This window comes from Adiantum capillus-veneris, chromosome 12 (genome assembly GCF_014529385.1).
Source record: "Adiantum capillus-veneris isolate H3 chromosome 12, ASM1452938v2, whole genome shotgun sequence".
Taxonomy (NCBI): domain Eukaryota; kingdom Viridiplantae; phylum Streptophyta; class Polypodiopsida; order Polypodiales; family Pteridaceae; genus Adiantum; species Adiantum capillus-veneris.
In genome coordinates, this window is record NC_140942.1 from 141,472,726 (window position 1) to 141,544,814 (window position 72,089).

A 72,089-nucleotide genomic window follows, 5' to 3' on the forward strand; every position below is an offset into this window, starting at 1 on the left:
ATCATGTCTACCCTAGATTCAAACGAAGCTTACACAAGCTTGGAGATCCCGACGATAGAGGAATATCCTCCCACAATGGATCTTCCAAACTTGCAATTGATAAAGATCCATCTTGTTGAGAGAGTTTGGATGATTGGTCATGAGAGTGAAGGACTATATAAATACATTGACGACAATGAGGTCAATCTTTATAGGTGCTCAGATCCATACCTAGAAGAGATAACGGATTACAAGCTCTTATATGTCTACACATACGGAGTCGATTGTCAATGGAGATCTATAGTTGTCGACAAGTATGGAAGGGAATACAGAGTTGTAGAAAGCACAAATCCACAGACTGTACTAGAAAGAGGTGGATATTTGGTCAATGAAGGACCACAAATGCCTCCACCAAACACGAGAATTCCTATAGGAATTCCAAGAAAAGAGCCACCAGGATTCCCTTCAAGAGCGATAACGAGAGAAGGAGTGGGAGAGTCTCTGGTTAGACTTATAGACAATCGACGAGTTAGACCATCCCAAGTCCAGAAATGGGTAAACAGAAAATACTCCGGAGATAAAGATCCGAGAATATTTTGTCATGAATTCCTAAAATGCCTTTAAAATGTTTCAAAACGCCCAAAATAACCCTGGTTGAATTGTGATATTTAATTTCTCATAATTTAAAAAATATACCTTTCTACAAGAATATTGATTGTGTATCAATAAAATTTGCGAGCGCTAGCGCTCATGGGAGTCAATTGAAGCATCATGTAGCAAGTGTAATGCATCCCATCTCCCAAACCACTTATTTATTTCTTGCATCCATCCCGTGCTCAAGATCTTACTTTTATGCATCTTTTGAACTTTTAGCAAGTGTAACAATACATGGCTTCTCCTTATGGTTGGTTTTCACAAGCATAACCTTTGTTTTGGATTCATTCACAAAATCAACACACTATGCAAGAAAAATTTCTCAAGGACAACCATAAGCTTTTGTGCGTCTGCTAAAGTGTGTGCTAGAAGCACTACATCATCCGTATACAGCAAAAGCATGATTACCACGTTGCAAATAGTGACCTCTCCAATGCTTTCTTCTTACATGAATCCAAGTACCATTTGTTCCAATTGATCGATGCATAGACCAAAGAGAGTTGGTGACAATGGGCATCCTTGTTTAACCCCAATAGTGCTTACAATGTTTTTTAAAATTTGTCTTCCCATGCTCAATTGACACATCACCTTCTTATAGATTCAAAAAACCACAAGCATAAACTCACTTGGCACTTGGAGTTCTTCCATCCTTATCCACAAATTGTTACATGGAATCATATCAATAAAGTCCGCAAAACACCAATTCAATTGCTTTCCTTTCAACCAGCTTTCCTCCATGAGAACACGAAGAGTGGCAAGATGATCAATGGTGTTATGGCATCAACAAAAACCCGCTTTTTGTCCTTTTGCACGCTTGTCATTCTCTTCAGCCCAATCACTCAATTTCATCTCCATTATGCACCCAAACAACTTTGCCATAAGAGACCCAATCATTATAGTCCGGTAGTTGTTTACATTCTTTACATTCCCTCCTTTATGCAAAGGATTAACCCAATTAGTACTCCAATCATAAGGCATACCGTGTTGAAGTGCAAGATTGAACATATCACACATCCACTCACGGTAAAATCTCCCATCCATTTGATCATCTCCGGCTTGATACCGTGAAGATCTCCCTCTTTGCGAGTGGCCAACTTTTCAAGCCCACCGCATACATCCTCAATAGTAATAAAAAAAAGAGGGAATTCATGGGAGTGAACCATAAAATGACAATTTTTCAGCATTTGGTTACTCATATAATAACCTCAATGTGTGTGCATATCTACAAGACTCAAGTTACCAAAATTCTCAACCCGTTTGCAACTCAAGTTTCTCCAAAATCTTCCACATGCATGTGCCTTTTCTTGGACTTGAAAATGTTGTTGCTTTACTTCCCATCTTCTTCTCTTTTTTTGCCTTGTATGTATGCAAATGACTTTGATAGTTGTCTTTGTCCATAGCTGCATCAAGCTTTATCAAGGACTTTCGAGCATCTTGACATTCCTTATCAAACCACATTTTGCGTGATCTATCCTTGTTGATACCATGGAGATGCTTTATGAAAAAGCATTCTTCAGCACAAGGACAAATAACTTTCTTCAAAGCTTCTAATTTAGTTTCCAATGGTGCATCATATTGAAGCTTGTGTTGACGGCTAAACACAGAAGAAGTTTTCCCAACTTTTTGTATTACTATTCTTTAGAAACACAATGAAATTCTGTAATGGTTTAAGTGGCCAATATTCTTTGTGAGAAAGAGCCTCTAAGGAGGAATTGTATAAGCCAATTTTTGTAACCCTAAGCAAACTTTTGAATTAATCTAATCTCACGTTTACTGTGCGTTGTGTCTGAGAGAGAGAGAGAGAGAGAGAGAGAGAGAGAGAGAGAGAGAGAGAGAGAGAGAGAGAGAGAGAGAGAGAGTATTTTTCTCTTCCCTATGCACTCTACGGAGACTCCATTGTGAAAGCAACATCACCGATGTGCTAGCAATAGCTAGGGCTTCAATCCATTGCCAAGCTTGCACGATTATGGTGTCCTCACAAAACGAGCTCCTACAAGCTTCCGGGTGATTTTTCTTGCGAACTGTGTGTCCAATTGATGATTTCTTTATACCTGTAGGTTCACAGTGAGTAGAGCTACATATTAGGATCATACAAATCAAAAAGTGGTGACCTAAATTTTGATGTCTGTCTTTATATGCGATTGTCGCACAGGGTGGTTCTAGGTAGGATATCAAGTCAGAGTCCATAGGGCAATGACCTCTTGATGAGGAGAGTGTTTCCTATGAGTTTCATAAATTTTCAAATGCATTTGGTCTAGTTTCAGATAGCATGAGCATTGTAGATTAAAAGCATAAACTACTCCGTGTGTGGCAATAAAGAGTTTTTCTACTCATGAATACAAAAACCCCATAGGATGTGTAGGAGTAGGGTAAGTAGAGCTTGTGATTGAGATCTAGAGCTGACTATCATAGAATAGATTTGCTTGTTTGCATTTGCACTCGTAAGAAGTGAATTTAGGAAAAGAATTACAATAAATAAGCATCAGTGGTTGATTGAACATGGTTGGGTGTTGTTGGGCATAAAAGAATACATTTGCAAGAGATGTGGGTTAGAAAACTGCAAATTTTCATCTGTAGACATCATACGCGTATAATTTATTAGGGCATTACAAGAGACAAAATTTTGCAAACAGACTACACCAGAGTGTTGTAGAGGGGTATTTTACTCTAAATGCATTTTGAGACCAAGGCTTTGACCAACCCTTGATACCGCAAAAACAAAAGCCAAAAAATCAAAACTAGGGAACTGGTGATTTTGAGCACGTTTGTTAGCATAAAAATTGGTAAAAGTGTTAAGAATCATTGCTAAGAACTTGTGAAAGCTTGTGAGTAAAATCTGTACAAAAACCCAACAATAGACATCATACGTGTATGATGTCTCAAGGGGTGAACTGGCAGTCAAATTGAACCTTTGACTTCATACTCACATTCTACGTATTGTGTGTGGCATATTCACCAAGTTTCATCTCATTTTGGCAACTAAGTTAAGAATTGAGTGCAAATTCCTCTTATCGAGACGTTCCTGAGTAAAAAGTAGTGAAATGGTACAACTCTGATATCCAAAACTGGTTGTGAGCACATATGCATGTTGCTTACATCAAAGGGCAGCTATGGTAGAAACAGAACTCCATTCAAGGCAAAAAGACATCATACGTATATAATGTCTCTTTGGTCAGGATTGAGTCAAATTGTGCATATGAGTATACCCTTGTGATCTATAACATATAAAGAGCACATAGAACCAATTTCATCAAGTGGGAAGCACTGTTGGAGCTAAAAAGTGTCAAAGTATGGTTTGAGACAAGTGTATGACCACATTGCTCATATCTAGCACAAAAATTATTGAAACTAATTTTGGAAAGCTTCTGAAAGTTGCTTGCATGGTTGAGAATCTCTGGAGTGGAAATCTTCTCATTTTGGCCAAAGTAGACATGATATGCGTATGATGTCTCAAGGGCATATTTAGAGACCAAAGCTGACTTTAGGGTTAACCTAGGGGTCAAGCACATCAAGGAAAGCTACAGGACCCAGTTTCACCTAAGTTGAGTCATATGGTGATTTAGAAAACCACTTGAGAAGTTGAGAAATCTTCTGACAGTTTCAGGAGGATTTAACAAGATTGCAGATGTAAAGACCACAGAAGGAGATTGGATTGAGGTTTAATATATCAAAAAGAACCTAAGATTAGGATTTGAGATGAATCTCGCATAGTAGACATCGTACGCGTATAACATCTAAGGGCCAGATTTAGGGCTTATGTGGTGGATTGAGCTTGCCAGAGTTTTCCAACTAACTCTAGCACCACCTTTATCAAGTCAAATTAGTGTGAAGAACAAAAATAGGGATCCAATCCTCCCAAAAAAACAAATCTTGGACTGAAATTACTCGCAAGGTCATACTAATCAACACTGAATAGTATTGAAGTGACAATCACTGTTTGACAAAAATTTGCACAGTCTAAAGTTTTGTATAGATAGATAGCCATCAACAAGGTCCAGCAGGTCGAGACCGATCTAAAGTACAAACAGTCACCAAACTGGAGAGCTGAAAGACCAGCCTGAATAAGGAACAACTGAGAAAACTTTAGAGGTAAAAGGTTTGGATTGATAGTTGTGTGTTAATGGAATTGATGTATTTAAGATCATGCAAAAATCTCCAAAGAGACTCAAGATCACAAGGAGATCAGGCTATCTTAGTGTCTTCTAAGGAAAGTGTGACCCAAGTACTATCACCAATTATAGAGGATGATAGTGGGACTGACACCTCTTCAGAGCAATCTATTTACCTCATGGCTGACCAAACTATCACTGTTAACTGACAGAACCAAGTGGGAGGAGGTAGCACCTCTAAGAACCAAACATGGACAATGAGTATACAAACCTTTACTTAGAAGGACCAAATGTCCATGGGGCTCTAGTATATGCTGATGGAAGGGGACGTAAAAGCATTTGTATTGAGGAAAACCAGCCAAAGGAGTGGAAGCCCTTATAGTGTATGATGATGGGGATAGATTCCGTGATGATGGGGAATAAATTACCTCAGTGTTAAGGACCCGGAGAACTATAACAAATACGGGGACAATGTTGCAAAAGGGAAGATGGTTTCTAAAATCACAGAAATACCTCCTCGGATAGATCTTTTGAATGCCACCCTGGTGTTTGACAAGAAGGTGACTAAAGTAGTGACCAACCTTTTAAAAAAAAAAGTACTCAAACGTGTGAGTCGCCTCATTAAGGTTAATAAAAAAGCTGGTTGCCAAAAATAGCAGGTAAGCCAAAAAAGGAGTGTTGCAATAGGGAGGGTACCACCCTCCCTATTGCAAAAATAGCGGGTAAGCCAAAAAAGGAGTGTTGCAATAGGGAGTGTTGCAATAGGGAGGGTACCACCAAACGTGTTTCGCTCTTAGGAACTCATTAGTGGTGGTGTTGGTGAGTTGTGTTAGGAATAGAGGAGGAGGAGGTAGAAGGTAGAAGGTTTATAAAGGGTGTTTGGTAAGAATCTCTTTTGAGGGCTAACATTTTTCTTGGGGGAGGGCTAACATTTTTCTTGGGGAGCAACTTATTTTTGGAAAGAGTGGAATTGAAGGCCAAGTACCCAAGTACAAGGAGAGAAGTTAAGAGGAGTTAGATGTAGGGAAAATCAAGGTCCAAGAGGACAAAATTTGAGAGTACAAAATTAAGGGTGGGATAGCAGTTTGCATAAGGGGGGACTGCTTCAAGTAAGACAGAAGCAACAATATGAGAAGAAAGGTAGGGTTAAAAAGGGAGTGGGTTAAGAAAAGTATGTAAAAACTTGAAGAGGTTAAAACTACAAGAGTAAAAAACTTCATGAGGGAAAAAGGTTTCCAAAGGTAATATGAGAAGAGAAAAGCCGTGGTAGTGGGGTTCACATGTCTAAAAACTTTGGAATGTAGATGGCGAGGTGCAGGCGGTAACCGAGGTGGGAAAATAAGAATTGCAAGGTTTTTAGAAAAAATGAATCAGAAGGCGGGGGGTTGGGGTGGTGTGGCGGGGTCCAGGAGAAAACTTGTGGGGTAAAAAGTTGAATCAAGGGGGGTGTAGGTTATGTACCAAAAGGCTATGGATGTTGGGACCAGAAGTCCAACAAATGGGTAGTCTAGGGAGGTGGGAGAGGTTGGCATTGAGTTGGCAAGCTTTAGAAATAGGAGTGCTAATACACTGGGAGGGTAGCATTTTTCTAGTGGTGGGCGTGAAGGGAATTTTGAGCACAGTGGGTGGGTTTTTTGTTTTTTTGTGTGAGGGTAGGAGGAGTGCGGTGCGGTTGAAGTAAGAGACTTTGTTAAGCACCTTTACGAGGAAACTAGGTGGGTAGCCCTTAGCCCGAAGGTATAAGTAGAAGACGTTGCGGAGGTGGAGGTATCCCTTCAAGTTCGATTCCCTGATAATATATTTTTTTGAGTTTGGAGATGATGAAAGCAACCTTTTGATGTGTAGGTGTCATGAGATCCAAGGGATTTAGCTGTAGTCATTTAAGGGTTTTTGATAGTAGTAGGAGTCCAAATGAAGTGACGCGGGAACCTTTAAAGAATTCAATGTCAAGTATAATGGCATGGGTATTGGAGATGGTACTTGAGATTTTAATGTGCTCTTGTAGAGGTTCACCATAATAGTTTAAGAGGTGGGTAAGGGTATTGAAGGATCCCTTCCATAGTCCAAAAGCATCATCCACATAGTGCTTGAAGTAGAGGAGGTTAGGGTTGAGTACGAGAGGGCAAGAGTCTTCCAAGTGACAAAGGAAGAGACCAGCATAAACCACAGCAAAGTTTGAGCCCATGGTGGCGCCTTTGGTTTGTTTCCAGAAATTTCCTTTGAAGGTGATTTAATGATGTGAAAGGATAAGGGAGGCAAGGGAGGGGACAAAATGGGTTTTGTGAGAGTCAAAAAAGTTAGTAATGGTAGATTTGAGAGCAATGAGGCCTTGATTAATAGGAATGCTAGGGTATAAGGCTTCAATGTCAAAGGTACAAAGGAGGGTGTTAGGTGGAAGGGGAAGTTTGTACAACTATTGGATGAGGGTAAGCGAGATTTGTATGTGTTGTTTTTGGCAAAGATTAATTGGATAGAGTTCCAAATGGAGCCAAATAGAAGCCTTCTCAAAGAGGTAGCCCTTATAGGAACATATAGGTCGAGAGATGATGGATGGCTTATGTATTTTAGGGATGAAGTAGATAGGACAAGGTTTAGGGGGTTGTTAAGGGGGGAGAGGATAAAGTTGCATTCCAAAGAAAGAAGAGCGGAGTAGCGGAGGGTGATAGAGGAAAGAAGGGAAGCTAAGAAGGTAAAAGGAATGTTAAGGCAAGGCTCATAGGTCGAGCGGTCATTGAGATGTGAGAGGGCATCTTTCTCATACCAATCTAATGGTAGGATTACTACACCCAGGTTTTTGTCAGCGGGTTTTATGATTATTGAAGGGTCCAAGGAGAGGCTAGCTAAAGCTTCAATGACAAAACGAGGTCGCTTTGAGAGGGGGACTTGCAAGAATTCAGAATGAGGTCAAAGTTATGCCAATTCGTAGACAAAATTTGGCTAAGATGGGGATTTATTAGAGGTGGTTTCCAAAGGGGGTTGGGTTCCTTAAAAGGAGAGGGGAAGGGGGGGGGGGGGCAGGTTTAAGGTCTTTAAAGAAAAACTTAAGGTTGAGATTTCTTGATAAATTGTAGTGTGAGTTGAAAAGTAAGGTAGGGGAAGGGTTTAGCGGGGGAGGGATGTATTTTAAGCTTAAGGCCAAGCATCGCCTTTCAAAGAGAGAGAGAGCTCGAGGTGCCAAATTGTGAATTTTAAAGTTAGAGATATCGTGCTCCAAAGTTGAAACTTGACATTTTCCAAAGAGTTAGAGTTTGTAGCCTTGTGGATTTGTGAGTGGGAGCCACAATTTTCTTCTTTTTCTTCCTTTGTGGAGTGGTGGCTCGGGAGTGGCTTTTAAAATCCAAATATATGGGAGGAGGGGGGGTTTGGAGAAGTAGAGGTGTACCCAAGTGTGTGGGTGGCTCAACCCTAATCCCTCCTCCCTTTGTCGTTTCCCGAGTGGTTTGCCTTGTGGTAGGTGGTAACATTACGGGAGTGGTACTTATTGTGTGGGTGCGGGTAAGGGTGGTAGTGGGGTTTTTGTGGGGGTAATGAAGCGGAGAAACCGAGGGAGACGGGTGAGGGATTGAGGGTTTTAAGAGGGTACAAAGGATAGGCGGGGATGTTGGGGGAAGGGGAAAATTTTGGTTCTTTAGATACAGGGAAAGGCTTTTCAAAGGAGGGTTTGGAGGGTGGTTGAAGAGACCGTTTATTAGAAGTTACATTGAAGGGTGGGGGTCGGGGGTGGTGGTGTTTTAAGGGGGGGCAAAAAGTTCTAGGAGGAAAAAAGGTTTTTTAGAAAGGGGATGGGTGGAATTTTTAGGGGGAGGCAAGACCAACTTAGATGGGGAGCCGACGGAGGAGACTTGAAACCTAGGCCTTTTTTAATTGAATTTTTTTGTGACGACTTTTTCAACAAGTTCTTTGCTAGTTTGTTCCTCGGGGAGTGAGAGAACTTCTTCTTCAATGTTGTTGATGGCCTTCTTGCGGGCAAGTTGAGCTACATCTTCTTTTGTGATAGTGGTGAGGTGTGCATTTACCATATGGTTTTGAATATCCAAGAGGAATCTTTGGAGGGATGAAGTTTTCCATTGTTGTAGCTTGATTCCCCAAGCATGCTTGGAGACTAAGGGGATAGAGACTTGGAGGAGCTTAAGTATGAGATCGTTGAGCCGTTCTTCTACTAAGGTATGATAGCCATCAAGATAGGTTTGTAGATTATTTATGAGGAGAGCTTGTGCTTGTACGAGCAATTTTGTGCAATCCAGTTGGTATCTTATGTTAAGTGCGGCAAACCTAGTATTGAGAAGGGCTTGAGCTTGTGTATCCTTTAGGGTTAGCTTAGGTGGCTTCATACATAAGCTATTAGGTGCTCTTTGGTGTTACCCTCCCTATTGTAACACTCCTTTTTTGGCTTACCCGCTATTTTTGGCAACCAACTTTTTATTAACCTTACTAAGTCGACTCGCACGCTTGAGTACTTACTTTAAAAAAAATATTAGATGCTCTTTGATTATTAAGTTAAGCACAAAAAAGACTTTATACTTGTTTTTGTACAAATCAGGCGAAGGGAGTCTCATAATATATGTTGACAAATATGGACGGGAGTATGTGTCCATAGAGAAAGAGGAAGTAGCACGATTGTTAGGCACTAGAGTAATTCCAATAGAACCAGTTGAAACTCAGGGCCCAAACCCTACCCCTAGCAAGTTTACAAATCCCTTTGAAGAAGAGGATACGGCCAAATTTCCATCTAGACAAGCTAGAGTGGTTGAAAAGCCAATTTTTCCTTTATATCTGAACCTAAATCCTGAAATGTTGCAATCTTGGTTGCATCCCACAATAACAAGGGAACGTGAATTCTATAGAGAAGAAGTCCCTATTACGACATGATCATATGTGACCCGATAGTATCACCAATTCCCACTTATTCTTACTCTTATCACAAGGAGAGCAAGGGAACGAAGACGATGCCGACCATAGCAAGATTCACTTATATGGAGAGAATCAAGACAGAAAGAATATTTGGAGCAGAACCACATGCTGATAGAACCTATAGAGGATAGGGGTTGGAAGAAGCATTTGACGGCAGATCAAGACATGAACGAGAACCTATAAGAGGAGAGGGACGAGGAGATTCCACAGTTAGGTTGGTAGACCACAGATGTGTTAGACCTCCTCAAGTCTAGAAATGGGTTAACAAGAAATATTCAGGGGAAAGAGACCCTAGAGACCACGTGGCAACTTTATTAAGAGTGATCCGAGCAGAAGAGGTCAGGGACTTTGATACATAGTTTGCCAGATTTGGACTCACCTTAGAGGAAGATGCCGCCACCTAGTTTGATTATGTTGAAAGACGGTATTTTGAGACCATCCAAGTATTTGACAAATTTGTGGAGGAATTCTCTCAAAGAGAGATAGCCCACAATACTGTCTCACAAATCCATAAGTTCAAGTAGAAAGAGGGAGAATCTATCAAAAAAGCAGCCTTACGGTTGAAACGATACGTAAAATACTGTCTGATGGAAGAATTACCTACTCAATCGAGACTCGTGTTGATATTTATCCAGGGACTGAGAAATGTAGACCTTCAAAAGGATTTGCATATGAAGAAAAGCCCCACTTTGAATGAGTAACCAAAGAGGCTTTATTCTTGGTAGACAATTGTGCGATCTATAAGGGTGGAGATCAAAGAGACAAAGATGATGATTCATCATCTGAACAAAGTGGAACTAAGTCCAAGAAATCAACACAAAGAAGTGAGCCGGCGGTAAATCAAGAGCAACTTATAGAGGAGGTGTTGAAGAGGATTAGCTCGTTTGTGATGAGCTCTGATACCAAGGGGGGATTTGTTACCATATACATGTGGTAGTGATGTGTGTGAACACACTAGGACCGCTGGGGCATTTTTTCCTTCTTTAGGAGGTTTTTTCCCCCAAGCATTGTATATACGCCCATCACTCTAGGGCTATCAATCTTTTCCATTGCACACTAAGTAACACACTCTCTATTGTGTGCCTTGAGCTTCCTTCATCTTCTCCAAGCTATGTGCGTTTCTCTGCAACCCTAATTCCAAAAATTGGTATCAGAGCAGGTTACGTCCTCCCGGGCTTAGTTGCCAGCTGCTCCAGCACAAGCCTGCTCACTTTCTCCAATTACCGTGAGGTTTGGCGAGCGTTCGCAGGTCGAAAAATATTTTGGAGAGGCTCGCAAAGCTCATTCCGCTCAGACATCTAATTCGGGCTCATTTCGGCCTCCGTTTCCACTACAGGCAGGTCTGCACAGGCAATTTTGTCATTTAGTGCAGAATTTTTGTCAGTGTCAATTTCTGCATAACAGGTGCCTTACAGTCTTGTACAATTTGTGTTATATAGCACGTGTTGTTCTTGCTCCGTTTCTCCTATTTTTGGGCAGTTTTCACATTAGGTGCAGCATTTACCATGGCTGACAACAACACAGATGTCTTCAAGATGTTTGCTACTGAGGACAGGTTGGATGGGGACAATTACCCTATGTGGGCTTATATGATGCAACACGTTCTTCTGTCAAAGGGCGTCTGGAATATTGTGCAGGGCATTGATGTACGTCATGGTTCTGAGGATGTAGGCGATGTTGAGGATGTTGCATGTCTTGCTGCAAGGATTGTTGCTATTAGAGTTGTTTTGCCTACGACAGAACAAGCTCGTTGGGATGTAAAGGATGCGCAGGCTCATGCATTGATTGCATTGTCTTTGAAGCGCACTATTGTCCCTCACATCCGTTCAGCAAAATCTGCAAAACAGGCTTGGGATATTTTACTTGGTCTTTATGCAAGTCACAATGAGGCTAAAATTGCTTTGTTGCATAAAGAGCTGGAGTCAAAGATTATGCATGAGGAAGATGATATGACACTTTCCTTGCTAGTGTCAAGGATATCAATGAGCAACTTATTTCTGCAGGTGAAGTCATTTCAGACAGTTCCCTTGTGCAGACTGTTCTTGATGCCTTACGAGATTTCTACCAGACTTTTGTCTAGTACTTGGAGACTGATGACCCAAGGAAATCCTGAAGTTGTCAAGTTTGATGCATTATGCACGTTGTTGTGGCAAGAGTCACTTTCCAAAAAAAACAGGACTAGGCAGCGTGCAGTTGAACAAGCTTTTCTTGCTTCTCAAAGAAAGGGTGGTAACAGCAATGCAGCCACTTCTTATGGTTCTACTGCGAGTGGCAAAACTTCTATTCCTAATGCTTCTGCTGGCAGTAATTCGTCTCGAAATTCTGGTGATAAGGGCAAAAAGAAGATGCGTTGCCATCATTGTAAAGCTAATGATCACTTGATCAAGTTGTGTCCTAAGTTGAAGGCCAAAGAGGCTAAAAAGAAAGAGGGTGGTTCCACTGCAAATGCTCGTTCCACTACAAATGCAGCCATTGTTGAGTCTTCTGTGAAAGGAGACTGTGTTGCTAATGTTGATGTAGAATGGGCTTTTAGTGGAGAGTGCACTTACAATCCTGCTGTCCATGATGCATTCTTGTCAGTTGCTGCAGATTCACATGTGTGGTATTTTGACAATGGTGCTACAAGGCACATTACCTCACATCGTGAATTGTTCACCTCTCTCGAGTCTGTCCCTCATGGGAATTCAGTCACTTGTGCCAACAATGCCTCTTATCCGGTTCAGGGAGTTGGAAAGATTGTGCTTACTGCTGCAAATGGTAGTTCCTTCATACTTGTTGATGCACTTTATGTACCTGGGATCAAGAAGAATCTCTTGTCTGTATCCGCACTTGCTAGACTTGGACTTGTAGTCAAATTTGTGGATGATAGATGTACAGTTCATGATCTCAGTTTTGGTGATGAAATTGTTGCATCTGGCCTTTTGTGTCGTGGGCTATATAACCTCTCTTTGTATGAAAAGTTTGGACAATTTTGCAAATGTTTTTGCAGATTCAAGGGCTATTTCAGATGCAAGACTTTGGCATGCACGCTTTGGACCTCTGATTTTGCAGTTTGCTGCGCTTGCAGCAATTTGATATGGTTGCTTCTTTGCCGCCTCTTGAAGCACCTGTCAAACATGTTTGTGAAGCCTGTATTTTGGGTAAGATGCAGCATTCTAAGTTTTCAAAGGATGGTTCAATTCGGGCCACATGCAGGTTGCAGCTTGTGCATAGTGATGTCTGTGGGCCCATGCAAACTCCGTCCTTGGGCAATTACCTTTACTTCATGACTTTCATTGATGATTACTCTAGACATGCATGGGTATTTCCGCTTAAAGCGAAGTCCGAAGTTTTTATGTGCTTCGAACAATTTCTGGCTATGGCTGAAAATGTCTCGAAATGTACTATGGGCACCCTCCATTCCGATCGAGGGGGGGAGTATATGTCTCATGAATTCAATGCATTTCTGGCTAGTCGTGGGATAAAACACCAATGTACAGTGCCTTATACACCTCAGCAAAATGGTTTTGCTGAGAGGAAAAACAAGTCACTTACGGAAATGGCAGGATGTATGGTCAAAAGTCAAGCTTTGCTACATTCTTTTTGGCTTGAGGCCATCATGTGTGCCACTTATGTACTAAACAGGTGTCCTACGAAAGCTTTGCAGTCTATTACTCCATATGAAGCATGGCATGATAGAAAGCCTTCTATTGAGCACATGCATGTTTTTGGTTGTTTGGCATATGCTTTGGTGCCACAAAGACAACACAGAAAATTGGATGATAAGGCTGTCAAATGTTATTTTGTTGGTTATAGTGTTGAAAGTAAAGGTTATAGGTTGTATCATTGGCAAACAAAATGTATTCTGGTTTCATGGGTTCAACCCTTGCTGTCATGTACTAGAGACAGTAATGTAAGCTCACAGGACATTTATGACACTTTGTTGCCTCTTTTCAGTGGTGGAAATACGAATGTATGTTCCAATGAGACAAATGTACAGCCTATGGGGGTTTCTGAAAATGTTACAGATCAGCCTATTACTGATGCAGATGTACATGATGTACTTGATGAGGAAAGGGCTGAAAATGAGCAGGCTAGAGGTATGCCAAAATGGCTGGTGCACACTTTGCGTGACAGTAAATTGGATGCACCTTTGTTTAGTCGTACTCATTCAGGCTCTCGCCATGCATCTTATGCGTCAAATTGTTATGGTTTGGCTATGTCTAGCTTACATGATGTTGAGGAGCCTCTATCTTTTGATGAAGCACATAATTCAGAAAATTCGATGGCTGCCATGCAATCAGAAGATGCACTTATAGAAAATGACACATGGACTTTATGTGATTTGCCTCCTGGCAAAAAGTCCATTGGTATGAAGTGGGTTTACAAGGTGAAATGCAAGCCGGATGGTGAGATCGATCGCCATAAGGCTCGACTTGTTGCAAAGGGTTATGCATAACAAAAATGCATAGATTATGAAGAGACTTTTGCTCCCACTTGTCGTATAACTACTGTGCGTTTTCTATGTGTACTGGCAGCTCATTTTGGTTGGGATGTACATCAATCCGACATTGTTCCTGCTTTCTTGAATGGTGACATATTTGAGGAGGTTTATGTAATGCAACCTCACGATTTTGCCAAGAAAGGACAAGAGGACAAAGTATGCAGATGTAACAAGACTTTGTATGGATTGAAGCAATCTCCTCATGCTTGGTATGAGTAAGATAACACTCATTTGGTCAAACAAGGCTTTCGTAATAGTCCAATAGAAAGCACATTGTATGTAAAGCATGAGGGTGATGTATTTCTCATTGTGGTTCTTTATGTAGATGATTTGCTGATCACTAGACCAAATGAGAGACATATTACTGACTTTAAGGATGAATTTAAGGCTGATTTGAATGCTACTTTCAAGATGAAAGATATCATTATTTGGGCATACAGTTTAAGCAGTGTGATGGTGGTATTGCCTTGTGTCAAAAAAGTTACATAGAGACATTGCTATGTAAGTTTGGACTTGAGGATTGCAAACCGATTTCCACTCCCATGGAAATAGGTTTGAAGATGAGTCTACAATGATGCTAGTGATCCTGCTGATGTCACTCTTTACCAAACTGTTGTTGGCTACCTGATTTATGTATGTAACACAAGGCCGGATATTCAGTTTGCAGTCTCACAGGTCAGCAGATTTATGCATAGCCCAAGGTCTAAGCATTGGCAGGCTTTCAAGAGGATTTTCTGCTACCTTAGTGGCACTTTACATCTTGGCTTGTTTTATCCCAAGGGGGGATCATTGCCGCCAGACTTACATGCTTTTTCGGACTCAGATTGGGCTGGTTGTTTTGACACGCGAATGTCCACAAGTGGTTTTTGTTTCATGCTTGGCAGTTTATGTATATCATGGTTGAGAAACAAGCAACCTACTGTGGCCACTTTGAGTTGTGAGGCTGAATACAAGGCAGTCTTCAGCTACAGTTGAGTGTGTATGGCTCAGACGCCTTATGCTTGATTTGGGTGTTGGACACGACACTGCCAACACTATCTACACTAACACTCAGAGCGCATTGGCAGTTGCAAGGAACCCAATTTTTCATGCTCGCACAAAGCACATTGAGGTGCATTACCACTATGTCAGGGAGAGGCTCTCAGCAGGAGAGATCAGCTTGGCCTATGTGCCAACACATGACAACCTTGCAGATCTTTTCACAAAGGCATTGTCTCGTGAGAAGCTTGAAGCTTTCCGCAAAGCTTTGGGCTTACTCCCCTTTGTGGACTGATCATGTCCTCAAGGCATGGCACGCATCACTCCAGGGGGGATTTGTTACCATATACATGTGGTAGTGATGTGTATGAACACACAGGACCGCAGGGGCATTTTTTCCCTCTTTAGGAGGTTTTTTCCCCCGAGCATTGCATATACGCCCATCACTCTAGGGCTATCAATCTTTTCCATTGCACACCTAGTAACACACTCTCTATTGTGTGCCTTGAGCTTCCTTCGTCTTCTCCAAGCTGTGTGCGTTTCTCTCCAACCCTAATTCCACAGGCTAAGCAACCAAAGTGGTGCACCGTCAAGCAAAAATGGACAAATCGCGTGACTGAAGAGTGCTACTACAATAAGGGTTATGTGTGGGAATGACATTATGCTCCCCAGGCACAAGTAGCACCTGCCTAAGTACCAAAGATGCCTAGATATACAACAAGGAATTTTCCAGGACCAATAAGGGTTGAAAGGCCACAACCAATTTTGGGGCACCAACCACCACTCCCTGGAGCAAGACCGATAGGTGTGAGGTATACACCCACTGTAGAAGAACTAAATGAACAAGCCTTGCCCTGTATATGGCCCACCAGAAGAGCTGAGAGCAACAGAACCATGGAGCATGATCAACCAGGTTGGACCACCAACAATGGCACATGTTGTAGGAGAAAGTAGATATAGTTTGGATGAGAGAACAGTTTTTTCATAGCCAATGGAGGCTTAGGTGGACCGAAGCCTGCTTACCAACAAAGGGGAGTTCAAGGAGAGCCATGACAACCGTTGGGACCATGCTATAAGTGTGGGGGCGCCCACTTCATGAAAGATTGTCCTCATAAAAAAATTATCCGAGTCAATGTGTATTGTCCAGACTACGGCATCAATCATTTGATCTCCGATTGTATAAAAAAAATTCAAACAAAGCGGTTAAAACAACTTTGAACATCTTGGAGGTAATTCCTTCAAGCAGTGGTTTGGAAAACAAAACAGCAATACCTATACAAATTATCACACGAGCACAAGCGCAAAAAGAGAAAGGGGAACCCATAATTGAAGAACCAAGACTGAAAGGACCTAGCATTGAATAGAAAGCCAACAAAACATATGCAAGGCTAGGAAAGCATCGGTGGAAGCTAGGAAAGAAAGAGAATAGACTGCCTTGTTGAAATAATTAAAACAAACCAAAGACAGATTGGAAAAAAAGACAGAAGAGGCAGCATCTCCACCAAAAGACAAGGAAAAAGAAGAAAGGGGCACTTATGAAGACCTCCTTTAAGCAGGATACACATCGGCAAAGGCTTCTACAGTGGTCTATGGCACTCCAACCCCATCGTGTGCTACCAAACAGGAGCAAGAGAGAAAGGAGAACCCTAAGTAACAGGTGAGAGTTGATAGATCAAAAGGACAATAGCTAGACAAAGAAACGCAGAGAAGAGCACAAGAAAGGCAAAACCCACAGCTTGGAGTACCAAGGTTGGTCCAAATCCCGCATGCACCACAATGGAGACCATTGGCTAGTCTACGGAGAGCACTGCCAGCAGGAGTAATGTTGAGTATGGGACACCAGGTTCCCTTTTTTGGTCGAATCCCCAGACCATCAACAAGAAGCTTGGTTGCAGCAAATGAAGAGGATGTGAGAGCCGCATATCAAGTACTTGACAGAATCAGAACACGGTCTCTAACACTCGCTGAAGAAAAAAATATGATGTGTACCATGGAAGACAATATGCACATGGAACATGATCATCTCTCAAGCATGATCCACATCACGAACTAAAAAGCTGAGGAAGCAAATAAAGAGCTTGAGACTCTCAGTATAATACAAAGAGAGACCGAAAGCGAACGAGACAATTTGACATTGCAAATGGAAGAGGTTTTGTGGGAAGTAAAGAATCTCCAAGAAGAAAAGGAAAGAGTGGAGGATGAGCTGGAAGCAGTGAAAGATGAAGTGTTGGAGTTGAAAGCCAAATTAGAGCTCCAAGACTTGACAATCAAGAGACTCAAAGCAACCACGAGGGCTGCACGGGCAGTTGTAGGAGCAGATAACCAAGCTATACAAGCTTTGGAAGCACAAATCACTGCCACGCCAGAAGGAATTACGGCTAGAACAAAGACAAAGAATGCATATGGCAGAAGGGTCCCTAGCCGTAGAGGAAAGAATGAAGGCTCAACACCAAGAACTCCACAAAGAACAACTCCAACTACAATTAGCTACTGTGCAAGAGCTATTGGTAGATTAAGCAGAATAATCTACAAAGAAAGATAGACTTTCTCAACAACATATAACAGAACTATAAAAAGAATTAGTCGAAGCAAGGACACATGAAACAAAATCACGGCCCAGTGACCTTGGGATTAATGCCAAAGATGAGCCCTTGGAGGTTCTTGAAGATGCAGAAGATCCACAGCACCTAGAAGAACAGCTATAGACACAAGAGGAAGGAGGGAAAATATTAACTACAGAGGAGGAGATACGCCTCCAAACCCTGATTGAAAAATCCACAAGTGAAGACCACAAGGCATCCTTGGAGTGGGAGACACAAATGATACACTAAACATGAGTCCAAGGGCTTGCCACGAATGTGCTTAGGGAGGAATGGATGCAACCTTCATTCCCATACCCTCTTCTAAAGTATGAAGTGATGGTGATAAAGAAAAGAGTTGAAGCGGAAGCAACACAGCCAATGTATGAGGGATATGTCAATACTACAAAGAAGATAGTGGACTCCCAACCAAAGTGCAGAAAAGCATGGCTCTTCAAGTACCCCGGATTTCTAAAGTACTTGGTGGAAGCCCCCAAAAACATCAAGGATGACACTTTGTTTTTCCCAGTCCCTCATGTACGCACATGGGCAAACCACACCAGAATCATGAAGAAACATAATTACCCCATCTATGCGACCGCCCAAGAAAGGAGAGAGAATAAGTGTATCTTATATGGTGAAAACCCTAAAGGGAACCATTAAGATTTTCATTGGCTCCCCCAACTTGACGTGTGTGATAATCAACAAGATATGCAAAACCCTCCTGGCATCATTGAAGTGTTTGCACCGTCCAAAGCTATGGACTCAACCCTACTGTCAACGGGCGACATTGTCACCACAATGACATTTGATTTGTCAAAGCAGCCATCCCCGGAGGTGTTACATACATCATACCAAAGGATAATTTTCTTACCAAGCTACCACATGCAAGCTTTTGAGAAAATCTTCCACACCGGCTTCTTTACTTATGACAGCAAAATATTCGGCCCCACAGTCACCTTGGGCAACATAAGGTATGAGTCATACCTGAAGATGCTAAAGCCCCAAGGATTCCACTGACTCAAATGGTTAGGAATTATTACCAAATCATGAGATCAAGACCCGTCATGTCAGGGACAACATGGACGTGGAAGGGGGCAGTGTTGATGGCTGAACACTGAAGAAGCTTTTCCCATTTTTTCACTATTTTCTAGAAACAAAATGACATTTTGTAATGTTTTAAGCGGCCAATATTCTTTGTAGGAACGAGCCTCTAAGGAGGAATTGTATATAAGCCAAATTTTGTAACCCTAAGGCAACTTTTAAATTAATCTAATCTCATATTTACTGTGCATTGTGTCTGAGAGAGAGAGAGAGAGAGAGAGAGAGAGAGAGAAAGAGAGAGAGAGAGAGAGAGAGAGAGAGAGAGAGAGAGAGAGATTTCTTCCCTTCCCTACGCACTCTATGGAGCCTCCATCGTAAAGCAACACCACCAATGTGCTAGCAACATCTAGGGCTACAATCCAACACCAAGCTTGCACGATTTTGGTGTCGTCGCGAAGTGAGCTTCTACAAGCTTTTGGGTGAGTTTTCTTGCATAACGTGTGTCTGATTGGTGATTTGTTTATACCTGTAGGTTCACGGCAAGTATAGCTACATATTAGGATCATACAAATCAAAAAGTGGTGACATGCATTTTGCTGCCTGTCTTTATACGTGATTGTCGCATGGGGTGGTTCTAGGTAGGATGTCAAGTCAAAGTCCATAGGGTAATGACCTCTTGATGAGGAGAGTGTTTCCTATGAGTTTTGTGACTTTTTGAATGCATTTGTTCTAGTTTCAAATAGCATGAGCATTGTAGGTTGAGTTGTATTCACAAGTGCATAGAATGTCTAGATTTGGTTTCCTTGAGTAGAGATTGTCTTAGAAGGTCGAGTAGGTGATTGAACCTCCATCTCCTTGTTTCCATGTGTCTACTAGTTAAGTTTTGTCCTTGGATGACGTAGAGTTGTTGGTTTTGTTCTTGCTATGCTAGCGTCCGCTCGTGGTGTATCCGCCAACACTTTGTCATCCATAAATTTTTCTCAACCATTTTAATGTACATTGGTGCATGTTGAAATCCACACTACATAGTGATAACTTCTCTTCCCTTTGGTTGAGATTATCATGCTTAGTTGCTTCTCCACATGCAAGGTCAATATATAAGGTCCAATGGTCTGATTCTGGGGTTCATTGGCCAAACGTAAAACTCTTTATGCAATACATGATGGCTTCGGAGAGTAGCATATAGTTAATCACAATATCCCCATTATGTTTTCTACATGTAAATCCATTGTTCCATTCCACCAAGATACATCATTGGAAATAGGCATACCCATGCTATTACACATATGTAAAAGTAACTTTCCATAGTGATCCGGCTCTTTCTCATCCATTGAAGTACGATCATACAAGTGAACTTCCTCCAACTCCCTTGAAATGTATGGCATATCAATTGTTGAATATCACATTGCAATGTTTTTGTGCAAGCATTCATATCTCCAAATACAATAACATCACCTTCACCTTTGAAATAAGAAATGTCCTCTTCTAAATAAAAAAATGGATGATCTCTATCCATGCAAGCATAAAAGAGGGAATCATGCTAAGGAATCAAGCAACATGCTACAAAAATGGGTGCTCTTTTTGGTGTCATAATTTTCAGCCATACATAATGTTTATACTTGTCATCTTTTAGAATTGATACAAAATCTTCCAATCCTTTCTTAACTATACATGCTACCCCTCCTTTCCCTCTTCCTTGCTTAAGATTCTTTGACCACATCAATGAATGTACACGGTAATCCTCCAAGCCATTAATCCTCTGTGTATCATGCTCCCAATTTTCAACAAAAAGTACAACAGCGGCTTAGCTTGTTAGTTCATCAATGCCAACCCCCGCATTCAATGGGTATCCATTGCAATTCCAAAAGCATATTTCCAATTGTAACTCGGCCTCATAGGTCGTGCATCCCTATTTTCTCGAGGGACTTGCCTCCTCCTTGGGCACATTTTTAATGTGAGAGATCTCCTTGTTTTTCTTATTCTTTTCCTCATATGACTTGTGACACATATTTTGCTGCTTAATAGTGCGATCTTCACATAAAAAACATATTGTATCCCTCAAATAGATCCAACTATTATCAAGGATAATCTTTTGTTTGGTCTCATCTGGCATGGTGCTGATAGCCGTTTTTCGGCTTTCCATAATTGCAATAGTAAGCTACCTCACCCTATCAAATCACTCAAACATTTTGGTTATCCCTACCATTTCACTGTACATAGGTGTGTGTGAGTTAGGGGAGTTTTCTCATATCTTCTTAAAAACCCTTAATTAGCTAGTCACTGGGCTAGTTGAGAAAAAATAAATAAATAAAATAAAAAATATAAGTATATTATGGCCCATTTGTGTGTAAATATTTCATTGTATATAGGGCCTAAATAAAAGGATTTTTCATAATTATTTGGGTATTTATTTAAATATTTCTACCTATGGTGTGTTATTTATGCTATGTACATTGACTCAACATTACCATATTTTTTCTTACCATTTTGCGTACTCTTTATTCCATATAAAAATAATTTCATGCAAGCTTCTCTTATTTTTGGTGTAACTCCATCCCAACAAAAATCCAAAAAAACTAGTTTATTTATGTGTATATTTTTTCACTATTGTGATTTTTTCCTTCCTACATCTATTCTCTATTACTCTCATAAATTAGACCACCAAAAATATTCATCTTTTTATGGTAGACTTAAAATGAGAGAGATTTATTTTGACCCCTTTATATTTTTTCCACCTATATTATTTATATTTGACACCTTTATTATTTATATTTTTTCCACCTATATGATTTATATTGGTGGACCCCAGTTTGCCCATGCTATGCAACCACACTCCCTCTTCCACTTTATCATTTTCCTCTTTCACACACACTCCTCCCTCTCCTTCCCACTCCCAAACCTGCAACTCCCATGTCCTAATTCACCCTGTTCACCATTGCCACATCTCTCACACCTCCATAGCCTTCATCCTGCATTTCTACACCCTATGTGTCCCCCTTTCTCTCTACATATATGTCCATATTACCATACTCTCTTCAGATTTGTAAAGAACTTCAAAAAATCAACAAAAATCCAAGGATAACCTCCGCAAATGAAGACTTTTATCATGAATTTTCCAAGGTTTGAAGATAACATAGCTTCATCGACACGCGCTACTTCGCCATGCCGACTGCTTCTTCTTCCGGTGCTGTAAAGAGGTGAATGTCAACTTCTCCAAAGCTTCAACTTCTCTTCACAAGCTCATCCCTTCTCTAACTTTTCTCATCATATATCTCATCATTTGGTGAATGATTTTGTAAATATTTTTTTGTGATAATTACTAACTACTAACCACTAACCTTATTGTAAAATGCACCCTCTACTAGAGTAGGCACTCCCAAGTTATTCACTCAATCCTCTCTCCTTTCATCCTCAATAATTCTCTTCCCTTGAGCCCACATCCATCTGACTCAAAGGACAAGAGAGACCCCCCCTCATTAAAAAATATATATATATGCATAATCTTTTATTCCTTCAAATAAACTTGATTAGGCCTAATCCAAATCGGGGCTTCTAAAACCTATAAATAGAGCCCTTCTCTCCCTTGTAAATCATCACATGATCACACTACACCACACCATTCTCAACACATAACACACCACTCTTCAAGCCTAGTTGTGTAGAGTGTGTGCATCGTGAGTGCTCTATTCCATCATTACACATAGGTGCATGGAGAAGCTTGAAGTTAGTTATGCCATCTAGAGGAGTGGAGTGTATGCCATACTCTTCACCACACTTGTAGCCTACTCTTGTGCATAAATAAGATTTATAGTTTTGGGTGCAATTGTATGCTGCAACTACGACTCTTCTCTCCAAATTGACTTGATAAGTTGGCTCATCAGGTGGTTGAAGGTATTTTGTCTTTGAAGTTTGTTGTGCCATTTCATGCTTGGTGGTTTGAGGGCTTGTTGAATTGTTTGCCTAAAAGGTCAATTGTAAGAGGGTGCTCGGTGAGAGGGCTCCCGTGACCCTAAGACAATTTGTGTATTGGCAACAAGGTCAAGTTTTGTGTTGTCTCTCTATTTCTCATCAAGCTTTGTGTGCATCTAGTCTTTAAGGCTAAGACTGAGTTGCTCAAGTTGATTTGTGCTCTTTACCTCTCTCTAGCGTGGTGAATGTTTGTGTTTTGTGTGTGTGGCTATCTTGCATTCCCCTCTCTTTGTGCGTTTGAGTACAAGGAGATATCACGTGCATCCTAGTTCGCATCTACAACTAGGTGGTGCCCCTTTTCTTGTCTGGTTTCTGGTTGTGGGTTGTTGTTGTCTCTGATTGTGCTTGCCCCAGCCCCAATTGAGCAGCATGGGAGCCTCGAAGGGTGTTTAGAGGCCGCTCTTCTTGTTGCCCGCCTCGGACTGCCTCAAATTGGTGCCCCCATGGAGGATCCAACTTGTGTATGTTTTTGTGTAGGATCAATCTTTAGAATAGTCAAGTAGTTTGCATGAATGACGAGAATTTGTATGATCCTTTCATTCCGATTGCAAGGCAAAAGGTACACATAATTGTTAGTACTAAGTTGCAATTTCAACGTGTAATTCATAGAATTTTAGGTCCCCTTAGGTTGGCAGAGATAAACGCATCAGTAAATCCCTTTATTTTGCCTCTCATTAGGTACGACCTTAGTTTGGGCGTCTATATTTTTGTTTTGTTTTAAGAATTAGGTCATGCATAGACCATGGATAATGGCCCAAGAATAGAGGTTTTCCCCTTTCATTTCACTCCACACATTAGAGTAAACATTGCAGTTAGTAGAAAAATCTATTTTCAACAACGGATGGTGTTCATGTTTGGTGCCCCAAGAGTAGGAGAAATTCTTGCGTCACCAAACCCTGTCATTCTACCTCTTATTGATTATCATAGGTCATTTGATGTGAATATTTTTATTTTATGTAGAATAGATTGCAATTTAGAAATATTATTGTGTAAATCTTTTAAAGAAAGAAAAAACAAAAACGCGTCACGTTGAAATCAATTCAATGGAGATCCAACGCCAAATGTCTGGATATCCTCTTTTCTTTGGAGAGCCTGGAGAGGATGCAGAATTATTTTTAGCAAATTTCAAGATGTCTTGTCGTATCAAGAGGATAATAGCTGATCAAGAACACGTAGAGATGTTTGAAGTGGTCCTTAGGAAAGATGCTAGCACTTGGTTTGACTCGTTGCCTAAGGAAGTTAAAGGGAATTACACGAAAGTTGTGAATCATTTCAAGAGATACTTCTTTGATCCCCAAAACACTCAAAAACTATGGCAAGACATTGTTTCTCATAAGCAAAAAGACTTAGATGACTACTACTTGTACAAGCAAGAGTTTCTACGTCTTTGGGCTCTATGGATACGAAATGTTGCTAACCCTGGTGATGGTGGAGAATTTCTAAAGAAGGAAAGGTTCATAGCCAGACTCTTTTCTGACCTTAAGGTAAAAGTTGAGGCGGGTGCACCTACTACCTTTGATGCAGTTGAAACTAGGGCTGCTCAGAAATATAGGAAACTCAAGTTCTTAAGGGGGGAGGTTCCAATAGAAGGTCTTAGACCCAAAGGTAAATCACAAGCATCAACATCTAAGGAGATTCCTGAGGTAACGGCGGAAGTGATTGAGAAGTTAAATGAATCTTTAAACAGCCTGTCAATTCACCTTGCACAAGCTGTAGGTCCAAAGGGACAAGCAAAGAAGTCTGAAGAGCGAGATCCACGACTTAGGAGAGTCTTGCAATGTTGGAATTGCGGAGAGTCTGGACATGGGATGTATAATTCTCCTTGGCCCCGTGGGGAGCCAGGGAGACCTAACTTGAATTACCCAGTGATGAATGCAGGTGAAGGAACTGGTCAACAACCAAGGCTTCTACAAAGGCCAAATGGAGCAAGACCACCTCCACAAGGAGTGGAAGGAGTTCCACCTTTGCCAGACCCAAATGTGCATGTGGTAGAGGTGACAAACTCAAATGAGGTTGACATGGAAGCAAATGGCATTAAGCATGGCCGAGGAAAAGGTAAAGAGAAAGAAGGTGTCACATCACAGAGTGACCATGGACGAGGCAAGAAGGCAAAGCAGACCAAGGAAGCTAAGAGGACTCGACGTCGTATCAATCTCCAAGAATTCCCTCTTGGACATGGTATGGCTCCATACAACCTATTGGAAGACATGAGAGGTAAGGGTCCTGATATCTCATGGCCTCAGTTTCTTGCATTATGCCCACAAGTTAGGAGGGATTTAACGAAGGCAGTTAGCACTAGGAGAAAGATAAAAGAGGGTGTTCCTATTGTAAAAATTGCACATGCTGAAATGAATGAGGATATCACACCTGTGCTAGATTGTTACATCAAAGGAAGATTGGTTAGGAAAGGTCTAGTGGATTGGGGTGCACAAATTTGCATCATGACAAAAGGACTCATGCAAAGACTAGGCATGCACATCCATGAGACACCTGAAATTAAAGTCAAAATGGCAAACAATAGCAAGGCTAGGTGCGTAGGCATTTGTAAAAATGTCTCTGTGGAGGCCTTTGGCATTAAGAAGGCAGTGGATTTTTATGTCATGTCTACCAAAGGAAATGGTTACCCATTTATCCTAGGGAGACCATGGCTAATGAAAATGCGAGCTTTGCAGGATTGGGAGAGTGGAAAGCTAATTTGCAGGAATGACAATCATAAGAAGGTTGTCTTTGACATGAAGGAGCAACGCCAAGAGGAGCTACATGAAGAATCATCTCAAAGTGAGATGGAGAAAGGCTGGACCGATAACACTTCAGAATGAGAAAGTAGCGGTAGCATTACTGAAGAGGAGTCTTCCATCGAAGTCATGGGGGTAAGGTTTAATCCAAACAACCAAGAGACCTCTTGCCCAGGTTTGGAAGAGGTAGGTTCCCAAGAGAACCAAAATGTGCAAGATGAAGGAATGTTAGAAGGTATGTTGTCTACAACACTTACAAAGGACGAAAGAGAGGAGTTCAAATGTGTGCTAAGGAAATTTCCTAGGCTTTTTGCTAAAGACTACACCGATGTGCATGGAATAGATGTTGTTCAACACAAAATTGAGTTGAAGCCAGAGGCCACACCTAAGGCTCAGAAGCTACGAAGGCTAGGAGTCATCAAGGAGCAGGTTTTACTCAAGGAAGTAAGAAAGCTTCTAGCAGCAGGTTTCATTTATCCAGTGGAGAATTCAGAGTGGGTCTCTCCCGTTGTTGTCACTCCTAAGAAAAATGGCAAGTGGAGGGTGTGTGTGGATTACCGTCCGCTCAATGAGGCAACAAAAAGAGATCACTTTCCCCTCCCATTTCAGGATGAGATACTAAATGAGGTAGCTGGTCATGAGAAGTACACTGTGTGTGATGGCTACTCGGGTTACTTTCAAATAGGTATCGCATTGAAAGATCAGTTGAAAACAACCTTCATCACTCCTTGGGGTTGTTATGCTTTTAGAGTCATGCCATTTGGACTGACAAATGCTCCTGCAACTTTCCAACGCTTCATGAACATGGTGTTTCAAGCATTCTTTGGAAAGTCCATTAGGGTTTTTATTGATGATTTTTGCATTTATAGCTCAAAATCATTGTATCTACAAAGGGTAGAAGAAGGTTTAAAGAAGCTCTACGACATGGGAGGTCAACTCAACCCTGACAAGTGTCACATAGGTGAGGATGAAGTGATCTTGCTTGGTCACAAGGTTTCCTATAAAGGCATTGAGGTGGATCCCTCAAAAGCAAAGGCTCTTATTGAGCTTCCATCACCCAAGAATCTCAAAGAGGTCATCTCATTCATTCAAAAGGTGAAGTATATATCACGCTTTATTCACTTAGCTTCGGAGTTGCTTCATCCTTTTCAAAAGTTGACACAACAAGTAGAATTTTCATGGTCTTATGAGCTTGAAGAGTACTTTTGTAACATTAAAGTCATTTTGTTAGATCTACCAACACTCATGCCTCCTTGTTGGGAGTACACATTATTTGTTAGCTCTAGTGTTGGGAAGGAAACAATTGGTGCAGTTTTATTACAACAAGATCCCCACAGTACCACGATGCGACCCATCTACGTTGCTAGTAGGGTCATGAATGCTTTGGAGAGAGGCTACACGGAGGCAGAACTCATGATGCTTTCTCTCATGTTTGCGGTGAGAAAGTTTAGATCCTACTTGCTACCAAAACCTTTTGTAATTCTCACTGTAGAAAATTTGTTTCCTTGGGTGTCATCTCAAATGAATCTTAGCACTAGGATCTCAAAGTGGATTATGGAATTGCAAGAGTTCCAATACTCTTTCAAGGTAGAAGATAGTGTGCGTGCACAATTGGCAGGGATCCTTACTTATAGGGTACATGAGAAGGAGATTAAGGTGCCTGAAGTAAAGACCTTACCATTGCCACCACCTAAATGTATTCCTAATGCTTTTACCTTGTTCTTTGATGGAGCTTTTCGATGAGTCACAGGAAAAGCAGTGGGAGGGCTAGTGTTGCTCAACCCAAGTGGGGAGGTGGTCATGAAAGAGAAGGTCAATCTACCAGGTTCAACTAGCAACAATGAAGCAGAATACGACACACTACTTCATGGTTTAAAGATATGAATTGGCCAAGGTATACAACGTCTCATGGTAAAACGGGATGCACTTCTCATTGTGAAGCAAATTTTAGGTATTTGGGCATGCAAGAATGAAAGCTTAAGGACAAAAGTTCATGCCATTCGTAGGATGTTTAATCAGTTTGAAGAAGTGCAACTATATCATATTCCTAGGAAACAAAATGAAGATGCCGATTTACTTGCACAACAAGCAGTTACATGTGTTGAGAAAGAAGTGCAGGTCATCATGGTGGCAGCAACTGTCAAGCAACCGAGATACAAGGGATTGGAGTCATTGAATCCCATTATTAGCTACATTTTGGAGGGTGAGTTTCCACAAGACTTCACAAAGGCTCAGAAGAGGAGACTCATGAAGAAGGCAAGCTCGTATCTCTTCCTAGAAGGATCCCTCTATCAAAGAGGGAAGGATCAAGTGTGCAGAAGAGTACCAACTATTGAGGAAATCCCAGCCATTCTAAAAGGTTTGCATGAGGAAGCGTGTGGTGGTCATTTTGCACAGGAACTCACTGCAAAAAAGATTTTTCTTGCCGGATATGTTTGGCCAAGCTTGCACATTGATGTTCAACATTGGTGTAAAAGCTGTCACAATTGTCAGATTAATGAAAACAAGCGTCTGTTACATGGTCCACGTCAGTTAGTCCTTGCAAATGGTCCATTTGAAAAATGGGGCATTGATGCTATGGGTCCATTGCCTAGGACTAAAAATGGAAAATCGTATATCTTGGTGGCCATAGACTACATGACGAGATGGGTAGAAGCACAAAGTGTAGCAAAGGTAAATGAGAGGACAGTGAGAAAATTTGTCTACACTCACATTTGTTGTAGATTTGGAACACCTTTTGAGATTGTTTCTGATAATGTTCCAGGGTTTAGAAAAGGCTTGCTTACAGAAGTCTGTGAAGAACTTCACATTCTACATCGTCATAGTACACCCTACTATCCCTAAGCCAATGGTCTGGTAGAAAAAGCTAATGGTGTCATTGCAGGCATCATTAGAAAGATGGTGAAAAACAAGACAAAGTTGTGGGATGACTTCTTGGATGGTGCCTTGTGGGCATATCGAACCACATATAGGGAAGCCACGGAGTTCACACCATTTCACTTGGTCTATGGTCAAGAGGCTTTACAACCAATTGAGCTTAACATTCCAACAATGCGACTTCATGGCAAAGCAACACAAGATGATCAAGAAGCATGGATGGATCGACTTCTTACCTTGGCTGAGCTTGAGTGGAAAAGAGAAGCAGCATACGAGTGCTACAAGAGGAAAGCCACACAGATGAAGGAAAATCTTGACAAGAAACTGAAGGACAAAGGCATCAATGAGGGAGATCTTGTGCTAAGGTATGACAATCGACTCGATAATCGTTTTGATGCCAAGTTTGAAAATAGATGGCAGGGGCCATACATAGTTAAGAAGGCTTTCAATTCAAGTTACTATCAACTTATGGACTTGAATGGGAAAGAGCACTCTAGAAAGGTAAACGGGTATCGCTTGAAGCCTTATTTGAGTCGCCTTCTACCAAAGGATCTACCAAAGATCTGTCAAAGGGCAGCCGTCTCATGTAAGTATTGTTACATGAAGCATGAGTGTAACTCAAACCAAAATTCCAGGGGGCCAAACAATGAAGATCTCGTCAAGGACTCTGAAGCACTCTCTTTGGAAAAGATGCTCTATGATGGTACATGAATATACCATCATCCTGGGGGAGGGCTAATGATAGCCGTTTTTTGCTTTCCATAATTGCCATAGTAAGCTACCTCACCTTATCAAATCACTCAAAAATTTTGGTTATCCCTACCATTTCATTGTACATAGGCGTGTGTGAGTTAGGGGAGTTTTCCCATATCTTCTTAAAAACCCTTAATTAGCTAGTCACTGGGCTAGTTGAGAAAAAATAAATAAATAAAATAAAAAATATAAGGATATTATGGCCCATTTGTGTGTAAATATTTCATTGTATATAGGGCCTAAATAAAAGGATTTTTCATAATTATTTGGGTATTTATTTAAATATTTCTACCTATGGTGTGTTATTTATGCTATGTACATTGACTCAACATTACCACATTTTTTCTTACCATTTTGCGTACTCTTTATTCCATATAAAAATAATTTCATGCAAGCTTCTCTTATTTTTGGTGTAACTCCATCCCAACAAAAATCCAAAAAAACTAGTTTATTTATATGTATATTTTTTCACTATTGTGATTTTTTCCTTCCTACATCTATTCTCTATTACTCTCATAAATTAGACCACCAAAAATATTCATCTTTTTATGGTAAACTTAAAATGAGAGAGATTTATTTTGACCCCTTTATATTTTTTCCACCTATATTATTTATATTTTGACCCCTTTATATTTTTTCCACCCCTCAATATTTGATTTTCTTAGTTGTACTATTCACTTATATCATGATCTCAACAATATCTTCAATGATAGACCTACCAAATAAGGTCAAGGGTATGTGGCATGCATGCATGCACCATGGGGAGCTCACTCTTGGAGGTATTCAAAAGAATCATCCAAAGAAGGACCTCACAAGGACCTTGTGCAGTGGAAAAAACGGTCGGTTTTGCTGAATTTTTAAAGATCACATGCTCCCCGAATTTGAAAAGGTGATACAAACAAAAGTTGTAGCTCGTGAGCTAAAATTTCACCTCAAATTTTTTCACGAGCTGTGAGCTATGATTTTATTGGTGGACCCCAGTTTGCCCATGCTATGCAGCCACACTCCCTCTTCCACTTTATCATTTTTCTCTTTCACACACACTCCTCCCTCTCCTTCCCACTCCCAAACCTGCAACTCCCATGTCCTAATTCACCCTCTTCACCATTGCCACATCTCTCACACCTCCATAGCCTTCATCCTCCATTTCTACACCCTATGTGTCCCCCTTTCTCTCTACATATATGTCCATATTACCATACTCTCTTCAGCTTTGTAAAGAACTTCAAAAAATCAACAAAAATCCAAGGATAACCTCCGCAAATGAAGACTTTTATCATGAATTTTCCAAGGTTTGAAGATAACATAGCTTCATCGACACGCGCTACTTCGCCATGCTGACTGCTTCTTCTTCCGGTGCTGTAAAGAGGTGAATGTCAACTTCTCCAAAGCTTCAACCTCTCTTTACAAGCTCATCCCTTCTCTAACTTTTCTCATCATATATCTCACCATTTGGTGAATGATTTTGTAAATATTTTTTAGTGATAATTACTAACTACTAACCACTGACCTTTTTGTAAAATTCACCCTCTACTAGAGTAGGCACTCCCAAATTATTCACTCAATCCTCTCTCCTTTCATCCTCAATAATTCTCTTCCCTTGAGCCCACATCCATGTGACTCAAAGGACAAGAGAGACCCACCCTCATTTATAAAAAAAATAAAAAAATGCATAATCTTTTATTCCTTCAAATAAACTTGATTAGGCCTAATCCAAATCGGGGCTTCTAAAACCTATAAATAGAGCCCTTCTCTCCCTTGTAAATCATCACATGATCACACTACACCACACCATTCTCAACACATAACACACCACTCTTCAAGCCTAGTTGTGTAGAGTGTGTGCATCGTGAGTGCTCTATTCCATCATTACACATAGGTGCATGGAGAAGCTTGAAGTTAGTTATGCCATCTAGAGGAGTGGAGTGTGTGCCATACTCTTCACCACACTTGTAGCCTACTCTTGTGCATAAATAATATTTATAGTTTTGGGTGCAATTGTATGCTGCAACTACGACTCTTCTCTCCAAATTGACTTGATAAGTTGGCTCATCAGGTGGTTGAAGGTATATTGTCCTTGAAGTTTGTTGTGCCATTTCATGCTTGGTGGTTTGAGGGCTTATTGAATTGTTTGCCTAAAAGGTCAATTGTAAGAGGGTGCTCAGTGAGAGAGCTCCCGTGACCCTAAGACAATTTGTGTATTGGCAACAAGGTCAAGTTTTGTGTTGTCTCTCTATTTCTCATCAAGCTTTGTGTGCATCTCTATTTCTCATCAAGCTTTGTGTGCATCTCTTCTTTAAGGCTAAGACTGAGTTGCTCAAGTTGATTTGTGCTCTTTACCTCTCTCTGGCGTGGTGAATGTTTGTGTTTGGTATGTGTGGCTATCTTGCATTTCCCTCTCTTTGTGCGTTTGAGTACAAGGAGATATCACGTGCGTCCTAGTTCGCATCTACAACTAGGTGGTGCCCCTTTTCTTGTCTGGTTTCTGGTTGTGGGTTGTTGTTGTCTCTGATTGTGCTTGCCCCAGCCCCAATTGAGCAGCACGGGAGCCTCGAAGGGTGTTTAGAGGCCGCTCTTCTTGTTGCCCGCCCCGGACCGCCTCAGTGCATACAATTGGACATTCTCCCAAGCAAGGAGCTCCTTGCTTACCCACTCTATGTGCTCCATAGACCATAATTCCCGGCATGCCAAAGTGGGTTTTGAAGAAATCTTTGATAACAATGGCAAGAGAAGGAGGTGTCTCTAACTTCTCTTCGAGAATTCCACGAATGACAATGTTCTTGGAACGTCGCTCCCGTTCCTTCAACTCCTCCACATCCACATCCTCAACATTCTTTCTTTGAGCCATAGCTTGCATGAGGGAGGAATTAGGAACCACATTGCTACCACATACATTAGCCCAAGCCTTGTTTGTGCATAGATTTTTCATGTTGCGTACATCCCGGCTCATGGTGTCAAATTTCCCCTCTTTCAATACATGGTCATGCTCTACTTTGCTCATGCACTCCTTCAAAGCATTAAAGTCCACAAGAGAGCATTTACATTCCTTGACTTCCTCTTCAAGTTGCATCAAACGTGTTGTTTACATCTCAAGTGTCCTCTTGAGGTTTTCATTCTCAACCACAAGAACTCTTAGCATGCAATTCTCCATTGCAAGTGCCCGTAAGTCTTCACCTTAGGATATTTTGGATCATTTTCTACAATGGTTGTGGACCTTGTTGTGAAGAAGAAGAACCTTTGCGAGTGCCGAAAGACATTGTATGTGAAATAAGAGATGAGAGTCAACTTTCTTGAACCTGTTCACTTCAGAAATGCTGCTACAGAAATTCCTTTCATAAGTCTAAATTTTTTTGTCTTTACATCAATGCGTAGAGGGCATCATGCTCTTTGATTGAGGCCACCAAATTAGAGTTTGGATGAATAAGTTATGATCAAAAGAGTGAACTGTTGTCTACTAGGTCAAAAAACGACTGCACTAGGGGAGAGAGAGAGAGAGAGAGAGAGAGAGAGAGAGAGAGAGAGAGAGAGGGAGGGAGATATAGCAAGAGAGAGACCATTTTATCTATTAACGGAATGCGGGTGCTACATATCTCATTCTTAAAGTGCCTTTGTGTATTGTAGTGCAATATTAGGTTCACGTTTCATTGAGAGAGAGAGAGAGAGAGAGAGAGAGAGAGAGATTCAAATTCTACTCTTTTAGGGCAATGGACATAAAAAAGGCGACTGCTAGGATGGCTGTCAAAGGTCTAGGTTTAGCTGCTAAAGCAAGGGGCAGGTCGGCCAGCAAGAAGAAGAGACCTGGAAAGACTTTGTATATTTTGAAGGCTCCAAGGATGAAGAGGATACAAAGAATCCTAAAGCTATTCTAGGAGATCAGGAAGGCTAAAAAATGCATTGAGATTTGTGCACCAAAGCTTCCCTTTCAAAGGTTGGTGAGATCAATATGTGAAGAGGTATGCTTTTGCACAATGAGGTGGAAGCATGTTGCACTGTTGCTGGCACTTCCAGAGGCACACAGAAGAGTTTTTGCTTGAGGACTTTAATGATATAACTATTGTTGCAGCACATGCACACATGTTAACCATTATGGACAAGGACAATGAAACCTTGAAGAGACTAAGATGGAGATATGATAAACTACTTGTGCCCAACAAATTTATAGACAAGAAAATGATGGACATTTTGCTCATACCTCCATCAAGGCCACATTCAAAAGTGAAAATTTTGGAGGTCACCCAGGATGTCAATACCAGGGCCAGAGCTAAGCAGGAAAACCGATGTGCAGAGGAGAGCAAGAAACTAAAAGAGGAAGAAAAAGTCACAGCTTTTAAAGAAGATATAGAAAACTACGACACAATAAAGCATGCGATTGATATGAGGAACAATGAAATTTTATCGCCAACAATGAAAGATGGATTGATAGGAGATGTACCACTAGCAGATGGTTCAAGGAGACTTGCAATCAATTCTATTAATATTAATATATTGCAGGATCTAGATGCTCAAATAACACATTCAATTGTGTATATATGCCTAAAGTAAGACACGTTCACTAGCTTTTGCATACTTGGCTTCAGGCTTTAGATTAGAGAATAACTTTCATTAACTATTTGTTAGTTTGATCAAGAGCCAGCTTCCCAAACGAAGTCAACCAAAAATATATATCTTGGATCCTTGATTTTCTATCCTTCTCAGAATGAAAAACACCCCTCATGGCATATAATAGAAGTGGTTTCCCACTGCCCGATGTTGCAAGTCAACAATAAATTTTTCATATGAGAGCAACCACCAATGGAGCCTGGTTTGTATTGAGCTTGATACGCCTATTGTCTAGACTCTTAACTCAATTTGAGGAACCCATCCAAAATTAAGATTGTGAGTATTCAGATTTTGAATTTGGTTTAATGTGGGATATGGTTTGCATGCAGTGGTTGTTGTGGTTGAATACCGAATTTGTCTGCAGATGCATAAAAAGACTATTGCATGCATATGGCAAGCTATTTGAAAGTTACAAAATGTACAAGGCGGCCATAAAAGAAGTCACAGTGCCATATCAAATGGATGCCAACTTGTGTAGATGGAGATGCCTCCTACATGTTTATATTGCAGATCTTCTTTGCACTAGAACCATTCATGTCAAAGGTAGGCATTTTGCAAAGCATTACAATAACATGGTCATTGTTGCAATAAAAATTGATCTCAATTCCTTTTTTTTCCTTTTGCAAAGTGCATTGGAGAAGTACACAATACTGTATTTGCATTGATACCGTGCCACTCTTATCCAAAATCTGCTTTCTATTGCACATCATGTAACTATGGATGCAAAAGACACCCTATATTGGATGACCATATTGTAGAGATAATAATGACTGGTGAGAGACACAAGCTAATGGACCTCCACGAGTCCTCAAATTTTGTAAGATTAGTTGACAAGGGAGAGGAGGAAGAGGAGGTGAAAGACCAGTCACAAGGAAGGACTAAGGAGAAGAGTAATCATGCAGAGGGAGAGGTTGATAGGGAAGAGATGCATGATGAGGAGAAGGGCAATGCGAACGCCGAGAATCCGGATCATGCTACGGAAGAAATTCATATTGAAACTCCCTCTGGAGAGGGAAAGGTTGAGAAGGAAGAAGATCATGCAGAGGGAGGGGCTGAGGAAGAAAAGAATTTTGAAACTCTCGACCCTCAGTAGAGCCCTCCATCATTCCATCGGTAGAGCCTGAACATCATCAACAATCAACAATGTCTGAGCCTCAAACAAAGCATACCACAATAAAAGCCAATTCATCTCCTATGGAACACTCTACAATGGAGACACAAGAGTCTTGGACAATAGAAGCACAAGGGACTGAGGAGTGTGTGTGTGTGTGTGTGTGTGTGTGTGTGTGTGAGAAAGAGAGAGAGAGAGAGAGAGAGAGAGAGAGAGAGAGAGAGAGGAATTGAAGAATGATCGAAGGCAACATAAGACAACAAATTCTACAAAATGTAAGGAAATGACACATACTTTCACACACACACAGAGAGAGAGAGAGAGAGAGAGAGAGAGAGAGAGAGAGAGAGAGAGGGATTCATCTTACTATTGAAATAAAGATACATCCAAACGGTCAAATTTATCTCATTATTGAAATAGAAGATTTCAATCGGAAGAAAAATTACAGCCCAATAGAATTCATCCAAGTTACATTGGCATGATTTGAGCTTGATGGGAGCTTGGTTATGGAGGGTGTAGGCGACAAGAAGCAAAGGGCATAAAAGCAGAGATGAACGAGGGAGAGAGAGAGAGATTCGACACCACAAAAAAGGGCACACTATATATTTTTACATTGAAAAACCTTACAATATATAAAAGATCTTGTAGCCATGCAAAACTTCTAAAAAGATGGCAGTTCATCTATGTGCTCCACAAGGGAGTGTCCCCATGGGTTGACATCAAATTAAATGAGGGCTTGGAAACCCAACAAACCCTCCCCCCCCCCCCCCCCCTCCCTCAAGCCCGAATTAGATATATCACTCTCATGATATCTCGAGTTTTTGGTGTACTTGGAAATCGTGAGTTTTAGGTTCTCTCACAACCAAGGATTTTGGTGTATCCATAGCTTGGTGCTATTAGAGTGAACCCCCCCCCCTTAAGCATAGATAGGGTGTAGGTTAAAAATTAGCTACCAACAAATGGAGTTTTTGGTGCACTGCCAAACCTTGGGTTTAAGGTGTACCCAATAACCTCACGAGAAGTGCAACAAAAATAGGACTTGAAAAAAATTGGTAGTTTGGGAGGTCTTACCACTCATGTGTGGTAGTGTCTATAACCCATACAATTTATTTTGACTAAGAAAAACATAAAAAGAGTTGATCTAAAGAACATCACTCACTATCAACAAAAAATATTTGAGATTCGGTGTCTCCATCAATCACATGAATCTGATTTTTATCCTTTTGAAAGCATCTATTTGAAGGATGAATTGTCTTACCAGAATAAACACAAGGATTTTTCTTGAAACAGTCCTTTTGGAAATAAATTCTCTATTTCTTGATTTATTTTAGCTATTTTCTACGTTACGTTGCCTTTGCTGCTCATTGGACGTGCTTTATTTTTTCTCTCTTCAATATGGCCTTCTAAAAGACCTTTGAAATCTCCTAATGTTTTAAAAAAACAAAATTTTTCAAAACTGAACCAAATGTCTGTTTGACTTACTAGAACATGAAAACGACCTTGCTTTTCATTTTAAGACCTTATAACTATGTCCAACAAGTTTTTTGGACCAAAAAATCAAGAAGTGGACATTGGCATCTATTTTTCTTATTTTTTAAAGAGACCCCAAGATCGAAAATCTTACATCCTCCCACACTTGAAAATTTTGAGGTGTCCTCATCTTGACATGAAGTCTAGCCTCAATACATCATCTTGTTCCCAAATAGCACCTCCTCCGGATATGTTGACCATTTGATAAGGTGTTCAATGATGGTTCTATTTTGAAGAATAGCTTCAGGGCATACTTGAAAAGTTCCATTTGTGGAAGTAGATAACAGGGAATCATCAAGAATGTGATTTGGATCAAGTACATACCTCTTAAGCAAGCTCACATGGAAAACATCATGTACCTTGATAGGCGGTGGCAATAATTGTCGATAATCTTGTCATTGATTCTTTTTGTGATGACAAAAGATCCACAATATCTTGCACCCATTGATAAAGAACTACATTTAGGTTTCATTCTAAAAAATACCATATCCCCTTCTTCAAAGAGTGGAGTTGATCATTTAGGGTCGGCATAACTCTTTTGTCTATCTTGAGCAGTCTTTATATCTTGAGGTATGAGGTCCATGTACAATTGCATCTCATCCAACATATCTTTGGATGCTTGAACTCTTATGTCCACTTTAATGGAGTAAGATAGACTTGTTCATATAATTCTTGAAAAGAAAACATCCCAATTCTACGTTAAAATGAAGAGTTATACACAAATTCAACCAAATATAAATATCTGGTCCACTTACTCTGCTCATGCATACAATAATCTCATAACATATCCTCGATGATTTGATCAGTTCTCTCCATTTTCCCATCGGTTTGAGGATGATAAGCAGTACTAAAGGCCAAATGGGTTCCTGTGGATGATAATAAAGCTTTCCAAAAGTTTGAAGTGACTTGCATCAAGTTATATAGTGAGGTATTTTGTGATACATAAAGACACCTTTCATGAAAACTTGAGCTATTATATTTTATTCCATGGAGAAACACTAAGTCGAATGAACCCTCTTTTAAGAAGTTGAGTAAGTTGCTCTTTGAGTTCCGCAGACTCACGTACCGACATATTACATGATATATGTGTAACTGGTTGAGTATAAGCACATGTCTATATCTTAACCCTTGTTCCTGTTTATTCTCCCACATTAAGTGATCAGTTTAATAAGAGAAAATTATTTGGGTTGGTTAGATATTAGTTTTTATGACATTACCTCTCTCTTGAAATCATAGTTGTCCTCGACTATGAGGTAGAGATGGTAAAGTCTCACCCGTTAGTCCATTGGTCTTAGCGGGTAGAGGATCCACTTTTACCCTACGACATCATTCCAGAGTGGATGAATAATCCACTTGGTGCTTGAGAGACATTGTCTTCTGCAAGCATGTCTGCTCTTTTTAGTCCATATCATACTTCCAAAGTAGAGTGACAAGTTCTACTTGGTATTTGGGAGACGTAGTCACCACAAACATGATCCTAAGTATGCATACTTCTTAACATTTGTGCACGAAACATAAAAAGAGAGTCTTATAAGACAAAAACATGGATCATTTAAAATGAATTTCTTTTACATTTGCTTACTCTTTTGTGTCATTGTAAGCATCATTAACAAGGTTCATATTATCCTTAAGCTATGTTCTTTGCATGCATTTAACATCTTTGAAAAGATAATTTTTAACTTAAATAAGATACTGTCAGTAATCTTACCATTTCTTAATGCATGGTACAAAGATAGCAAAAGGGACACTTGTCAAGTTCCTCCTCATGTTGCCCTCATGGTGTGCCTAAAGCCTATTGGTTGGCCACCCAAGGGGTCCAATGATAATTTAGGGGATTTAATTAATTGATTTTGCATTTATCAAGTCCTCTCTCTCAAAGGGGAAAGGGGGACACTTGTCTCAAGGCTACCCTTGCTGCTTGTAATGCCTCCTGCTTATGATTGGCTAGGCCTGGAGGGGTCCAATGAGCTTTAAGCATGAGCTACAAGGGGGGGTCGACCCAAGCAATCTAGGGGGTTGCTTAGGGGGTATACTCACACACACACACACACACTCACAAACACTCTCATTGTGTGCTAGGCAAGGTGCAAGAGCTCCATCTCCTTCTCCAAGCTCCTTGAGAAGTTGAGAGCCTACACCAACACTCTTGGCTATGGAATGCAAATCCAACCAAGAGCTATGCTTCAATGCTAATTAAGCTTTCCATCTTCTCCATCTTCATTACTATGCTATTATGTATGCTAAGCAAGAAGAGTGATGATAAGTGAGGAATTATTTCTTTCTCCTATGGAATACTTCTTCTTCCTCTTCCCTACCCTCATTCCCTGCTAGCTCTCTCCACCTTCGAAGGTGTTTGAGGTCTTGGGACTGAGGCTTGGGATAGTTAATGCTTTCCACAAAGTGCATGTTATGCTTATTGCAAGAAGGCTAAAGGTTTATTGCAAGTAGATTAGTTACTTAATGCAAGTAGATTAATTGTATTGCAAGGTAGATTAATTGTTTCTTTAGGCACAAGTTGATGCATAAAAGTATACATCCTCATGCACTCAAATGATTCAGGGAACACAAAGACTAATGATGTTCACGAGTTCTTGATTGTTTTCAAGCTAAGATTGATTGTTGATATTATGCAAAAGCTTGGTGTATGAAGCTTCCATCTCCATACTGCCAAAGAGGTCTCAAGGAACACAAAGATTGTATTGTATCAAGTCTCTCTTAATGAGAGAATCTATAATACAAATGCCTTTTGGAGGGGGGACCGGATCCACATAAATCCGGTCCTCAACTGTTGTCATATTCTCTAAAATCTCTCTCTCTCTCTCTCTCTCGCAAAGGTATTGCGCATGCCTAGTTAATTAAGTGTTATGATTAAGTTGCTACTACCAATTAAGTTCACCATCTATGCTCTCAAAGTTGCTCACTTTAATTCTCTTGATTCCGCTATTCTCTAAGTTCATAGGCCATTTCCATTACATAAATGCTCTCATTTTTTCTAGATAAAATAAAAAGATTTTTTTTTGGAAAAGTTGGGTTATTTGATGGACAACCTAGTGTTGAAGATGCAAGGCCAAGTTCCATGCTTCATGGCCTTGTATTCTACATGCCCTCGATGTTTTCACTGGCTAGTCAGTGCAGCTTGTCTTCAACAAGTACTCAAGTGTGAAGCAGCTCTATAATGACAGATATGTAGCAACCATGGCCAACCATGTGCACAAAATTTGATTGGTAAGCACACACTTAGCATTTCATCATCATCATCTTCTCTTTTTGCAGATTAGCAATCATTATTGAGTGTGCAATGTGTGATCAAACACGATGCACAAAAATTTGAAGGAAAATAGTGCCGAACTTTTTAAAGATAGTCAATTTTCTAGGAGCTTACACTCATAAAAGGGCCAACATGCATCACAAGCCATGGCGATAGTTCACTGAGGTGTTTGATGCCCTCTAGCTCTTGCATTCCCTTGATCCCTCTAATTTTTTCATTTTAGTTCTCCAATTCTTGCTATCCGTGGTCTTTTGATTTAGACAATCATTGCATTCTTCTGCCTTGTAAGTGGCATTTCATGGAAAGATGTGTTGATTCCAATGTGGGCTTCTTCCACCCTTTTGGCAACTCATTTGCCTCTTCTACACCCTACAAGAAAGATAAAAAACAACCTTCATGGAGTCATTGCAATAAGGACAAGAAACTCTTCTCATACTAATGCTCGTTCATGATCCTCCAATCAAATTTTACACCCTTCTCTTTTCCAAGGCTTGGCTCCATTGGTGCTTCTACCTATTTCTCTAATTAAGAAGCATGAAGCAAATTATGAGGGCATGGTTGCGGTTAGCTACTTGCACAACTTTGGAAGCACTCAACACATGTGGTGGTAGGCTCAATGTTCCACAAAGGGAGGAGGTAGCAAACATTGCATTCAAAATTTTGGGGGTGTAACATTGGATGGCAAGAACTCCCCTACCTCTGTCTTTTGGTGTTCCTGCAAGGTCTCTTTAGATATTGAGGTTTCCTTGTTTGGATGGAGCTCCAAAACTTTCGTGCAATACCATCCCTTCATCAAGGCTATTGTTGGACCTCTTGGCCATCTCCTAGACGCATGGCCACACTAGAGATCAACCCACATTAGCATCCTCAAGAGCTCATGGAGCTCACTCTATCTAATGAGTTTCATGGGACTATTTTGATTGAGAGGAATTGCAACTTCAGTTTTTTACAGACCAATAATGCTTTTCACTTTGTGGGATACATGCCAAAGTCATCATGAACTTTCCAAGCAAGCAGTCACCAAGGCCACAAATGACCCTTTTTGCCCCTCCCCTTTCTTCTTAGGCACAAGGAGAGGCTTTAAGTAGACTCAAGGAACCCATCTCCTCTTCAAATCTGACTTCTAACAAGCCTAAGAGGGAGAATAATGGGCTAACCTTACTTGCTATTTCCACAGAAGGGAGAATTGAGGGTGAAGAGACACACTGGAAGCACATGTGAATGCCTTTGATACTATCCACTAGGCAACAACTCCAATTTTAACATTTTGCTACCTCCAAATAATGGCCAACCTCAATGGAGGCACAAAGGATAACAACCAAGAAAGTTTCTAAGCATCAATCCATAAAGTAGTTCTTGTAACTTGTGACTAGGGGACTCTTTCGCTTGTCCACCCTTTTTGGTAAAGTTTCTCGTTTTATCCATTCTTTGTGATTAGGAGTAGATCCTAGGAACAATCCCAACACACCTAAATAATCTACGCTCCAACTTTGCCAAAATTGGCAAAGTTGGAGAGAGTTGTGCACGGTTTACAGTGCATAGGGCGGCTTTGGGTAAACATAGCTGCTAGCTATCTTGTCCACTTGTTGCTTGCCTTGTAAGGGAAAGCTGGCAATAGATAGGGTAGAGGAAACTTTGTTCAGATTGGTAGATTTAGCAAGGGTAAATTGACGAGTCACAAGAGGGGACGGGGGTAAACCTCTCATGGGCGATAAGTTAGAACTCTCTCTTATGGGATTGAGATGGTGGGACGCAGTGCACACCCAATCCATAAATGGGGAAGGAGGAGCTGACTGCCACGCCAGCAAAAGGCTAACTGATATAGCCACATTGTGGGCCCACTCACGATCAAAAGTGAGGACATGGCCTTCTCATCAGGAGGTATATTTTGAACTCTCAAGTTTCAACAGAACAACACCTCGCTCTGACGATCTGATCTTCTGCTGCTTCTGCGTTGCTCTCTCTCTCTCTCTCTCTCTCTCTCTCTCTCTCTCTCTCTCTCTTCACCTTGTTTGAAGACATGGGAGCAGGAAAAGAGCAGGATAAGGATGGCTCTGCTGCACTCAAGAGCACAGTGCTCCACCTCGATATGGATTCGACTGTCCTGGAATGCAGAATATGTCAAGAAGAAGAGGACCCTTCGAAGCTGGAAGCACCATGTGCTTGCTCCGGCACCCTTAAGGTGTGCTGCTGCTTATCTTTTCCGTCTTTCTGTGACTCTCAATTTCTTCTTTTCTCTTTTTTGCACTTTATCACCATACCTGCTGCGGTCTTGAGAGCAATCTTTCGGTGAAAATCTGGCATGAGCTGCCTGTGAAAAAGCTGTCTATACGCACATGATGTGTTTAGCGGCAGGCATGGCTCGGGAGCTGTAAGAGAGATTGTGGGAAGAACTCTAAAGGAAGGATGAAGCCAATTTGGGTGAAGAACACGCGGGGCCAAGAATCTTGCAAAGAAATGTGATAATTCCTGCGTCGATGCAGACTCCCACAGATCATAAGCCACCATTTTGTACCATTTTGTTGGATGACTACCACTCATTGCTAGATAGCATGGGTTTGATTTTTTTTTTTTTGATATGTGCAAGTATTTTGGGGAAGAACGCTTGGTTGGCCTGGAGCTGGACCCGACCTAGGCACATCAAGCCATCAACCCTCACAGGGTTCGCTCTAGGGGACCCTATGACATGGTTACTCATGGTGTGATCATGAGAGTTGCATGAAGGTGCTTGCTATGTATCACAAGTGCCTTTTTATGATGCTATATTGGTTCTCAATTTCTACTATCGCTCCTTGATTGTGTAAAAATGGTGCAATCACAAATTCTTGTGTGTGACTACCCATCCTTTCTTGCCCTCCAATACCCTTATGTCGAGGGCACTGTGCATGCAATAGTTGCAAGACCTCTCCTAGAATTACCATTGGATGATCAAGTGGCAATAATGCAAGAGATGAGCTCGATCGCCAGTTGCTTTGGTAATGCAAAGTGACAGATGCTCAACTGTACATGCCCATGGCTGTCGGAGATTAAGTGCCAGCTTTGTCACTTGAAATTGGCTGGATTTTCTACCTAGGCATGGTAATGTACACCGTTTGTAGATTGGGTCTGTTAATGGATCCGCCCCTTCTCACTAAGCATTTTGTTAAAGCCACTGGTTGTTCTTGGACTGAAGCTCTCTTAGTAAGAAGTCCTCTAGATAGCCGGATTTCAAAGATTTGACAAACAAAGCTCTCTTTGTTGGTGACGACTGACCCTCCGTCTATGCCACAAATTACTAGTGTCCAAGAAATTTATTTTAAGGCTTTGACAACAATAGATAAATCTTGTGATTTTTGCTCAATAGTTGCACTAGGCACTCTTAATTTTTTGCTGTGATATATGGCCAACGCAGTCTAAATGGTGCTCTTGACCATGAAAGTCCTTTGCATTCTCAATGCAAGATAGGCAACCTTGTTGTAAAGTGATATATTTTTCAATGGTAGTTGTCTGCTAGAGAATATATTTCAGTGGTAATTATCTGCTAATGTTTATCTTTCTCTTGTAGTATGCACACCGAACTTGTGTTCAGAGATGGTGCGATGAGAAAGGGGATGTAACCTGCGAAATCTGCCAGCAGGTAATTTGAGGAGTTTTTTGTTTTATGTTTTATGTTTGTTCTCACAACAAATGGAAGAAACCGTCAAGGCAGTTATCTGTTGGATTTGTAGTCATTTCCTCGTGGTTTGATTTCAGCCTTACAAACATGGGTACACAGCCTCCTCACCGTCACGATTGCAATCAGGCAGTATTTCTATTGACATCAGGTGCTTGTTAGTCGAGAGAGAAGACACTATTTGAAAAATTTGTGTGTTTGTATGCGAATTTTGATAGTAGATTTTGAGATTTGACAAGTTCTGTGCTTTAATGGTTGTGGGTTATAGGGATGATTGGAGCATCCAAAGTTCTCACCCGATAGGACTTCGAGATCCACGAATTTTGGCTCTTGCTGTGGCTCAAAGGCAATTTCTAGAATTGGATTATGAAGAGTATGATACGACTAGCTCTGATAGTGCTATGTGTTGTCGCACTGTGGCTCTCATTGTAAGATGCTTCACGCTTTATCTCATGTCCTTGAGATGCCTTTATCCATACAATGTACTTATAAGCATTGATTTTGCACAGCTTGTAACCTTGCTTTTACTCCGTCATACATTTACAATGGTCATAACTCCTACAGATAGCGATACCTCCACGTTTCTTGTTGTGAGTCCCTTATGATATACACGCAGCACGCTGCTATTCACATTTGTGACGACGAACACATGAGGCTTCTGTATGTACTTTTCACATTTTGCTTTGTTTAATGGTTGCAGGCGCTTATATTGCGCATTGTAGGCTTTTTTTTACCTTGCTACATCATGGTGCATGGCATGGGTACATCACAGAGAGAGCAACAACAGGTGTGTTGCCTTCCCCAGGCCAATGTTTATAGTTGGCTGAACCATACAGTTATGCTGATATGTACCCTGGATTATATAGGGAATGACATTGACTGCAGCAGAAGTAAGTATTCTATTGCAGACAGCACGTCCTGAGGCGATCCGAATTGCTCTAGCTCCCGCCATGGATGTGAATGAGCAGATAGAGTGAGTATGAAGCTACCCTACCGATGATGTTGTCATTTTGGGCTACACACATTGACGAGCACAACGCCTGCAAGGGAAGCCGCATCTCAACATCATCTTGGGCTACACACATTGGCGAGCACAATGCCTGCAAGAGAAGCCGCATCTCAAATGTCTGAAAAAGAAGACTCGAGTGCCGTTCATTCAACAGTGCTTGAGATTCCTCAGCCCTTGATATGTGATGCAACTTACAGCTGCTCTCTTTCTATGTATAAATGCACCATTCTTTCCTATTGTAATGTGATGTTTGACGAGCGTGGGCCTGCATTCAATCTTGCCCGAGATCATAGCGCAAAAACAAGTGTCAACCTCGGCTCTTGTAATCATATGGCTCCTGGAAGAGTTAGTAACCTTCAGTTTTGACTTGATAGCACAATTTCATATGGTTTTGTGCTCAAGCCTCAAGGCTTAATTAATGCCAAGCAGAATTCCATTGCATTACTCTCTCTCTCTCTCTCTCACAGGGAAGAAGCTTTATTGTAAGTACAACTAATTTGCCTTGATTGCTTTATTGTGGAGAAGGCTTCGTAGCATTTCTCCTTGAAGCTTTTGCCAAAAGCTCTATTTTGCTGTGACGGGTGGCCAATGTGGGCGCCTATCCAAATGCATCCTCCTTCCACTCTGGCATGTCATATGTAGAGAGTCCTACACCACAAAGTTCTTGAGGAGAATGCTGCTTCGTGTTTCTCACAAAGGACGTATTTGATCCTTTGGGATGGTGGTTTAAGTAGATATTGTTATTGTAGCTCTTTGAAGTGAACCATTTGAGTCCCTTACAATTTTCACAGATGACACATCAATGGAGGACATTGTCATTGTAGCTCTTTGAAGTGAACCACTTGAATTTTCACAGATCACACATCAATGGAGTACATTGTTTTCCCTCTTAAGAAGCTGGTTTGTTCATCCTTATTGAGCTCAGTTCCAAGCTCCTCTTAATCCCCTTTGTCTTGATATAAGAGATCCATCAGCATCATAGTCAAGGTAATCCCTGACATCCAAGACCCTCGATGCTATTAGCTACTTAGCTTCCCATCTCTCAAGTGAACTCCTTAGTGGTTGACTAGAAGAGAGGTTTTCATCCTCCTTTGTGATGATAATCCCAAAAAGCGAACCTTTGTGACATTTTGAAGGTTGATTCATAGTAGAAGTTTTAGATCCCTGATCCAAAGAGCTTCTTTTCATCAGGAAAAGATCTTGCCTTGTATTTTGGTCCACATCCCTCGAGGAAAGCCTAATTTTACTCCTAGCCATGGAAACAACCACTACAAGGGACTTGTAAAAGACAAATACTAACGTTGTTGAAATGGGTTTTTTATGTGCATGGCATTGGCAATTTGTAAAAGTGTTCGAGACAATGTCGGTACAAAAGCGTCGCTATGGACATCGTGATTAGCATCACTATGTGTGTTGCCATCACATTCTTTATTTAGCAACTATGATAGCGACATTGCATACCATAACTTGCGACGCTTGCACATGAATTTTTGGAGGATTGTAGAGTTTTCATGGCTTTGCTACCCAATCAACCATACTAGATAGTGATCCTTTCCCTCAAAACTTTGTGTTAAAAGAAATCGACATGATGTTAAAATATAGAGATGAAATGAAATTTGGAAAAACTTGTATTTCATTGCTTCAAAGTTCTACAATATATTGAATTTGTCAATAGAAAAGCAGAATAAAATATCGATGTGAAGTTGAATGTTCAATTACAAAATGGGATGTGCATGTCATCCTCAATAATACCTATATGCATAATAGTAAAAAACAAAAGAAAGCATCCTAGTGCACTGCGTCGATGATGACATCTCCTCCCATTATAGGGGAAACTTTAGTAGGTTTTGCAAATAATGAAAAAAGAAACAAAGTTTAGAAAACAAAAATGAATGAAAAAACACAGTAAAATCAATGTAAACAATGTTCAAAGTTTGTACAACTTATTGATCCAGCTTGACATTTCAACTTCTAAATGAGGGGATGGAGACCCTTCTTTGTGCCAAAAAAAATGCTCTCAAGCGGGTGGGATCCCTTTCATTGATAATCCATTGGTAGAAGCAATAACCACAACAAAAATATTAGAACAAACAATTACAAATTGACAAATACTTAACCATAAAAGAAATGCAAAATTATTCTCAAATGTCCCCCATCCAATGCTACTAAGGTGATATGAACTCCCCCCCCTCCACTCACGTCCTAGTTGCCTTTCTGATGGCTCCTCTTGTCAGGGTTGTTGTGCCATTTCTTCTTGCATTCTTTCCAATTTTCGTTATCGAGCCAAAGCAGCTTGTCTCCTCCCTTCTTAACTAACATCCAAGCGCTAGTGCTTGCAATAATCACGCATCATCATGTTTATCCATTGCTCAACAAATGGTGAAGGATCTCAATGACACGCTCCTTCAGTGCACCATCAATCTTATCCTATGTCTTCATGATGTGATGGGGTAGACCTACATGAAAAGTTAATTCAAGTGTATCCAAGCAATGGGCTGGTCTATGATGTAAGGAAGCTCTAGCTATTGATTTGTGGCAAAATTGAGGCGTAACCATAGGGATCTTGGTAGGGGTCTCCTCATATGTGAAGCTATGGGTATTGTGTGCTCAAAAGCGAGGGGTGTGAAACGAGAGTTTATGATTGTTAGGATAAAGCTAGAGTGTATGGCAAAGTTGTGGCAGATGTGGGATTGATTAGAGACATCGGGGGTTAAGGGTTGGATGGTTTCAAGGCGAGATGCAATCATTGGCACCGCCACTTCCACAACATTATCTCCCACCACCAATGCAATGTTGTGGCCACAAGGACTCATGTGAGCATCAGGTAGGGATCAATGACTCAGAGCGCTCCTAAGATGTGGAGCATGAAGGGATGGGCGGTGTGATGGGCCGTGTGTCTGGGGACTTAGATGGGTGGTGGTACTCATACCATCTTCTCTAGTTCGGTGACATAGATGCTAAGAAAGCCCAAAAACTTTCATTGCCATAAACGGCCATGTGTGTATGTGTGCCTATAAAGAAAAAAGAAAAGAGTGCAAGAAAGTGAAGAAACAAAAAGAAATTGCACAACTAGCCTTCCTAATCAACAAAAGAACTTAATGTTAACAATAACTTTGCATCGATCTTATAAAAATATGACAACCTTTAATTGCATTGACAATTTAAACTTATTACTAAAATAATACTTGTGAAAAAAAAATGTGCTTTCATTGCATAAAACACATCTACTTAGTCATACTAAGAGCAAGCATCCTCAAGTACAATGTAAAGGAACTGAAGTAGCCTCTCTCATTTTGGCATAACTCAACATAAATCTATAAAGAGCTCCCCCCCTAGAGAGACATCCTGATAATCATGCAAGAGGTTATCTACATTTTCCTTTGCGTTCACTGCCTTGTCTGCATTTTCCTCTTCATCTTTCTCTGCGATTTTCTCTGTATTTTCTATAGCTAGGAGATTGTATCCGTTGTTGTTCAACTCTCCTCGTCGGACAGATCTTTAAGGTCTCTTGGGATAGTTTCCTACACATTAAAACAATCTTCTTCTTTTGCTTCTGCAATTTCCTCTGCATTTTCTATAGCTAGGAGATGGTAGCCCTCATAAACTCATGCACTTTGCAAGGTTACACCTCGGTTGCAAAGTCTTGCGATAGAAGATTACCCAAAAAGAGAAATAATCTTGCATGAGATAATGCGTGTAAATTTTTTGCAATTATCTATAATAAGATACAATGGCATACTTATTTGCAGTGTTTAGGTAGGATGAACGTGTCTTAAAGATTACTTTGTTATTTTTTCAATCCCATGCTAATAATAATAAGATACAATGGCATACTTATTTGCAGTGTTTAGGTAGGATGAACGTGTCTTAAAGATTACTTTGTTATTTTTTCAATCCCATGCTAATAAAGCTTGACTCTCCTCTACACACTGTAGTAGCATGGCCCTCCATGTTTGATTTAAACCATTGCGTATCAAATATCTCCACTTTGAACCTTTTGTACTCTACCCTCAAAATTTTATGTCGCGTTTTAAAATAAAAGATTTTACCAGCACCGACAAATACTACTCGAATTTTGCCATGACCTCACAATCAAATGTGCATTGCTTTGTGTCACCCCGCTCTACTATGAAGTGATGACCTTTACACCAAGCTACCATGTATGACTTGTAATGTGACCATTCCATAGCATCATGTAACTATCTTAAACTCATGGAAGATAGAAAGATCTCAAGTTTTCATGATAATGTACCATTGGTCATTTTTTCCTTCTAAAGGGGCTGCTTTCCCGTGGACGTAGCCCACATTAGGTGAACCACGTATATCGTGTGTGCTCTCTCTCTCTCTCTCTCTCTCTCTCTCTATAATCTCTCCCGTGTGAAAATTATCTCTCTCCATTAAGTAAACTACTCAATTATTTACTTAGGTACGTCCTATTTCCTAACAGATACCAAGGTGGATTTTCGACCTATCTCTCTCTGTGAATTGTCAGTAGTGAAGTGCTTTATGAAATTTAAGAGTCTGCAAGTTCTAAACTCACAAGGTAAGCTTCACAGACAGCAAAAAAACATTTATGGACAAAATTGGTCTTGGAAAAGCTGTGGAAACTCATCGGTAAGTCAAAACCAACTTTTGAAGAAAGTTTGGCAAAAAAAGAGATTATTATCTCTTTAGTGATTTATGCAAGCAAATTTGATTTTTTTTTTGTCCGAAAGAACTTGTAATCTACTATATAAGACTTTAATGGCATCAAAATTCCATAAAAAACATTTTTAGGCCTGCACATAATAAGCATTATTCTTTTTGGGCTTGAAATTGAATTTTTAGCTCAAGTATATTTGTCTAGGTGAAGTATAAGCATTTGTGTAAAGGCTCTAAAAGTTTTGATCTCATTCAAGTGAAACATTCGAGCGGAAGTAAACCCAAAACTGAACAGAAATTGATGAGACCTCTTGACTATCTTAAAATACCTTGTTGTAATTGTATGTTGAAAAACTTGAAAAAATTGCAAATTTGGACACTTCGATGATAAGCACGCTTATTATCTTAGGACCTAGAGGTGCAAAATTTTCATCGTTTGGGATACCACAAGGCTAGAACATAGCGTATTAAGACCCTAATTCAAGTGTGAAGTCAATTGGAGTTGTAAGTTGTCAGCTAGGCCTAGATTTCACGGAAGTCTAAATGCAAACACAAAAGTTGGCCTAGAAACTTGGAAATTGTACCAAACTTTATAAAACTTAACGAGTGACTTGTTTATAGTGTAAACACCCCTGTACAAGTTAAAAATGTGGAAAAATAAATTCAATTTGAATTGAGAGATAGTAAGCACACTTATTATCTCTAGTCTTGACTTGAATAGCCAATTAAACTGCATCAAAATATTCCAAATACGAAACCTCATGGGAAATTTAGCTAAAATTACCCAAAAATTACAAAAACTCAGTTAGAGCTTATTAAACATACACTTAACAAGAGACAATCAACAAAAGTGGAAAATAATGTCTTTTTTTGAGCTAGTAGATAATAAGGGTGCTTATGATCTCCTGCTATCCTGATTAACCCTCTAGTTATATCGATCAACATTGTAGAGTACTAAAGTGGGAATCACTATTTTGACAAAGATGTACATAGTCAAAAATTTGTCTAGATAGCCAGAACAAGGATTTTGCAAGTGGAGATCAATTTGGAGTGCAAAATACTTTACAATTTGGGAAAGCGGTTTGAAGGGAAATCAGAGCAAAGAGCAGATCCAAGCAGACTTCTAAGGTAAGAGGTTTGGGTTGATAATTGTTTTGTGGAAGATTTGATGAATTTGAGATCTGGTATGTGTCTTCAAAGAGATCGAAGAGTGGGAGGAGACCAGGTTAGTTTAATGTCGATAGAAGAGAGTGTAAACCAAGCAAGGATAGATCCATTCGCACCAATCATAGAAGAGGGTAGTGATACTGACACCTCTTCCGATGAGTCATACCATTGGATGGCTAACCACCAGCAACTTGGAGGTTTCCAATAGAAAGGGACTATGGGGAGTAGCAACTCCCAAAAACCCTTAAATATACCAAAATACACGACAATCTTCCTAAAGGGGACAAACGCCTATGGAACCCTAGTATATGTAGATGTTCGAGGATGTCAATGCATTTGTATTGAAGAACATCCATGTAGAGGATTGACAATAATCACAGTAAATGATGATGGTGATAGGTTCCCGAATGAGGAAGGAAACCACTATCTCATTGTCGAAGACCTAAAAAATTACATTGGTACGGAGACAACATAGCAAAAGGAAAGATGGTTATGGAGACCCAAGATTTTCCTCCTAGACTCACTCTTCTTGGAGCCTTCTACATTCATGACAAGAGAGTAGCGAGTGGCTACATTTCACAAAAATATTGGGATTTACAAGCATGGGGATGGGAGCGTCATCTCTTACTACCATTACATGAAACCCCATGTGAATGAATTATACAAAGAAAAAGTCCTATATATTTTTTTCATATGATTTTGAAATTGGAACTGATATCATTTTTTTTTATAAGTACGGATGAGAATATGAGATGATTCACTCAAAAGATATAGGGAGAGTGATAACGCCAGAACTATTGGCACATGCTTCTGAAGAGAAGCAAAAGCCCATAGACACCCCTAGAAAATCTACAAATCCCATCTGAGATGATTATGACACCATATTGCAATCAAATAGATAGTCATTTCCCAACCCTCAAAACTCACAAACCTCACCACTATCATTTCAAGCATGGCTAAAGCAATTTGCCACACCAAAAGTAAACGCAAAAGGGGGTGGATATTAGGTGATGTCAGGGCTAGAAGCACCACCAAAGCCACCATTCCATCAGCAATACCAAAGAGGAGAGTAGAATAAGAACATCAAATCCAACAAGGACTAGAGAACCACATTGAGAACAAGAAGGAAGTGTCCAAGTAGAGGAATAACCACTTGCTAGACCAATCCCGGGGCGGTCACTTTTTAGAATGTGTATGCTATCATGTGAGTTAACCGGAGAGGATTATTAAAAGATCAAAATGTATCAAAATGTATACATACAGAGGGGGGTGGGGGTTTTTAAAATAGGCACGTAGTGTAAATATAGTATGTATATTGAGGTATTATTAATAACCTCTTGAACGCACGTGATATAGGAAGCTTTTGATAAGTGACCGCCCCGGGAGACCAATTAGGAATTATGGATTAGGAGCATCCCTAGGTGAGGAACACATACCATATCCTAGGCCAGAAAGAGCGCATAGACAAGGAATGGGGGATCCTATGCTTGATGGATCACCGTAGGATCAGACCATCTCAAGTCCAAAAATGGGTTAATAAGAAATAGGAACCCGAGGAATCACGTGGTAACATTTGTGCACATCATCAGAGCTCCTAGAATTTCCCACACAGTTCATAGGATTTGGGATAATTCTAGAGAAGGATATCACTACCTGGTTTGATTCCATTGAATGTAGAGATTTTGAGTTAATGGAGGAGGTATTTGACGGTTTATCAAAGAATTTTCTCAAAGAGGGATAGCTCACAATACAACCTCAAAAATCCATAAGTTCAAGCAAAAAGAGGGAGAATCGGTCATAAAAGTAGCTTTAAGGCTAAAAAACTACGTAAAATTTTGCTCTATGAAAGAGTTACCAATGAAGTCCAGACTCATGTTGATATTTATCCAAGGATTGAGGAATGTGTACCTTTAGAAGGATCTGCATATGAACAAGAGCACAACTCTAAATGAGTTGACCAAGGAAGTCCTATACCTAGTAGTAGACAACTATGTTGTCTATAAGGAAGGTGACAATAAAGACTTAGATGATGATTCATCATCACAGCATAATGGATCAAAGTCCAAAAAATCAACACAAAATAATAAGGCAGCTATAAGTCAGGAGCAATTTATTGAAAAAGTGCTCAAAAGGATAAGCCCATTTTCTAAGCCACAGGCTAAGCAACCCAAGTGGTGAACCATCGAATAAAAATGGATGAATCATGTGACAGAAGAGTGTTAGTACAACAAGGGATATGTGAGAGAGAGATAGTATGCCCCACCAACCTAGCTAGCACCTCCTCAAGTACCACCAATGCCTAGGTATACAACAAGAAATTTTCCAGAACTAGTAGGGGTTGAACAGCCACAACCAGTTTTGGGGCAACAACCACCTCTCCCGGGAGAAAGAACAATAGGCATTAGGCATGCACCCATTGTGGAAGACCTGGAGAACAAGATTTATTTCCTATGCTCACATATTATGAAGAGCCAAGTGGATATATGGCTAGTTTAGCATTCTATCCACCTGAAGAGCCAAAAGCGCCGGAACCTTGGAACATGATTGGGAATTTTAACCCACCAACAGTAGCTCATAATGCAAAAAATAAGGCAAATACAACCTAGATGAGAGATTTTTTTTGTTCATAGCCAATGGCGGCTTATCAGGACAAAGGACTTCCTATCAACATAGAACAGCTCTAAGAGTGCCTCGACAACCTTTAGGACCGTGCTACAAGTGTGGTGGTGATCACCTTATGAAAGATTGCCCTCATACAGAGATCATTAGAGTAAATGTATATTGTCCAAATTGTGGCATCACTCATTTGATTAATGATTGCCCAAAAAATCCGAATATGGTTCTGAAAATGAAACGATGATACCTATACAAGTTGTCACAAGAGTGCAAGCTCAAAAAGAAATGGAAGAACTAGTAATTGAGGAACCTAGAACATATATGCCTAGTCTTGAACAAGAAAGTCAATTCAACACTTGGCAAGCTAGGAAAGCATGCATGAAAGCTAGGAAGGAACAAGAACAAGGTTTCTCCATATAACCATCTGCTAATTGCAATTTCATCCTTGTGGCTCTTAGATCAGGTTTTACCCATTTCTTTCATATCTCTTTGGTTGCAATGGCCACACCAGCTCCACTGTCAATAATTGCCTTGGTTGTAACACCTTGAAACTCAATGGGAAGCATAGTTGTATTGCCATCCTTGCCTTCGCAATACTCCCTATTGGACGGATACGCCGCGACGATGTCAGCACAACGAGAACTCACCTAACAAGATTTGTCAGCTAAGGACGAAGTTCGACCCGCAGGCGCGTGGAAGCAAACATAGGGTGTCAACCTACACTTGATCGACTCCTAACTAATTCCTACAGAGGTCTCTACCCAATGTCTAAGTCACAACCTTCAAGAGTGCATAAGAGGAAACTTCCTAAAACGCTTTCTAGAGCCAAACACCCATCAATCAATCTCAAAACACCACAGAACTTGAAGGAGGCCCTACTAACACCAATAGGTTGCTCTCCCTAAGGTCTATGAACCAAAACCCCAACCAAAAACACCCGGTGCAAAATCACGTAGGATGTCTGGCCGAAATTTGCAGCTCTTCATTTCCAAAATCTAAAGTGCCTAATGTGTAGCTCTACTCAATGTGAACGCGTGGATATACTGCAATGCAAAATTGGACAACGTATGCTCACCGAATCACCAGATGAAGCTTGTAGATGGAGCTCGCAAAACTGGACCGTACGCGCGCAATGTAGGTATCAGCACGTAGCTCTCGTCGGGGGCAACACGCTGCACTTCTCCGCACTCGATTCCGACCATCGATGCACACGTAGCATCAAGATGACGCTCACACTCTCTCTCGTACATAGTACGCTCACTCACAGACTTCAAAAACTTTTTTAAAAATGACAAAAGGTTTTTTATTAAGGTCAAAAAGTGGTATAAATACCTTACAATTCTCAAACCCTAAAGTTCCAAATCAACCATCTACTCAATCTAAATGTCAAAACTGGGATACAATCTGGAAACTTCTGTAAGCCCCAATATTTACAAGGTGAAATGTCGAGTTTTCTCAATAAATGAATAATTACAAAAAATGATAATCTGCCAAGTAGTCAGTTTCCATAGGGTGTGTCGAGCTTCTAACACTCCCCCCGTTCTTGCTCATATCATCCCCGACATGGCTGTTGAGCTGCTTCTTCATCTTATGGTTTCGCGCATCTTGAGGAGCGACTCGTATCTTGTATGTAAATCCAACAGTGTTGGGCCGAATATATCAGTGTTGATGGTGAAGAAGCCGGTATAGAACGCTTCTTCAAAGGCCTGGAGGTGATAGGATGGCAGAAACATTATCCTTTGATACAATGCATGTATCACCTCCTTGAAAGGCTGACCAGACAGATCATATGCACATCTGTAAGTATCTTGAAAGAAGAAGATACTGTCTGTCACCTGGCCCGGTTTGAACGTCTCGAAAACTGCCAGAAGGGTTTTGCAGATCTTCCTCATCATTATGCAAGAAAGGTCAGGCGAGCCAGTGAAAAATTTGATGGCGCCCATTAGGGTTTTCACCATGTATTGAACACTTATTCTCTCGCATGCCTTCAAGCTTGGCAGCTTCGGATAGTTCAACCAAGTGGGTTGGCTTCTTTGTAGTATCTCCTGGGCCTTCCACGTCCTTATCCTTAGTAGAGGACATAAGCTTAGGTTATCTCTGATGATTTTGGGTGCCTCTACCAAATGGATTAGGTACTGTGGATACTTCGTCAGCCACGCCTTTCTCCACCTGGGCTGGGAGTCGATTATCAATTTGGCCCCTTCAGGCTGGGAGATATCTGTTGTGTAGAGTGTCACTATCGGCTCTTCTCTAATCCTCTTGTTGATGGTGGCGGCTTAGTACTTTAGCAAAGGATATGGGAGAGAGGGTTGTAGCCATTCACACCGGAGGTTGCTCGCGTCGATCTTCTGAATGGTCATCGATTAAAAAACCCTCTGCTCCCATTCCAAGGCTTCCTTGGCCGTCTCTCTGATTTCTGCCTCTATGGCCTTGCGCAGGTTCTCTTCCTCTTCTTGTGTCAGATCTTGTGGCTCTTGAGAGGGTCCTACTAGGATTTCCTCTTGCATGGGTGTGTCCACAGGATCTGCCACATTCTCTAGGTCTATGCCTTCCATGGTCGCCGGCCCTGTGCTTGCCTGCTCTTCTGCCTGCTGTCCTTTCAGCTCTTCTATCTGCTTTAGGAGTGTCTGTTTCCCTGCTTCAGCTTCTTCTCCCATGTTCACGAGGAGGTCGTTCAACTCGGCGTTTATCTTCTCCGCCTCCTCGAGCTTTCTCTTGATAATTTCTAGCTCCTCTTGCATTGCTTTCTGCTCTTCTTCCATGCGTGTTTGCATAACCACCGACCCTTCCACCATCATCAACCTTTGATTTTTCTCTAAAGTCAACTCTTTCTGTAGCTCTTTCATCTGTTCTTCATAGATCTGGCTTTCTGTAGTGGTGTGAGTTGAGCTAGTAGCTCTGACTCTAGCAGGAGATGCCCGTAGCCGCTAGATGGTTTGATCTTTAACTAGCTGGTCCTTGAGCTCAAGGACCTCATCCTGGCTAGCCTCCTGGTCTATTTCTGGCTTTTCTTTGGCATTTCTCATGGCTTCAACTTCTTTTGACTCCTCAGCAAGTTGTAGGGTTAGGTTATCCCTTTCCCTGTCCACGTCTGTCAATGACTTGCTGAGTTGTCTATACTCCTCTTCGTCTCCTTGTAGTCTTTGAGATGCTACCTGATTTTCTCTTTCCATTTCTTGGCATCTTTGCAATGCCTTTGCCAGACTGGCTTGCAGGTCTGCTTCTCTCTCTATCTGCCTTTGGCTTTGTTTTTGCAAAGTGTCAACTTCCAGCTTTATCTGCACTTCAGTGGCTTTGAGAGTTGCCATTTCACTTTCTGAGGCCATTGACTGTGCTCTTAGCCCGGTTAGCTTTTTCATCACCACATCCCAATCATTGGTGGGCGGGTGCAGGTCCACTATATTAGTGGCCATCTCCTTTAGCTCTACTAACCGTATGCTTTGCATTTGCTCCTTGGGCCCCGTGCTTGCCAAGTGGAATGCGACTGTGGCAGCCTCTTCTTTTGTATATCTGGCAGCTAGCAGGTCTAGAAATGTGTTGTACCTTGTTTCATTTGACTCTGGCTGCTCACTTTTAGGCTTAGCCTCTTCCTTTGGTTCTTGCTCCTGGCTTTGTTCTTGCTTGGACTCTTCTTGGTCTTCTAGTTTATCTTGCTCCTCCTTGTCTTCTTGTGGAGGGCTACGAGGAGGTGGTGAGGGCGGTGGGCTGGACTCAGGGCTGGCCGGTGGAGTTGTCAGCTTTTTCTTGAAATCTCTGTCCGCCTTGGTCTTCCTTTCTCTCTCTTGGCCCTCCTGCTCTTCTAGCAGGTTCTGTCCGACTTTCTCCACTTCCTCTTCTGTAAAGGGTACATGTGGGATATTCTCTGCTGTGGCGTTAAGAATCTCAAAATTCTTTATGTAATCATCGAATCTGTCTTTGTGCACCCTTCGGGATGATCCCGACATTGCTTCTAGAGACGGCTTCCATAGCTCGTCTAAATCTCCTTTGAGGACTCTTTCTACCCTGAAGCTTTCCATCAGCCGCTCTAGACGTGCCGCTTTTTGTGATTTCGTCTCTTTTGCTGGCACTTGGGCATATTATTTCTTTCCTTTCTTCAGCTCTGGCTGCTCTTCTTGCACGGTTTCTAACCGGCGTTTCAAACGGGTTGCCACCCTTGGTGCTTTTGGCTGCTCGTCTTCCTTATCTTCCTTGAGCCTCAGCCAGTCGTTTTGTGATGGAGGGTCGGGCCATCTTTCCTTGGTGTGCAATGCTCCATAGATCACCTTCGTGAATAGCTCACCCGGCACGATGTATGTGGGGTTCTTGTTGTCCATCTTCACCAGACTATCATGTACATAAGCTGCATAATTGATGATCTTCGGCTTGCTTTTCTGCATTGCCCAGGTGAATGTTGTGGCAATTGCTGCAGAGGCGGCATCCTGTACTTTTGTGGCCGCTTTGTACACATATGGAAATATTGATTGTACAGCTGACTCATGATTGCCACTTTGGGGTTGGCAATATCTTCAAAGGTATAGTTGGCTTTCTTTTTAGTGTACACCTTTACTTCGTCTCTTCTTTTGGTTACACTATCCCCCTTGTTGGAGAGGTCTAGTGCAGCTGCCACTACTTTTTCTGTGATTAGAATCTCAGTGCCTGGCTTGCCTTGTAGATCTATAACTCGGGCCACTCCATCTTCTTTTATTGTTGTCACAAATTCCCAGACTCTTTTTATGTCAATACCTACCTGCACCGCTTCAAAGTAATTGTGGAGATCAATCTTCTCCAGATACTTTGCCATCTTGCTTCTAGCGAACTCATTGAGTTCCCGCGGTAACATTGGTAGCTCTATCACGTTTCCGTCTGTGTCTTTGAACACGCCTTGGTAAATCTTTAGATCATTGGACAGTAGCAGATCTTCTTGGATCCATGTGCTTGTTGGCTTTAGAGTTCCTTCTGGTATGACGAAGGGCTCTACCTCTTCTAGGTAATCTTTTATGGTCATCCTTTTCTTCTTTGCCGGTGACTTTGCGGCTGCCATAGATCCTGTTGCACTCAGTAGTCTGAAGTTAGCGTTTTTTCCATATCAGCTGAGAAACTGAGTTTTAACCATCCAAATGACATGAAAATTGAAAATAAAGCTTAAAAGGAACTTGTGAAACTGTGCATGTGCTCATAGTGCAATTTTGGCCAAAAATTTCCATTTAGACATCCTACGTGTAGGATGTCTTTTTCATCAGATTTGGGTGATACTTGACATGCTGGTGGTCCTTGGTCTGTACAACATGGCTATGTGCTTGGATTTGGATTTGGGCATCAAAAAGTGGATTTTTGGGTTGATTCAGGCTTTAGGTCACAAATTGGGTAGAAAGTCCATAACAGATAGCAAGTGATGTCCAAATGGGTTGAAAATTGATATATGGGCTCATTGCACCATGGTATTGGCTCCCATGATGTCACTCTTTGCACAGAAGGTCAAAAATATGCTGGAGACATCCTACGCGTAGGATGTCTATTTCATCAAAATGGCTTGGGATTTGTTCTGTGGGTAGTCCTTGGCATGTGGAACATGGCCATGCTCTTGGATTTTGATTTGGACAAGAATTGATGCTGGTAAGAGCTTGTGTAGTGTTTTTGGGCTCAAAAAATGTATCTTGAAGGTGTTGGGGGTCAAAAATGATTAGAATGGCTTCAAAATTGGTATATGAGCTCTTGAAGATGATGTGATTAGATATGGAATGGACAAACACCCTCTGTAGGCCAAAAATGTCAAATAGACATCCTACGCGTAGGATGTCTACTTTATCAATTTTTGCAGGTGACCACAGAGATTTATGTGCTCATGAAGGTGTTGTGCAAGTTTCATGTGATTTGGACAAGTTTTGGTAGGTCTATGGCCCGTTATTGCCTCTATGTCCTAACTTTGCGGTTTTTCATGCATATGAGGTCAATGTTGGTCCAAATGGGATGACACTTGGTGGCTAGCATGTAAAGGCTATTAAAAAAATGTGTGTGATGAAAAATGTTGGGTTCTGTGCCTAGAAATGCCCTTGAGACATCCTACGCGTAGGATGTCTCCTGATGATTTTTTCATGGAATCTGTCACTAGTGCCTGCCCTTAGTCCCCCTGAGTCCCTTTTAAGCCTAATTTCAACAAAAAAGTCAAACGGATAGAAAGTAACTCCATGTGTGGATTTCAAATCTTCCAAGCCGTTTTTTGACTTTTGGAATGCTTTTCGGCGATGAAATTTCTTGATATTGGTCTCCATAGCTTCCCGATCCCTTGGGGATCCTTGCCGTGTGGTTTTTGTCGACTTTGGCTTCACCGGAGCTCCATTTGGCCATTTGTCGCTCTAGAAGAACCCGTGGTTGTGTTTACAAGTCTTCAATGATTTGTGGTGGTCTACCACCATAGGACTTGGTTGTTGATGGTCTAGGAAAGCCGCTCGTGTAGTTTGGTGTGAAACAGACATGTGGTTTGGCAGCGAGAGCTATTTGATGCTTTGTGTGTGTGATGTCGTTTCTGAAGTTAAGTGCCGCTTCGGGTCACCATTTGGTCATGTGGGCTACATAGACTTGTCGAGCATGTGGAGATGCTCCTACCCATGAATTTTGGTAGCATTTGGACGCCTTTCCGCCAATTTCCCATTTGGTGGCCTCTTGCGGGATTCTAGGAATTAGGGTTTTTCCCGATGGTTTTCTACTTCCTTTGGACATCCAAGACTGGTCTCCTATGCTAGGATAAGCTTCCGATGAAGTCTCGTTGCTTTTGGGTTAGCCGTTAGGTGGCCGCTTCTACTTGTAGGTCTCTACTGCCCGCTTTGTGTGTGAACCCTACACTAGTTTTCGCGACAAAACAACAAACATGCGCGAAAAGCTCAAGGTGGTGAGCCTACCTCTCATGTCTGAAGCCTGTCGGGTAGTCGTGCGCGTCGTAGAAGCTGTTGGAAGTTCCGCTCGCTCTACGTGGCAGAAGCTCTCTCTCAAAGGACAATAGTGAAAATGAGCTAAAAATGAGGTGAAAATTTCTTATAATGGAGGTCCTCGAACCACTTTTCATGAAATTTGACATGTGCTCCCAACTTCTTGTGAGATGCGGTTTAGGCTTAAAAATTTCTTGATTTGGACTCCATTTGCCCTGTTTACCAGAAATTTGGCATTTCGGTCAAAATTTGGCCAAAACATGTTTTCTGCTCCAGTCTCATAATTGCACCCCCACTGTACCATAGGTTGTCCTATAGTCACTGATCATCCCCATATTTTTTGTTTTTCATTACGACCGTTTTTCACCTGTTTTTTGTATTTTTAAAGTTTTTCTGCCGAAAATTAACAAACTTAAAAGGAAAATAGCAAATCAAACCCAGAAAATCCCCAAAAATCATAATAAATAAAAAACATCACCGCAAAACATTATATACACTCACATGCAATCTTTATGGCCGGATTTCTCCGTTTTACCAATATTTTACCCGAAAAATGGTTATTTCTACTTATATACACACACCTAGGGGCTTGATTTGGCGTTTGGCCCCATATACCGATAGATACATGCTGTATAAGGGCATATGTACCTGGGTTAGTCCAGAAAATTTTGCAATCAAACAACAACCCTTAAAAATAGTCAAAAATCATGCCCTTTTTTGCTCTTTCTGCTATTGGTTCCTCATCTGAGAATGCCTCCCCCCCTCCTAGCCGGAGTCCTCCCGGACGACAAGGTATCGCCTCGGAGTATGTGCCGTGCATAGGTTGAAAAATTTGTGCTAATGCTTGGCCGATTAATGTGGCCCTATTTTATGCATACTCGGTCAATGCATGGAAAAATTAATGCTGTGCAAGAGAAGGGTATAAGCAAGATGCTTATTGGCATTCGCCGTCAAGGTTTCCTATTTTCTTGGCAAGTAACAACTGTAACTCTACTGCTCTCTGTATAATTGTCTTGCTTGCAAAAGGCAGTCGCTTTGCTGCTACTGTTGATATGGCCGTAGTTGTCTCTTTGGAGAGGATTGGCTTGGCCGGAATGGCCGTGGATCGTATCTCTTTTGCATTCCATTGGTAGCTTGTTTTTGTAGGTTTTTTGCTACTTCCTTTGTTGCCACTGTTTTGTTGCTTATTGGCATCCACATAAGTCGGTTGTCCTGTTGCAAATGCAGTTGTTTGCCTTCCGATGTTGCTTGTACTGAAGGGAGTTCCTTTTGCTTTTGTTTCGGTATCCAAATGCGACTAAGATTAGGATTCTTGCTGAGCATTTTCTTTGGGATCCATATCTGTTTTATGCCCTTGGTTTTTGGTTGAGCTATCTCTTCGGTTGAATTCTTCCGTTGTATTGTTTTTGGTCTGCCATATCATTTCTATCCCTTCGCATCCATACTTGTTTCCCTTTTTTTGGTAACCTAGATCTTTGCACTGCGGTCAGTGACTTTGTATGCATGTAGTTAGCATGTGTTGGAGGAGCGACTCACACACCCATGAAGTGCATGCAAACACTACCTAGATCAACATAATGTCAATCGAGGACACAGATGACACGATAGGCACACGGAGGAAATCTCTTTAGCTTGTCACGCTGAGACCATCCTACACATACAACACTCTCGAAGGCCAACTATACCACAATCAAGAACCTCACTGCTCTCAACTACACCACCTAGCCACATACACACATACGGAAGGGAACTCACCTAATCATGCCAGATTCGTACAAAACTTAAGGAATACCATCCCCTCACTAGGATACACTTGTCCCTAAGCTTTTACACTCAAAACCCTCACTCTAAACCCATCTGCGGAAAACGCGTAGGAAGACAAATCAGAATTTTGAAAGTGCCCGAAACTGAAATTTATGAATACCTATGCGTAGCTTATGTCGCCACGATTCTATTGACTACTAGCATGCAGAAAATAGACATCGTTTGATACACTTACGACCACAAATAGCTCGTAGATGCGTCGGCCTGTGCGCTTTGTCTCGCGTGGAATGCTTGGCGTTGTCGCGTAGCTCTCCTCGAGCCTACAGCAATGGTGCAGTCGGATCTCCAATGTGTTGAGCGAGCCAGGCGTAGTGAGAGGGTAAAGCTCACGCTCACTCTCTTTCTCTCTCACACACAGTAGACGTCAGCGCTAAAGTTTTTTGATTATGATTAAAGTCTCCCTTTACAAAATGACCTAGGTACCTTATATACTAAGGTTACCTTAGGTTTAACCAAAAATGGGGTTGAAAGGGTCAAATGGCTTTGTATTTACAATCTGGAAGTGCCATTGCACCCCGGCTTCTGAAACTAGAATAACTACTCATTACAAATGACGTTATAGCCATAATCCGCAGCATTTCATAACTCGCAAAAGATAAGACTTTGGTACGAAACTTGAGTTATATTGTGTTGTTGACCCAGCGGTCAACACTCCCCCCTTCCGCGTTCATGTCGTCCCCGACATGACCTGATTGTCGATGGTGATGTGGTCTTTGCTATCGTTTTGGCTTCATCTGTTGCACTGCTTGTAACTTTGTCGAACCACAACAATAACTATGATCCATTAGAGCGGACATCTATCATCATAAGTATTCATCTTTTGAGATCCTTTGATTACTTTTATGTCTACTCTTCTTCATTGGGGACTTCTTTGTTCCTGTGAAATCATGTTGTTAGTGTTGTCTGCAGCTTTGTCATTATAGGCCATTCTTCGACTCGCCATTGAGGAGAACTGTGCTGATTTGAGTAGCATTTCCTTATTGTTGATGTAGAAGGAATATGTACAAGAGGATAGTGATAGGTGTCTTTAGATTAGGGTCTAAAACCTGGATGACCAAAGGGAAAAAACCCGGTGGGAAAAAAATGCCTTTGGTATACGCTCTTATTGGAGTTGAGCAGTTGAACGTGAAGTACATGTTCATGAAAGGTGAGTGCTTGGGTGAAACACGGAAAGAGTGCCTGATGCAAGTGCCAATTATGGGACACTCTATATGCATATGAGAAATTTGTCACCAAAAGCATGCAATGTGAAAGAAGGAGATGATGGGTTTTTCGAGGAATAAATGTAGCACATGTGACATCAAAAGATGTCTCAATAGCTTCCACCTTTCCAAGAAGGGTTATCGATGTAAAAGTTTCTCCACTCGTATCTCACTGTGCTCAGTACGTGAGTGTCTTTTGGACCTTCTCCTTCACTTCACCAGACTTAAGTACTTAGACTTCGACTCTTTTGCTCACCTATACCAGCATGAGCGACACAACGTAAATATGCTCAACTCTTTCAGCTTGAGCAGTACCTAGAATAGCTAAGACGCTTAGACCACAGAGAATATTACTTGAAGCTTTGGTACTAACACCTCACTCATTTTGTGGCTTAGCTACTCGACTCTAACTTTTATGGCTTGTCGGTTGCATGTTGACACTGCTTTGTGACAAGTTCTTCGGCTGTTGTAGTGGCTGCTGAGACATACTTCGTGAAGTTTCATCATTTCCCTGTATCTTCTTCTCTTTGTAGTGCTCAGGCCTCTAGTCAGTCTTTTCTTCATGTGGATTATGGTTTTTTTTTAATTTTTTCTTAATAATAAACAAAGAAAATCTTAAAAAAAACTTAACAAAAGAAAAATCATTCAAATAGAATTCTAAATGCTATGTACACTATACACATGTCCCTAGGGGCTCATATATGTATTTTGTCCCCATACTCCTCTGTACCACTACTATGAGGGCATATACTCTAAATTTCATCAAAAAATTATCACAATAAAACGCAAAAATTCAATGCATCTCACAAAACATTGCCCTCTAATAGTCATAATGTTAGGTCCGCATTCAGAATGCCTCCCCCCGTCTTATTTGGAGTCATCCTTTATGACAGGGTATCGCAAAGTGTATGTGTTGTGCTTGGGCAATTAAAAGTTGTGCCTATGCAGGCCTTGTAATGTAGCCCTATTATGCATACACAGTCAATGCATGGAAAAGATTTATGTTGTGCAAGATGTGGGTATAAGAAATTTGCTTATTGGCATTTGTTGGCGAGGCTTCCTATTCTAAGCAATGTAATGGTCTTTGAAGCTCCTGTATCGTTGCTTGATTGAAGCGACTTGCTCTCTTCTAACTGTATTGTAATCGTAGGAAGAATTGTAAGAATTCAAGCGGCGATGCACTGACAACAGTTTTGTTCTTCTTCTTTGGGACCCATTTCTTTGCGATTATTGGCTGTTTTGTTGCTGACGCTCGTTTGGGAACCCATACTTGCCCGTGCTTCGTTTGTGTTTGAAGAGATTTCTTTGGGATCCACCTTTTTGTTGTGTGAGTCAACAGTGGCTTTGCTGCAGCCCTTGTACGCTTGGTTGGGGACGGGATTCAGGCTTTGAAAGTTGATACTGTGGTTGTTTTGGAATCCAAATGAATTCCTGACTTTTTCGTGCTTGAATCAACTTCGTTGGAGCCCAAACTTGAGTTGTGAAAGCTTGCGACTTTGTGATATTCTTACCCGTTCGTGCACGCTTTCCTTGTTTTTGTTTTGGTGTTGGATCTTGTGATTTGTCATTAGAGATCTTTGTCTTCTTGATCCATATCAATTTTGGCCGATCTAGCTTTTTGGTATCTAGATTTGTCGAGCTTTTTGGCTTTGACTTGTTGTCCTCTTCTTTTGACCTGTCATGGTTGTTGCTGAAGGGGTTGTTGCTGAAGGGGTTGGTGATAGTGATGGCCTGAGTTGATGATAGGGGATGTCGTAAGATTCATCACTATCGCTACTATTCTCAGCAAGGTTTACTTCTTGTACTTTCCCTTGATTTTTTGGCTGGTAGTGGAAAGTTACTGTCTGTTTGCTCGTGGGTGGTAGTTTCTTGGAGGACTTTTCTAGCCCATTGATTAGAGCATTGTTAGCTCGTTGCTCTGGTCGTATTCCTCCTAGCTGAGTCTTTGCATCCTTATTAGGATCCATGCATGAGGATGCTTGTGGTGGCTGTGTTTTCATGGAGGACTTTGGAATCCACTTTTGATGCACTTTATTCGTGTAGCGATGACATTGATTCCCGGGTCGTTGATCTTCTTGAAGCTCGAAGTGTTCTACAGAGTCATAGAACTCGTCGTCTTCTTCATCTTTTGATTCTCCACATTTCTTTGTTTGCTCCTTATTTTGAGAGCTTGTTGATGTCTGGTTCTCTTCGTTTTCCTGGATTACACTCACTGCAACATAAGGAACGACATCATAGCCATTTTCATCACAAAACTTTGTTGTGGGAGCATCCTCCACGGTGCACACGTCCAGAGTAGCCAAGATGTGTTCCCATCCAAAAGGCTCTAAATCTTCTTCAGGAAATGGTTCTGGGATATAGTTCCTATCCTCTATAACCCGCTCTAGGATACATTCCTCAAGTTTCAAGCTACCACATTGTGAAGCTCCACACATCCACAGTTATTTAGGCTTACGTAACCAAGCTGGAAGTTCTGATCCTGCAATTGTGGCGGAATCAAACTCCTCAACCGGTGTTCTCGTCACATCCCTATAGCTATGGTCCCTCAAGTTTATTTTTGTTATGGTTTCCATATGTCTTACGTATATATGGTCATAACCCCAATCTTGGCAGCTTCACCAAGAAAAGTGTTGTTTTCTCCCACTATTCATTGTCCCAATAGGAATAAAGCTTGTGTGCTTTGGCAATCTAATAAGAAATTCCCAAAGACACTAGAGATTGATCTTCATATTGTAGGTAAATTGGTTATCTATTTGAAATGAGGCAGGCTAGCGGGGACGTGTTTTCATTGTGAGACTTTTGGGGCACTTCTCTAAGAGTTGCCCCTTGTTTGATAAGGACTCTGACCTTATTCCTTCTTACCTGGGTAGTAAAACTCTTGTTTAAAGGGAACAGATATATGGTAAGCCTCCCGATAAAGGTGAGAAAGGGGGTAATGCTCAACCTAGCAGAAACCCACCCACCCCCTCCTACACCAAAAGACCAAGTGTCTGAGATCCCACCAATCCAAGAGCCTTATTTCAAGGACATGTATGAAAAACACTAGAAAAGACTCCGTTTTCCTACATGAGAAAATTTCTAAATCTTCTTGTGTAAGCACTAGCACGTCCTCTCTTGTATGTAAACTGCCAGGTCTCTTTAACTCTCTCTCTCTCTCTCTCTCTCTCTCTCTCTCTCGCATAGCAATGTCTGCTCTCTCACAATGCAAGTTTAATGTCTTATCATGTCAACATAGGGTTCCCTTATGCTGCACAACACTTGAAATCGGTGTTTAATCAGAATAAGCCAAAGATATCACTAAAAGAGAGAGAGAGAGAGAGAGAGAGAGAGAGAGAGAGAGAGAGAGAGAGAGAGATCTCCATGACGAAGAGGAAGCAGAAGAAATTGCGGCATAATCAGTCATGACAGTCAAGCGCCACAACGGTGGACGTAACAAGCATGGAAGAGGCCACACCAACCCCATCAGGTGCTACAACTGTGGGCGATGTGTGCCCAAGGACAAGGCTATCCAGCGGTTTCTTGTAAGTAACATTGTTGAACAAGCTGCTCTGTGAGATGTGCATGATGCTTTCGTTTATATTGGGTACACACTTCCCAAGCTTTACGCCAAAATATAGTACTGTGTTTTATGCGCCATTCACTCTCACGTTGTCCGTGTAAGATCCCACACAACAAGAAGAGTTCGGGAGCCTCCACAGAGGTTTAGATGCAAGGAGGATATGCAGAACCAGAATCAGCGTACCAATGTTCCTGCTGTTGGGAAGTGAAGAGGTGTTTGATTAGTGCGTAAGCCAAGAGAAGAAGAAGGCTCATGAATTTTGACTTCTATGATAGAACTCTTAGAAGACACATGCTACGAGCATTGCCATTGTGGTTGAAGCCATCAATAAGATGGGCGTTGAGGGACTTTTGAGTCTTTTGGACGGGCTTGTATCTGATGTTTTTGAAATGTCTTTCTAAAGTTTTTTCCAAAAGAGAGAGAGAGAGAGAGAGAGAGAGAGAGAGAGAGAGAGAGAGAGAGAGAGAGAGAGAGAGAGAGAGAGAGAGAGAGAGAGAGAGAGAGAGAGATTGTCTTGCTTGTGAGACTGAAAGTGCGTGGCAGAGAGAAGCCCTACGAGTGAACATGAGACATGACACTGAAAAATCACTAAACTCGGCCGCTGAGAGTGAGTGACCACTGCTCGAAAAAACCTTTTTTTGAGAAACTTGTCAAACCTACATGTTAGAAACAATAGAGGTAAACTGACTAAATCTGAAGGTTTTTATACCAATTTACACTAAAGTTTTTCAAATTTTGGAGGTTTTCTCACCTTCAACTATAAAATTTAGAGGTAAATCTCAAGATTTGTAGGTGGGGTTACACTAAACCTAGGTTTTTTCAAGCATTGTGAGTGACTTATACAGGCGACGCTGAGTCTGAGAGGAGAGAGAGAGATAGAGAGAGTATAATTGGCTAGATTGGTTGAGAGCATGCACACCCCTTCCATGTAGAGCTCGCTGCTCAATGGCGGAGTCAGGCCCACTTTTGTGGAACTCTAGAAGAAGGTGGAGGTAGGGATTGCTGAACAAGGGCATTGGCACATCAAAGTCATTTTTGATGCGCGACCAGAAAGACTGGTGTTTGAGAAAAGATTCCTCAGCAGTGATCCTACAACTGTGGAAGACAAACCTCATTCTCTCTCTCTCTCTCTCTCTCTCACACACACACACACACACACACACACACACACACACACACACACACACACACACACACACACACACACACACACACACACACACACACACACACACACACACACACACACACCCAAACTCTTCATCTTGGTTATCGTCGAAAGATGGGGCCGAGGTGATTGTGAAGGCACTGCATAATAGGTGATTGCCAAGATGTTGCATGCAAGTGGTGATTATTATTCATTTTGACAGTACCTTATGATCTACATCACCTCTCCCGCCCTTGTCCACAAAGTCCTCGTGATTGGGGCCTCCTCTTTTGCAACTCACCATGAAAACTCTAAAAGAGTCCATAGTCCATGAAAACCATTATTTTCAAGTATGTGATGTAAGAGATATTTTCCTTTTCCTCTTCGTTTCTCAAGTGTCATGATTATATGCTGAAAGATCTTTTTTGAGAGATAGACTAAAAGGAGTCACTCACCCAAAAACAATTATCTTCAATTTCAACAAGGTACAATCTAGCACCAAAGATTGCAAATACACATTGTTCATATTGGCTCCAACCTACCAATACGATCTACCAAATCTACTTCTTCTATAATTTGCTTAGAAGCACTTGCCATAGTATTATGTATTGAGAAACCCTCCTCCCCCCTCCACAACATTGCATGCGCACACACACACACACTTTTACTGGTCCAAGAATCTACCATGGCTTTAATATTGATGACCACAAGCTGTGATTTAGAGGAGGGAGCATAACCTTGGATAATCAAGGAGTTAATATAAGGGTGGATGATTAAAGTCTCCATAAGGAATGCTCTAGACATTTAGAGACAATGATAGATAGATTGTAATACATAATTTGATGCTAAATATTTCTATTATGATTCAAGTTCTATGTACCTTGTGGGGTTTTTCTCTTTTTCATGATTTCTCGAAAAGGTTTGCTTGGAGTTTGAAATTCCTCATCGTGCACTCAACCATGGCTAGGTACATAACCATTTATGGACGACAATGTGGCCACAAGATTGTTCTTATGTTTGACAATAGCATGTATGCACTTTCTATATCTTTTGTGATACAACGTTATGAAATAATAATGCATTCAATTTGCATCCATTAGCTCTAATGGGAGAGCAGGTGACGATAAAGGCTATTGAACTTGCTAGTGGTGAACAAATCTTGCTTCTCAATCATGGCCAATGTCAATTCTAAAAGGTTCGCATTCCTATTGAAAGCACACAAGGCATTGGAATGAAGGACACACTAGGAATAGTCCGATGGTCCCTCCAGAGTAGTTGGTATACTACATGCAATGCCTTCACAAAGCAACCTACACATGGCACTCAAGCAAGCAATGGATATCATTCAAGTTCAAGAGCTACCTATGCATTATGATGGACATGTGGCATTTGAGTTACCATATTTTGATCTATTTGTGCACGAACTTATGAAAATTGCAAACATGTGAATTTACCATGGGGAATAAGTTTGCACAAATAGAGTTTTGGAATATGCTCAGCAAGATGGTTCCGAAGCAAGGATATGAATGTGTATCAATGTGTGTGTGTGTGTGTGTGAACACATTAAAGGAAGAGTATGGCTCTTTTGTTTGAGATTATTTGAGATACAACATGGTTACTTTGCTACACTATCCTCTATAGAGTGACTATTGAGATCTTGATCTAATCTTTTTCATTGCTTATGCTCGCTCGGTTTCTTGTCCGCTCGGAAGTACTCGCTCGAGGATTGGGATTCCTCCTTGTTCTAAAACGGAGATCAAATGTAATACGGTAGCTCAAATCTACAGCTTTAAATAGAAACATGGTGAGTCTGTTAGGGATTGTGCAGCTCGAGTAAAACAATACATTGCCAGATGCCGAGGGCTAGAGATACCTGCAGAAGAACAACTCATATCTTTGTTTCTAGAGGAATCGCTAAACAAAGAACTTCATGCTTACTCTATAGCAAGAAGCATACAACCCTAGAAGAGTGTGTGCCAGATGCTATTGACTTAGGAGACAATTGTGATATTTTCAATGAAGAAGATGTCCCTAATAATAACCAAAGTGAGAAAACAACATCCACTAAACCAGCAAAAGTGGGAATGGCAGCACCGCTTTCAACCATAGAAGACATGCTCAAAAGGATGAACGACATGATGAACAACATTCAAAAAGCACCTATGCGAGGACCAGGACAAGGGATACCTCAATGGGGACAACCAATTAGGCCACAAAAATGGTGTGCAATCGAGGGTAAATGGACCAACCATGAGACCAACGAGTGCTACTTCCGACCAAAGTATGATGGGAATGTTCAGTACGTACCCATGAGGCCACAAGGACAACCCATGTACAAATATCAACGTAATATGGCCCAAGCTCAAAGACCACCGATGGGTATGGAAAGACCTCAACCCGTGTTGGGTCAACAACCTCCGTATCCAGAACATAATGCAGTGCCTGTAAAGTACATACATTTCGAAGAAGTCATAGATGAATAAGCATTAGTTCCTGCTACACCCTATGCTGAGCCTAGTCCATCTACAATAATGGTAGAAGGAGATTGGTATAATTCACATCCGCCACCAATAGAGGAACCTGTGACTTATGCTCCACCAGATCTCGCACCAATGTATTATGTAGCTAATCAAGGTGTCAGACCTCCCATGGTAAGACCCATGATTAAGCCAAAAACAAAAAACTGTCATAACTGTGGTGCAGATGATCATTGGAAAACTGAATGCCCAGAGCTTAACAAAAAACTCAAGCCATTTGAAGCTTATTGCTTACAATGTTGCAAAAAGGGAGGACACTTTGTCCTAAAAATCCTTTAAACAAGGGTAAAACAGTAGTAAATGTAGTCCAAGTGATACCTAGTAGTTCATCTAAGAGTGAAACGATTGTTCCAATCAAGGTAATCACTAGAGTCCAGGCTAAGAAAAAGAAACACAACTCCTCTGATGATTCAAAAAATACAAAAAATTCCTCTCAAAGGATCAAAAGAAGCAGAAGCAAAAGATATGAATTGAGAAAACAGAAACAACGAGCTGAAATTGAGGAGAAAGCAAAAAAGCTATTCCAGGAAAAGGTGAAAGAAACTGGAAGCGAAATCAAAGAAACAACCGTGAAATCTGAAGGATCATTTTTGGTTGATAAATGGAAAACAAATGGAAAAACTATCCTTCTCCAGACATGGAAGCAGCTAAGCTTGAAGCTTATCAAAATTTAGTAAGAATTACGCAAGATATGCTAGAAAAACAAAAACCCAAGCTTGAAAGTATCGCAAAACCTAAAGATCTTGTGGTAAGAGACACTAAAGAAAAATCCAAAGTGGTGGTAGAACCCCACCTTGAAACAAAAGAACTAGAACTTATAGTGCCGGACAACGAAGATGCCTTAGACGGAATTCCATTCGTAGAGGAAGATTGGCCAAAACACTTACGGGAAAAAGTTAGAGAGATCAATGATGGGAGCCTAACTCTAAAGTCAGCTCCTATAGAGGAAGTTTGGTTGGACAACCTACCTATGAACATGGATGTACAATCCTTGTATGGGGATTGCGGATCTAAAGCTTCAGGAATGTCGAAACCATTGACCTTGAAAACATTACCCTCTTACTTGGGAGATAACGAAGGTGAATCCGTAGTGTGTAAAACCACTCAAGTAAACAAGCAAAACAGATCCTAGAAGTAGACAATATTCATTCAATCATGTCTACACCCATCCAATGCACTCTTACCTTGGGAGAACTGTTAAAACTCAGACCATATTTATGGAATGATCTACAAAAAACCCTAGAGAAGATGGGTATAACATGGCTAATCTCAAAAGATTTGGAAAAATTGAAAAAAAAAATGGACAAAAAGGAGATTCAATCTGTTCCATTGAACAAAGTCAGAGAATATTACAAAGGGGAAGAAGGAAACACCACCCTTCCAGTGAAATATAATGACATTGAAACCATGGCAATACTGGATAGTGGAGCAGGCATAGCCATAACCACGAAAGCAATATGGGAATCGTGGGGACAACCAGCCATTAGAAAAACTCGAATGAAATTGCAATTGACTGATGGACATATTGAAATACCCTTAGGACTCCTTGAAAAAGTGATAGTTAATTCCTATGGGATTGAATATCAACATACTTTTGCCATAGTAGACTTTGAAAAAAAAACTCAATTACGAAATCATATTGGGAAGACCTATATTTCGACAAGTACAACTTATCCAAGATTGGGGAAATAATTATCTGTACTTGAAGCAAGTGGGATCTATAACAAGGGTAAATCTAAAAGATCACACTTATAGAGATGTCATGAAAACGGCCATACAAGAGTTTGATTCAGTCTCTTCGGCTGGAACTAAGCTTCCTTCTTGGTTAAACAAAGACACTCCTATTTGGATGTGCGGAGATTCAAAAAACGGGAGCTTAAAACGAGAAGAATGTATCTTAGAAAGGGATTGCACAAATGAAGCATATGTACCTGAACCCTTTCCAGAACATTTGTTTGAGCCCTTTGAGTGGACTCAAATTTTAGCGACAATGGATGTATGTGTGGATACGTCTATGCCTACTCAATTTTGCAATGAGGACGGCTATGACATAATTCCCATCTGAATGATTTCAACCCTTCACATTGAAGATGAAATTGAGGAACCCAAGGACTTGATGAAAGCTCAACAAGTCTTTTCAGACCTCTACTATGATTCAACATATGAGTTAGATGAATACTCAGCTACCTCAAAAGATTCAGGGTCAAAAAAAGAACATGTGAGAGCTAAGAAACTTTTGAAAGGAGGGAAGGAA

The 72,089-nt window shown here is 41.0% G+C and overlaps 1 protein-coding gene across 3 annotated transcripts; it reads left to right on the forward strand.

Moving 5' to 3' along the window:
• The first annotated feature begins 41,329 nt into the window (after positions 1-41,329).
• LOC147446614 (uncharacterized) lies at positions 41,330-44,693 on the forward strand. Of its 3 annotated transcripts, XM_086525814.1 has the most exons (8): positions 41,331-41,460; positions 41,598-41,761; positions 43,124-43,195; positions 43,312-43,382; positions 43,500-43,659; positions 43,741-43,821; positions 43,932-44,018; positions 44,098-44,693. In XM_086525814.1, the coding sequence occupies exons 1-8, from the start codon at positions 41,442-41,444 to the stop codon at positions 44,206-44,208; spliced, it is 765 nt and encodes a 254-aa protein (XP_086381940.1). In that variant the 5' UTR covers positions 41,331-41,441; the 3' UTR covers positions 44,209-44,693. The 3 variants fall into 3 exon arrangements, with proteins under 3 accessions (XP_086381938.1, XP_086381940.1, XP_086381939.1); XM_086525812.1 differs by having other exon boundaries at positions 41,330-41,460; positions 43,500-43,821; XM_086525813.1 differs by lacking the exon at positions 41,331-41,460 and having other exon boundaries at positions 41,468-41,761; positions 43,500-43,821.
• The last annotated feature ends 27,396 nt before the right edge of the window (positions 44,694-72,089 follow it).

Excerpts from the sequence above, each read along its gene's own strand:
- LOC147446614 (XM_086525812.1), top strand. Across the intron at positions 43,196-43,311 it reads CCTGCGAAATCTGCCAGCAG|CCTTACAAACATGGGTACAC; the intron begins GTAATTTGAGGA and ends GTTTGATTTCAG. Across the intron at positions 43,383-43,499 it reads AGTATTTCTATTGACATCAG|GGATGATTGGAGCATCCAAA; the intron begins GTGCTTGTTAGT and ends TGTGGGTTATAG.